This window comes from Rhinopithecus bieti, unplaced genomic scaffold (genome assembly GCF_001698545.2).
Source record: "Rhinopithecus bieti isolate Rb0 unplaced genomic scaffold, ASM169854v2 scaffold_32105, whole genome shotgun sequence".
NCBI lineage: Eukaryota > Metazoa > Chordata > Mammalia > Primates > Cercopithecidae > Rhinopithecus > Rhinopithecus bieti.
The window spans coordinates 1920175-1992263 of NW_016814250.1; the positions used below are offsets into that span (position 1 = coordinate 1920175).

General features: G+C 37.4%; 1 long non-coding RNA gene and 1 pseudogene across 1 annotated transcript; both read right to left on the reverse strand.

Annotated features, from left to right (window-relative positions):
• Positions 1-7662: 7662 nt before the first annotated feature.
• Positions 7663-46812, reverse strand: LOC108514043 (uncharacterized). Its single transcript, XR_001881090.1, has 3 exons — positions 46644-46812; positions 19653-19731; positions 7663-8037 (listed from the first exon to the last, which is right to left on the reverse strand). It is a non-coding gene; the product is annotated as an uncharacterized LOC108514043 (long non-coding RNA).
• A 23335-nt stretch (positions 46813-70147) lies between these two features.
• LOC108514044 (ATP synthase subunit g, mitochondrial pseudogene) lies at positions 70148-70452 on the reverse strand (annotated as a pseudogene).
• Between the last annotated feature and the right edge of the window lie 1637 nt (positions 70453-72089).

Consider the following 72089-nt stretch of genomic DNA (forward strand, 5'->3'; position numbering starts at 1 on the left):
CATTTCAGAGGCTCTTGCACTTGGTGGTCTCAGTCTCTCAGAGAGACCTTCCTCTCTGCTGTCTTACAGAGCCTTTCTAGGATGGCTGCCTGTTTCCCTCTGTCCCCAGCAGAAGGTTTCTTTGTTTCTTTCTTTGTTCTTCTCTTTGTTCCTTTTTTAGTGGGATCTAGGTCCTGTGATGGCAATCCATCTTCTTTAGGCATCTCTTCTTTCTAACTGGGCTCTCACTCTCATTGCCTTGGCCTGGGGAAGCACAGGTCTCAGCAGGCTGCCTTTGAGTGTCTCTGAAACTCTAAGGTGAAGCATGTGCAAAAAAATCATCCAAATTGGATCTTGAGCTCCACAATGCTAGGTTTATGGTGTAATCATGACTGTGCTGACTGTAGATTGCCTAGGACATTTGAACATTTGGATTCTGGATTGATGTTTATTGACTGGATTTTCTTTGAAGTTGGGTATAAGAAACAGCTCTTTTCTACTTTTCCCTGCTTTGCTTGTTTGACACTGCTTAATAAACATTTGTGTGTATTTCTTCTCAATTTTACCTGCTCATTTATTGAGTATCTCACTGACGTTAAATATTTCCTAACTGACAAATGCAAAAGCTTATGATTATTTTTTTGAAGATTCATTTAAGATAGAATTTGCAGAAGTGGTTTTGCATTGTAAAAGCTGGAATCACCTGTCAGGAATAAATGCTACATGTGAAACCAAAATAGAGAAAATACAATGTTTGAAAATGAATTTCCATAGGTACACAAGTTATAATGACCCATAAAATACAGTTCTTTGCACACCAGCATGTGCAAACTCTTTATTCAGATTCAAATAACTTGTTAATAGTTTCTGTGGCCCACCCTCTCCTACCAATAAATTTTTATTTCTCACATATGAAAATCTCTTGCAAAATTCAAGCTTTCATGGTTCAGCAATGTTGGGACAACTCAGTGCTAAAAATAGCCATGCTTCATGTTCTGTGGGTTCATGGCTGAGGGGTGTGTTCCCAGGTGTGATCCTAGTTGGCTTGAGTTACGGCCAGGGTTTCTGAGCCCACAACCAGTCAAAGCAGAACCTTCCAGTTGTATCCTCTTATGAAGATACGTATCTGTGGTCAGAGATGACTCAGTCTAGTGGCTGAGGGGTGTGGAACAGCCTGGGAGCCTCAGGGTGCTGGAAGGGCAGCTCTTTCGGAGAGGTCGATCCCTGTCCTTTTTCACTGACACAATAATGCACGTTTGGGTTTTGTTTTTAAATATCCTAATGTAACTTCAGAAGAAGGGTTTTGTTCATTTGTTTTTGCCATCATTCAGCAGGTTTTTTGAGTTTTAAAAAACACACAGCTTTCTTTCATTTGGATAAGCCATGGTCAATGTCTCAGGGGCATTTCTAACCTGCTACTATAGCTCAGTTCTCCATGCTTTGACATGGAGCCTACACCTACTGATTTTCCCTCAGCACCTTTCTTCAGCAGTTCTGTGGGCCCCATAAACCTCTTCTAGTTATTTTCCATGTGGAGTGTTAGGGTCCCCCAAATTTTTCTTCTCAGAAGCTTCCCATCCAAAGGAGTCTGGTCTCAGGTTGGATCCTCCAGCAGCAGATGGTGATTCAGAGACTGGGAAGAAGAATGTACAGTATGGGTCAAAATTTGCAGAGAGAAGCAGGATTGTGCAAGGGGAGAAGTTGAATTGCAATGCTGGGCAGTCCTCCTATGGAAGCTGTGGAGTGCATTTATCCCATCCGAGTTGTCCCATGGTGGGCTGAAATGGCCAGGCCTTTATGTCCTTCCTGCAATCAGTCATTGGTTGTGGTCCACACCTGGAAGGGGTTGGCCTTGGCGGAGGATGGTCTCTGCAGCTGAAGCAAATCTTGAAGCACCTGGCAACTAGAGGCTGTTTGCTGATAGTATTTGCAACAGCTGGGATTGCAGTTCATGCCTTGAAGGTAGATCTGTGCATCAGATCTCTATATCCACACCAAGTTTATCTGGATCACAGGGTGTGCTGTAAGTATCCTATGCTTTCTCTAGATAGATATATGACCTTGAATAATGATCCAGTGATTCTTTTGGAATGAGGCTTAGTGAGAAGGAGGAGACATTCTGTGCCTTGTAGGATGTTTAAGGCATCTACTGGCCTCTACTCACTAGATGCCGGTAGCAGTTGTCCCTCACACAGGTTATGAGAACCAAAAATGTCTCCAGATATTGCCAAATGTTCCCTGGAGAACAAAATTGTCCCTGGTAGAGAACCACTGTGTTACATGGACAAAAGGCAAAAGTCAAATTTTGCTTTCATAATTTAAATTAGCTCATATAATTTAGCAAAAAAAGGAGAAAAAAATGTATTATACAAAGAAAAATTCACAGTTGTAGTGCCAGAGGAATGATCACTAAAGTAGTTAGGAGAAAAAGGAATTCTGTGCTTAGGGGTGGAGGTTACTAGGCATTAAACACTTTGCATGTAAATCGAATGCTACTTTTTTTCTCCTCCCCAAGTGTTTTGCAAATTCTCTAAGGTCTTCTTTTTCTTCTCGTTATTTCTCTTTTGCTTATGGATGAGAGGTTTTCCTTTGATTCTCTGACCTGGGTTTGGTACATCATGTGCCCCAAGAAGTAGCATTCTAGGTGAAGATATTGGGTGGTGGTGATTTCTAACTAACTAGTCTAGTTAACTGTAACTGAACGGAAAGAAAAAATAAGCTCAAAAATTTAAGATACTTTTATTTCTAGCTTTTTGCTCATCCCTAGATGTGGGTAACTTTAACTTATATCTAGGTGTATTAGTCCATTTTCATGCTGCTGATAAAGACATACCCAAAACTGGGAAGAATATAGGTTTAACTGAACTTACAGTTCCACATGCCTGGGGAGGTCTCAGAATCATGGCAGGAGGTGAAAGGCATTTCTTACATGGTAGTGGCAAGAAGAAAATGAGGAAGAAGCAGAAGCGAAAACCCCGGATAAACCCATTTTGTGAGACATATTCACTGTCACGAGAATAGCACAGGAAAGACCAGTCCCCATGATTCAGTTACCTCCCCCTGGGTCCCTCCCACAACATGTAGGAACTCTGGAAGATACAATTCAAGTTGAGATTTGGGTGGGGACACAGAGCCAAACCATAACATTCTGCCCTTAGCCCCTCCAAATCTAATGTACTCACATTTCAAAACCAATCACATCTTCCCAACAGTCCCTCAAAGTCTTAACTCATTTCAGCATTAACCCAAAAGTCCATAGTCCAAAGTCTCATCTGAGACAAGGCAAGTCCCTTCCATCTGTGAGCCTGTAAAATAAAAATAAAGCTAGTTACTTCCTAGATACAATGAGGTACAGGTATTGGGTAAATACAAAATCCAGCAGGACAGTCAAATTTTAAAGCTGCAAAATGATCTCCTTTGACTCCAGGTCTGATATTCAGGTCACACTTACTCAAGAGGTGGGCCCAACACCAGCTCTGCCCCTGTGGCTTTGCAAGGTACCACCTCCCTCCCAGCTGCTTTAACATGCTGGTGTTGGGTGTCTGTGGCTTTTCCAGATGCGTGGTGAAATATGTCAGTGGATCTACTGTTCTGGGTTCTGGAGGATGGTGGCCCTCTTCTCACAGCTCCACTAGACAGTGCCCCAGTTAGAGACTCTGGGGACTCTGACCCCACATTTGCCTTCCGCACTGCCTTAGCAGAGGTTCTCCATGACAGCCCTACCCCTTCAGCCAACTTTTGCCTGTGAATCCAGGCATTTCCATATATCTTCTGAAATCTAGGCGAAGGTTCCCAAACCTCAATTCTTGACTTCTGTGCACCTGGAGGCTCAACACCACTGGGAAGCTGCCAAGACTTGGGGCTTCCACCCTCTGAAGCCACAGCCTGAGCTGTACATATGCCCCCTTCAGCCAAGTCCCTAGGCTGCATACAGCACAGGGACCCTGGGCCTGGTCCAGGAAAACATTTTTTCCTACTGGGTCTCTGGGCCTGTGATGAGAGGGGCTTCTGTGAAGGTCTCTGACATGGCCTGGAGATATTTTCCCCATGGTCTTGGGGATTAACATTAGGCTCCTTGCTACTTATGCAAATTCCTAGAGCCAGCTTAAATTTCTCCTCAGAGAATGGGTTTTTCTTTTCTACTGCATCATCAGGCTGCAAATTTTCTGAAGTTTTATGCTCTGTTTCCCTTTTAAAACTGAATGTTTTTAACAGCATCCAAGTCACCTCTTGAATGCTTTGCTGCTTAGAAGTTTTTTCTGCCAGATATCCTAAATCATCTCCCTTAAGTTCAAAGTTCCACAAATATCCAGGGTAGGGTCAAAATGCCGCCAGTCTCTGCTAAAACATAACAAGAATCACCTTTGCTCCAGTTCCCAACAAATTAGTCTCCATCTGAGACCACCTCAGCCTGGACCTTATTGTTCGTATCACTGTCAGTAGTTTTTTCAAAGCCATTAAGCAAGTCTCTAGGAGGTTCCAAACTTTCCCACATTTTCCTGTGTTCTTCTGAGCCCTCCAAACTGTTCCAACCTCTGCCTGTTACCCAGTTCCAAAGTCGCTTCCATATTTTGGGGTATCTTTTCAGCAACACCCCACTCCTGTTACCAATTTACTGTATGAGTCCATTTTCATGCTGCTGATAAAGACATACCCAAGACTGAAAAGAAAAAGAGGTTTAATTGGACTTACAGTTCTGCATGGCTGTGGAGGCCTCAGAATCATGGCAGGAGGTGAAAGGCACTTCTTACATGGCAGTAGCAAGAGAAAAATGAGGAAGAAGCAAAAGTTGAAATCCTTGATAAACCCATCAGATCTTGTGAGACTTATTCACTATCACGAGAATAGCACAGAAAAGATTGATCCCCATGATTCAATTACCTTCCCTTGGGTCCTTCCCAGAACATGTTGCAATTCTGGGAGATACAATTCAAGTTGAGATTTGGGTGGGGACACAGCCAAACCATATCACTAGGCATTATTTTAACAATTGATCTAAAACTAATGTTGATATCTTATATATTTTTCCAAGGTTGCTCTGGGAAAGCAGTTGACATTTTTCTCCTTGTGGGGTGTAGAAGAATAAAGTATGAGAAAATAGTGATTTAGGCATGTCTAGGTGTCAGACATTATGTTTCTCTGTTTCCTTCATGATTATTGAGAAACTGATGATTAACAATATGGCATGTTTTAGGTATTTTTCAAATAATGGCATGAACTAGAAGCCGACACATTCTCCCAAAAGGGAAAAGACAAGATTTTCTCTGAATGGAAAATTCATATTTGAAATGTCTGCATGAAATATATAAGCCACAATATTTTCATTTTGGAGCAGGAGAATACCTGACAGATGAAGGAAAAGAAAAATGAGTTAAGTAAAATGAATTCAAACAACTTTTAGTTGGCAGAAAAAAATAGATTTTAATTATGGAAAACATGCAAACAGACTAATGGCAAATTTGGAAACCTTATGTTTTTACAAATATTTAAAATTGCCTTTCAATCTTTGTCCCTTTACTTCTCTCTGTTAGTGATATGAGATTCTTTCTTGGTATTATCAAATCCCATTAAATCAACAGGTATTATGATGTAATTCAATGCCATGAATATAAGACTAATACAAAACACCTGATCAAATTCTTGATCTTTTCTTTTCCCCCAATTCTACTACTGCCAGAGTAGCAATTGTTCGAGATCTGATTGTAACAAATCTCTTTTAAGACTTCTCTGAGAATGCACAATATAATCAGGCTGATAGAAACATCAAAATATTTTTTCCATTGCCTTAATATAATTTGGTTTGTTATAGCTGACACACAGTAGAAGTCACACACAGTCTTATTCATGGATAAAGCAGGCAATTGCTCACAGTCTGACTGCATTGGCCCAGGGAATACACAACGTATGCACATGCCAATGAGGGAGCCTGTCCCAGTGCTTTGCACCAGTTGCTTTTTTTAGGGAGATTAATTTGTATCCCAGCCTATTGCAGACATTGTTATTGCAAACACAGTTGCTAAACAAAAAATTATGGTTACTGTTATGTGATAATTTGATAAGCTTTTTTTTAGATTATAAAGAATCCTCCTATTGATAAAAGATTGGTACTCCACAGAGATTTATGTCAAATTAGAACATTATTAATTTAGAATAATAAATGTAATTTTGGTTCTCTCTCTATGGATGACTTGCTAAGTATGAGACCCTGAACCAGGGGAATTGGATGGATAATCCAATCAACCAGTGGCCTCTGGCTCAAATGATCCAACTCAGCAATGCTTGCCTTCTTCACAGGACAATGCTAGAGACATTCTCTAACTCCTTTTCTACAGACATCCCACAAAATCAAGACATTGAAAGCCAGCTTGAGGCTGGTGAAAACCTTTTAAAAACCATACTTCCCAGCAAGGATGGACTGGGAAGAAATATTTACAAGGAATAGTGTCATCAGATGTCATTTTGCTTTTTCTTAAAATATCTAGGTAATGTTGATTATGTTTTGAATTATTCTGAACTTCTTCAATCTCTTACATTGTGTCATTCCTAAGGCCATTATATTTTATTTTAACACTTTCTTGATGTATTATACATACAATAAAAGGCACATATATTAAGTGTATAGCTCACTTACTATAATGAATTTTCATAAAGTGAACGTACTCTTGGAACCAGCACTGGTCAACAATAGAAAACTACCAATACCCCGAAGTCTGCCTTGCTCCCTTCCAATCACTAACCACCCACCTAAAGGTTAACACTATTCTGACTTCTGACAACACAGACTAGTTTTATTGAGGGCTTAATAGTTTGGGTCATCAGAATTTTGTTTCTGGACAGGCATGTTGGTCTTCACCTTGCTTTTGCCCCATGTCCTACCCTTAGCTAGGATGCTGCCCAAGGAAGCTCCATTTAAATGGAACTTCTCCATGAGTGCAAGTGTGCTATAGGCCACCAAGATGCAGATAGAAGCATGGAGCATGGGTGGCACTGGGGATGTGGAACTCACAGGGCAAGGCTGATATAAGGACCTAGAAAAAGTGAGGTCCTTGGTAGAGCCCAAAGAAAAACTTCCCTTTTACTTCACTCTTTTACTTAGGGAAAGCCCTGGGAGCAGAGTTCTCATTTCTTTTTGCAACTTTCCTCTTGAGACCTCTGTGGTTCTTATTGTTAACTTTGCCATTGGTGCTTGTTGGAAAAGATTGAGTGTTGCTTTTATTACAAAATATCTTGGTGAGTCTTAAAGACATACATACTGAGATTTATAAGATCATATGACTGTTTTATTTTAGTTCATTTCCAGGGAATGTCTTTTTTAGCACTGGACAGGGCCTATATTTTCAATTCACCAACAGATTATTAGTCACTAACAAGAGGTGTAAAGATCAGTCAAAGCAGAGTATTGCATCCTTAATCAGAGAGTGAAGGTTGAGTAGAAATTGATGTTTTCAGGTGTGGATTCCTGTCAACTAGTAAGAAATGCTGAGAAAAGACATCAAGTAACTTACAGAATCACCCACCAGCTCTGACTTGCTAAGGGCTACAGTGATCCTGGTTATTATTTTTTTTCTTCTTTCTTGAAGGAATATCAGTCTAGACGACCCTTAGTAAACATAGAAATCATCAGAAGTACTGTGACTTACTCAACTTAAGCAGAGACTGACAGCAGCACCATTGCTCTTCATCCCCAGCATAGTTCTTGGAAGATCAAATTTATAGAAGATCCATACTCAAGGAAATTCCTCAGTAGCCCCAAATGCTTCTTTCCATTTTATTTGAGACTGGGCCTACTTATCCAAATGTAATAATGATCTCAGGGTCAGAATATATGGCTTGTTAAGGTATCTTAAGGGAGTTATTACGTCTTCTGTCTGTTCTACTTTTATGTGGTCCCTGGTGTTCTTTCCAGCAGGGCTAGGGCTTGGATTGGAGCAATGGGATGGAGAACTGTGCGAGGCTGGAGACTCACCACTCTGCTCCTGCATGCATGGGAGAAAATGGCCACCTCTGCCAGCTGGAAGTGGCTTTAGATGGTCCTGTGAAGTTTTGGTAGTCTCTAGGCTGGAAATAAAAGATCGTTAAGATATTAGGTCTCGGAGTTTTCTTTTAAATCCATTCTGAGCTCTTGGAATCACACTGGAATTCCCATAAAAAGAATGTTATGAATGAAGTACATCCACATTTACAGCTTATTTTACATCATACTTTCTTTTCTTGAACCTCAGTTCTCTTTGCTTTTCCAATTTTGATTCCTCTATGTATATATATATTTTTTTCTATTTTGGCTCCTACTCAAATTTTTCTCTTATGCCCAATAGTTTTCTTTTGATTTCTGATCTGATTCTGTTCATCTGGTATTTATCTCCCACTTTGTGAAGTTTGATCTACCGAGGCTACACTTTACTTGGCAAATTCTGGTTTCTATACCCAATTTACTCGTAAGAGGGACAGCTCAAGCCGTGATTTATCTCTGGGCTCGTTCTCTTCTTCCTCCACCCCTCCTTGCATCTTTCTTTTTCCATCTGTGCCAATTTATTAAATTCTAATGAGAAATACAAATGTCAAGTTTACTGCAGGGCTTATTTTGTTAGACTTTTTTTCCTCCAGAGAAAAGAAAATTTGCTTAGTGAACACAGACGCAGCCACAGAGTAGTCAATTATTCTTGGATTGTTTGATGGCAGGAAACTAAATAATCTATGCATCTCTGAAGCAGGAAAGTGCTTTCCACCTGGATGATATGCTGGTGTGTGGGAATCTCTCTGCCATCTTGGATGGTACTGGTGTTACATGTGTTCTGTGCAGCTTGGGGAACCTCCTTTTCCAGACACAGTGCAGGCAGTTTGTATGGCTAAAACTTTGGCTTTTCTCAAAGTTTTGCTTTTTCTCAAACTTTGGTTTTTCTCAAACCTTCTTAAAATCTTTTTTTCTCTACTTTCCTTTTCTTTTTCTTGAATGATGCGTCTTTGTGCTTCTCTCTTTTTCCCTCATCTTCCTGTCTCTTCCTGTTCCCCTGGACTCTCTCTTACTGCACTCCAGATGCCTTGCTGTGTACTCCTGGTGTTACATCTTCACCTCTGTCCTCTGCTGCTATTTTTCTCTAGTGGAGGGACTCTTCATTTGCCACCAGAAACCAAATAATTGGTGAATATAGACAGATATGCTGCAGGTTCTATATTTCTTTAGCATGTCCTGCAAATAGGACCAAGGTACATCAAAGTCTTTTGGATAGCCTCAGCTAATTGCCAGCCATGGTAGTGACCCATAAAAAATACCACATTGAAGCTTTTAATGCATTATTATTTATAGTTTGGGCTATATAATAACATTTACCTTAAAAATACTTAACTGTTTATCTCACCAGATATGGAGTGGAATGAGGGAGGAAGGGGCATCTTATGATCTGTATTTAATTTATCTCCCTCGAATTTGCTCTCATCAGCATTTTCCTGTTTTTTCTTAGTAAACGAATAAGTAAGTAAACGGGGAGATCTCAAACATGATAGGAAAATGACTCAAGAAGAATTAAAGATGGATAATCATATCACTCTTTTGATTTCAGATGTCCAAATTCCATGTTTGTTAATTAAAATGAAGGTTATATAAATGAAGAAAAACTAGAATGAAAAATTGGCTCACTAGAGTATTTTTTAAAGAAAACCTTGGTTTGTATTTTTGACAATGTGCATTAACTCCAATTAGCTGTTTACACCATCTTGCCAAGTAAAACTCCTACCACAACTGTTTTAATGAACAACATAGAGTCATTTGTAAGCAGTCATTTTTCCCCCAAGGATGTTGTGGAAGTGTGTGTTGGTTGGTTGATCATTTCTTTTGCAATCTACCTTGCTGATTTACTTGAATTCTTGATGCTCAAAGCATGTTTTAGATCAGTAGCAGAAGTATCTCAATTAAAGTTGGCAGAAATGCTGAATCTTGGGGCCCACTACAGAGCTACTGAATCAGAATCTGAATTTTAATGAGATCCTCTGGTGATTCCTATGAACATTAAAGTTTGGGAAACATTGACCTAGAAGATCTTTTCCCCCAGATTACAACAAAGATAAACTTCAGTGTATGTCTTATGAATCTTTCTGAAATTCTGAATTAGTGGAGTCAAAATTAATCAAATTGTATTAAAATTTTTCCCATTTACATATGACATTTCACTGATTTTATTTCACTCAAATTTTTACCTACTATCTTTTTTTCATAGACTTGAGTTATCCCTTTTAGAGAAAAACATCTATTAAAAGTTGAAGTCATACCCAAATCCTCTGTCATTCTATGTAGAAAGGCTGAGCTTTATCCATAAGATTTTACTTGAGAGAGGTTTTGACATCTTGGCATTTCCTTTTCTCCAGAGTATTGTATTCTTTCTTTTAATTGGGTAATTTCCTCTAGCCCTCAGTAGACACTTACGTATCATGTTTTTATTTCCTAAATTAAGAACTTCCAACAGACTTACAGAAGTATCCAGATATATGTTCAGTTGACAATATTTGGAACCTCTGTGATGAGGTAGAAATTTCTTACACATTGTGCAAAACACATTCAAAGACAAGTTTCAGCTTTTGAGTCAAATAGGTGTGAATTAATAGAGTAGCAGGACAAAATCCTGTTACTTTTCATGGTATATAGCTTACATTTCTTATATTCACTTTGTCTTTTATCTTTGTGCTCTAAATAATAGCTTTAAGTAGTTTAAACACGTATAAGCCCAAAACTATGAGGCAAAATAAAAACAGCACAAGTCATATTTATCTGATATGACTTTAAGAGGATGATTTATTCATCAGTCTGTGAATCTATATTATTTATTTATTTATTTATTTATTTATTATTTATTTATTTATTTATTTTTGAGACAGGGCTTCTGTGGCCCAGGCTGGAGTACAGTAGTGTTAACATGGCTTACTACAGCCTCAATCTTCTGGGTTCAAGCAATCTTTCTGCCTCAGCCTCCCATGTAGCTAGGACTACAGGCATGCACCAACATGCCTGGCTATTTTTTTGATTATTTGTTGAGATAGGGTGTCACTTTGTTGCCCAGGATGGTCTCTAACTCCTGGCCTCAAGTGATCCTCCTGCCTTGGCCTCTCAAAGTGCTGGGATTATAGGCATAAGCCACTGTGCCTGGCCTGTGTCATATATTTTCTTTAAATTTACATAATATTGAAGCTATCTGATGGCATCCTAAATCTTACATATTTATAAATACTGAAGTTCAGGATTGACACCTTATAAAAAGAAACCTTTTTGGAAATTAATTTATTTGCAGATGAATCTTCAGTTGTCATAAAACTAGCATGTAAGCTCTCTGATAGCAGACACTTAGTTTTTTGGGTTTTTTTTTGAGATGGAGTCTCGCTCTGCCACCCAGCCTGGAGTGCTGTAGCGCAATCTCGGCTCACTGCAACCTCCACCTCAGGGATCCTCCCACCTCAGCCTCCCGAGTAGCTGAGATTATAGGCGTATGCCACCATTCCTGGCTAAGTTTTGTATTTTTGGTAGAGATGGGATTTCACCATGTTGGTCAGGCTGGTCTTGAACTCCTAACCTCAGGTGATCCACCTGCCTCGGCCTCCCATAGTGCTGGGATTACAGGTGTTAGCCACCAGGCCCGGCCGGCAGACACTTTTTATCTGTTTTGCTCACTGTTGTATCTTCCAGCACCCAGGTCAATACCCTGCACATGGTAAGGATAAATATTTGTTGACTGAATGAATAGATGAATGAGCTTAAAAATGTAAAATCTCTTCAGAATTAAACAGTTGGAATTTATTCTTTATCAGTAGGATTTTGCTAAAAGTGTCTCTGAGTAATAGATTCTCCTTGGAAACAAGGTCTATTTAAAATCTTATCTAAACAACTAAATAATAGAAGGCAAGAATAATTGAAATTCTTGAAAGTACTGTGTAGAAATGACCTCAACAATATGCCTAGTTTACCTGTGGCTCATTTATTACATGGCTTTGACCCGTGATGGTATCATAGTGAAGTGCTCTTTTATTAAAGAGATCTCCTCTTCTCTTTGATTGGGCCCCATCACATTGACGTCCGGTAACAAAGCTGTCACTCAGAGGAATTTTCTTTCTGCCCCTCATCTGTCCTGGCCCTGAGAAGAAGCCTGTTTCCCCTCTTAATCTTAACTCTGGTGCCCTTCTCTCTACATTGTTGGCTGGTGCCATGCCTGTTGCTAAATTTATCTGATAGGCTCATGATCCTCAACTTCTTCCCTCCCTTTTTCCTATGGGAGCACATAGTCTGTATTGACTGTCGGGTGTGTAGACAGGCAGAATGCTGTTTTCCCCTTGGGCGAAGCGTGAGGTCAGGCTCCTTCCTGTTTTCTGCGATTTCCTCTGTGTGTTCCCACCAAAACATGGCCTTCTCATACCTCTGCTGAGTTCTATAGCCTTTAAAAATTATTACAAATTATTTTAGAAATCTACTTTATAATCTTAAAAGCAAAATGTAACTCTTTTTTTTCAGCTTTACTACTAAGTCACAGTTTTCTGAGCATATGATGAGCAACTGCACAATTTTTATGGACTGACCTAAGAACCTTACCACCATGTCTAACTTAACTCCCACAGACAAATACATTAGATTCAATTAGCATGGTTTGCTAATGAGCTTCCATAAGTTCATAAGGTAAGAACTGCAATATATAGAAAAGCATGCTTATAATCCCAAATCATGGAAGTTATGGAGAGGATTTGAGTGAAATATAATTATTCCTTAAGCTATTTTAAAAGTAATCACTCATCTGAACATTAGTAAAGACAAACTATATGGAGCCTTTAATGTAAGTGCTACATTCACAGAGTGGATATGCGGAATAAGAATAGTAGGGTGGCAAATAGTTGTGGACTTTGTACTCTGTAGTCGGAATCCCAATTCAGCTGCTTATAAGTTATTACACTCCATCATCAACACAGACTATGTTGTCCCATAGGAAAAAGGGAGGGAAGAAGTTGGGGATCATGAGCCAATCAGATAAATTTAGCGACAGGCATGGCACCAGCCAACGATGTAGAGATAAGGGCACCAGAGTTAAGATTAAGAGGGGAAACAGGCTTCTTCTCAGGGCTAGGAAGGTGACAGATGGGAGACAGAAAGATATCAACAGGTTATTCTACCTCTTGGTGTCTCAGTTTTCTCATTTGCAATAAGAGACATAATAATATAATCTATTTTATAGAATTGTTGTAAGAATTAATTAAAATAATTTATGTAAAATGTAAGCATAGATTACACAATATCAGTTTGGATAGTCCTATACATGTCAATACTTTGTAAGTTTATTTAAAAATTCAACCACCTTGGAATTAATCTAAAAATCAACATCATATTAAGGCATGTTGAGAGAGCATTTTATATCATGTGTCTGTGAAACTGTGGTATGAGAGTGAGTTGTTTAGCTAGAGAGGGAGCTTATCCTCCCCTAGCATCCATCTCATTGCAATTTGTCCTTTTACCTTTGATGCCTGGTACAACTGAGAGCCCTGGAAAGGAAGCCAGGTGCTTCTGTAGGTGATAGTATTTCCAAAGATGCCATGGAAACATTCCTTATAAGTGCTAAAGATCTCCTGGTTATACTCATTACTCCTAAAAAATAGGCTACTAGTATCATTCTTATTTTGTAAGTAAATAAAATTTATGTTAAATAGTCCAGAACTTGTGGCTATGCTACATCAGTCATCAGTGGTGGATCAAGCATAATGACTCAGGTATTTCTGGTTGTGGTTACAGAGACAGATTCCAATGAGGACTGCTAAGAGATTCAACGTATAGAAGTAGTTGTGGGGCCAGATGCAGTGGCTCATGCCTGTAATCCCAGCACTTTGGGAGGCTGAGGCAGGCAGATCATGAGGTCAAGAGATTGAAACCATCCTGGCTAACATGGTGAAGCCCCATCTCTACTAAAAATAAAAAAATTAGCTGGGCACGGTGGCGTGTGCCTGTAATCCCAGTTACTCAGGAGGCTGAGGCACAAGAATCACTTGAACCTGGAAGGCGGAGGTTGCAGTGAGCCGAGATGGTGCCATTGCACTCAAGCCTGGTGACAGAGCAAGACTCCACCTCAAAAAAAAAAAAAAAAAAAAAAAAAAAAAAAAAAAAAAAAAAAAAAAAAAATGGTTGCAACATAATTTGGGCCAATATTGCTGTTAGAGCCAGGCCTTGAATAATAGGGTGCAATCAAAGGAAGGAACCCCACCAGTTATTTTAACAGTGAGAATTTAACATAAAGAATTTTTAGTTAATCAGTGAAGAATTGAAAAGGAAAAAGAGAACACAAAAAAATCTCCAAGTTAACAACTGTAGAAGATAGCTATTGCTCCCAGGGCTGGGAGGGGCTGAGAGCACAAAGTGGTTGGAGTCTTTAAAACTTAAAAGCTTGGAGAGGGCCTCCAAGAGGGCTGGATTTCAGACCTCTGAGAAAGAGTGGGGTTGCTGCTTTGCTGCTGTGGTGTGTGATAGTCAGAGGAGGGGCCCTGTGGACCTAGGATCTGTATTTCTAAAGAGGGGACACTGGCTACTGCTGGTGTCTCTGAGACAACATGATGTAGCTGAAAAATCTGCAACCTGGATTCAACAGCTGGTACTGGAATTAACTGGCATGACCAGGGTGAAGAACAGGCATTGCTGGTCAGTACTGCCAGGAACAGGAAGCCCACAGGAGTGAACAGAAAGAAGCAATCTCCTTCTAACAGCCCTATTAAAAGAGTCTAACAGAGCCAGCCAGCAAAGCTGAAATGTGATTTGCAGTGTCCCAGTTTCAGCATCACAGAGTAGAGTATAGAATGGGTTTGAAGCTGAGAGACCATAGGATAAGACCTTGCACACATGGGGTCTATATGGTGGTGTTTGAGGGTAGAGGGATGATGCAGGATCAGTAATATCATGAGATCTGGGTGTTCTTCCTATGGAAATGAGGCACTACCAGGTAATATAGCCAGGGTGACCACCTCTTGGGGAAACATGAACCATAAGCGGTGCCAGGATTCAGAGGCAGTCTTGGAGTCACGTCCCTGGAACTTAATGTTCTGGCTGGCAGCTTTATGGGATGCCAGATCCTGTTAAGCGTTGTGCTGAAGCTGTTGTAAATTTTGCTATCTCTGTCAAAATGACTCAGAAGCTGAGGAGGGTCTGAGTTGTGGGGCTCACCAGCGACGGCTATGAGCCAAGGCGCAAATGGAGTCTGAGAACCCACATTGGTGCTTACAGTGTTCCACCATTATAATATTAGCTTTTCATGTAAACCAAGAGGCAGACAGAGAGGATATTTGTTTTAGTTTCAAGCAGCTGAAGGGAGAGGGAGAGAAGGGGGGGGGGAGGGATTTTTTAGTACTGTGTATCTTGCGTGGAGAGGGTAAGTAGCCCTCAGGACACTGCATAATTTCATTACGGAAAATTAACACTCATTCAAGTCTCCTAAGACCCTTCAACCAGCAAATCCATGATGAGGGATGTGGCCCCAGAGCAAGTTAGTGCCTGAGTTTCCTTGGGCTGGCATCTGCAGAACTCTGCAATCTGACCCTTACTCATTCCTCCAGTGCTGCCTGCCACCATCACTGCAACATTCCAATCACATTGGAGACAGTACTGGTGCTGGACCCTCCCTAGGCCAATTAAATGAGATTATCTTGAGATGGGGCAGGGGTGTTAGTGTTTTATAAAAGCTCCCCATGATATTTTAATGCTAGCTACGGTTGTGAACCATGAGAATATAAGAATCCTATGTCCCAACTAATCTGGTCTGTTTTTCAATTCAGATCAATTCCATTCAAAATTTTAGATACTTATTGAGTACCTTGTATTATGCTAGTTTCTGCATATATAATAAATGAAACAAGATAAGTATCTCATGATTCAGTGTGAGAGACCAACACATACACATATATGATTTAATCTGGTATTATATTTTGGATAATAAGTTATTGAGAAAGAGGGTGAATAATTTCACTTGGGTGTATCTGAAGAGAGAAGATGGGAAAACCTCCATAGAACAAATGAGAACATGCGTTGAGTATATATTAGTCTAGATTGTGTTGACTCTTAGTAGATGAATAGGATTTAACAAAGAGGCTAAAGCATGAGAGAGCCTCATTGGTTCAGTCATAATGAATAACTTATCTGACTAGAAAATTTGTTGAATTGGGTGAAAGGCTAGAGATAAGACAGTAAAAGAAAGTGGGAACCACATTAGAAAGGATTTTGAATTCAACATTAATTGAAAATCCATGAGAATCTAAGCACAGGCTATGTTCTGAAGGTATAAAAATGAATAAAAGTCAAGATACTTTCAGTTATGTGGATGAGTCAGATATGAGGTGGTGTAGGGAGGATTGCAGGCAGAAAAAATTGCATGAGCAAAAACACAGAGGCTTGAAAATGCCTGGTGATTTCAATAAACAGTGATAAACCAGCACTGTTGGATCTGTGATAGGGTTGGATAGAGATTAAGGTGTAAAAGGCAGGCTGAGATTAGATTGGAAGAGCATTGTGTACCCTATTTAGAAGTTTCACTTTTATATTATGATTTTAAAAATGGCTATGCAGATTTTAAAGTGAAGATTAATATTATTCATATCTGATTTATAATTGATAACTTTAATGGTATTACATGAATTGTGATTCAGTGGAAAAGTGTGAAGAGATTGGAAACCAAAAGATCAGATAAGGATTATTAAAGAGGTCCAGATAATAGGTTTTCTGATCTAAGGCAGCTAAGTTGGTTTTGTCATTAATGGGGTTCTGTGTTTCATGGGGATTGGGAAGACAGGGAAGGATAATTTTCTCCTTTGCTGTTTTCTGGTGAGAAGAGGGAGGACCCTTGAGTTTGAAGTATCTGGGTTATCCAGGTGGAGCAGTGAAGTGGACAGTTGAAAGTATGCATCTAGACCACGGAAGATTAGTTGAAATTAGAAAAGTTTATCTGGCGTCAGCAACTTGTACAGAGTAGATCAAGCCAAGTAAATGGCTAGATGTGAACTGACTCAGAGAAATCAACATTTGGAGATGAACAAAACAAAGGAGCTGAAGGAAATGAAGAAAAACAGGAGGAAGCCAGGAGGGATCAGTATTTCAGAGGTCCAGACTCTCTCTAGACTCTAAAGAAGGTAATTTTGAGGGAGTACATTGGTTAGCAGTGTCAAGCCCTGCAAAGAAGTCACAAAAGGTAAAGAAAACCTGAGAAGAAAAACTTCTGGACTAAGTTCCATGAGGGGAGGAGGCATATATGTGTTTGACACATATTAGCTGTTCAGTAAATATTTATGGCATGAATGGATTTACCTTGATTTTGGATTTGTCTTGAGGGACGTATACTGCTTCTGTTCTCTAGTTTACTCTTGGTTGTATATAGGTTTACTTATTATTCAAGATGTAACCCATATTAGATATGGATTTTTTTTCTGTTTTCAAACAATAGAGACAAAATTTATCTAAAAGGATTATGATCATGTTTTCCTAATTAGAAGATGAACATCATTCTGCATGAAAATATTTTTTCCCTGATTGTTTTCAAATAAATGATATATTAGGCATTAAACAATGGAAAATGAAATAGCACATACTTAATCTCCTATGTCATCCAAAATATGTTCCTTTTGACCTTTATAAGTTAAATTCAAAAAGTTAATTCAATTTTCTCACTAAAGGCTATTAAGGTTCTGAGGCAAGGATTCAGATTGGATTCAGAAATACTTTAATGAGTTGGAAGTGGGTCAAGAAACATTTACTACTCATTTTAAAAAATGCTCCTGATTTATCATGACTTTCTCCCTAACATTTTCATAGTTTGTCTTCTCTCAAAATTAAATCCTGTTAGCTAAACAACTGCTATCTTAATTTGAAAGTAGACAAATCTCTCTGAAAGGGCATAAAGAAATAATTTATAGATCATTTTTAAAAGGTTACTTGAAAGGCATTTGACAAGTTTTTTCATCAAAACATCTTCAAAACTGCTACAAAGCTAAACGTGATTTTAACATCTCCACTAATTTGTGTTCTTCCAATTTTCAATTTGATATTCATATGCAATTGGGTGATACTTAGCTTTATAATCTCTTTGATGGAGAGGTTTAGGAAGGTAATTAGTGAACTATGTGGAATTGAAGTTGATTAGTATAAACCAATTCAGAGAAAATTCTGTTTTGGAACAGTATAGATACATATACAGTACTAATTATAGATTAGTAGGGAATGCAGATGGTGTTGTTTTATCAGTTGTTTTCAGCTACTGTCTTAGGTTACTTTCCCTAAAAGCAGGCTCAGAGAGGACTTGTGGCCAAGTGATTTATTAAGGAGCTACTTCCAGGAAAAGCTGGCAAGGGAGAGGGGGCAGGCCTAGCAAAGGTGGGATTTCAGATGACATCTTTCTGGGCCTTAGCCTGATCCCAAAGGCAAGGGCTGGGGTTTTAGTCACATCTCTGAATGTCTTGGCCCTAGCCAAAGAAACTGAGATGACCACAGTCCAGCAGCAGCTAGTCTTTTGCTAAGGGCTATAGTGAGGGTAGGGGGAGGAGGAGTGGGCAAGGAGAATATATTCCCAGGAACTTCCTTTTACCGTTTTGGGCAAAGCCCTGCTTCCAGTTGCCTAAGGGCAGTGTAGTGGGGGACAGTATTGGCCATTAAAAGCCAAAGAGATTAATGTGAGGGGCGAGGGGTGGAGGTGGGTTGGCACAGAAATAGTAAAAGGGATCCAAAGTGGTCTGAGTGGATCACCAACAATATGCTACAGGTCCCTTGTGTAATTGAATTCTAACTTCTTTGAAAATACTGCAATTGCCAAATTTCTCTAATGTCAGTTCCAGTTCTGATCCAAAAGTCCACACAAACGATGTTCTATGCAACTACTTACAGTACATTTGTTGCTTAGTTGGAAAGTTAAAAATGTCTTATCTCTATAGACAAAACCAGGTAGAAATGCATTTAGTGACATACTAGATGGCTAGAAGGAAATGTTCTTTATTGCTCCATTTTTATTTAGAGAGGCTCCCTTCCTGTTGTAGCACAAACTATTCCATGTGACGTGTTTCTCTAGTAGAAATGGGTATGTGATTCACCAAAATAACTTCCATATCACATTTGACAAGTGACTATTTTCTCATTCAAAAGAAGTTTTCCAGATGCACACGAAGTTTTGTTTTGTTATGGGTGGCCACTTTTCTTATCATTGCCTTGCTAAGGTATGTGTTGGTACAAAAATAAAGAAGCTATATAAATGCATATGATAATGTTTTAGTTCAAAAATACGTCATAGAAATCTCTAGATCATTAGTTTCTCTTTATCAAGAAAACGAGAAGTGAGTTGGTACCAAAGCTCCTTTATCTGTTGGAGTAACTGCTGGGAAGATTAAGAGAAGTAGTTTAAATATGTTGGCTTTGCTTTTGTGGCAAGGTTTAAATTCTGAACTCCACTGTCCTCTGAAAAAATTCAAATTTTGGTGGAAGAAAATATCATGCCAGAGATCTTAAGGTAATAGCTAGTGTTTGCTACACCACTGAAGGCACTTGTAGCTTCAAACATTTCACTGTTGCATTGCCAAGCCATGGTCAACTGACAACCTGAGTTAGAGCGTGACAGTCATTTCCATCCTAGAGACGTATGGTCATCTTCTTCTCTTGCCTTTAGTTGCACAAAAACCCCCTAAAATCAGTGCTGATTTACCTTTCAAAGCAGTTTGATCATTGCCTTGGGGTCTGGTGTTCTTCCCTTCTCCCATCTTCACTCCTCGCTACCTTGCTCACTGCAAGTGGAAGGGAAGAGAAGGAGATAAAATAGACTTACTTCTCCCAGAAACCTGACCTTGTCTTAGCTACCAAGAAATTTTTTTTCTAGTTTGTTTTATGAGAGTAGTTCAATAACTTGAAGTGAGGTGACCATCACTGTCTCCCCTCTTTTGTCTCACTTTTCGTTTCTTTTGACCCAAGCATCTCATTTCTCACTTTCTTAAGTGATATTTATGGGAGATACTGTAGATAGCACAATATCTACTTCTGTGGCCAAACTGCAGTTTGACATCAGGTAAGTCATTGTCTCTCTTGAGTCTGTTTCTATTACTGTAAAGCAAGGAGGTCAGCCCTTGCTATCTTGCTGACTCATAAGAATTTAAGGAGGATAAAGTGTGCACAGAATGTTCTAGACATTTAGGTCAAAAGGTGCTGCATACCAACGGTTATCTACCTATCTCATGGGGATGTTAGGAACTGAGATAATATGTGAAATATTTTGAGTTCCAGAAACACAAACAGCAAATGCATTTGTGCTATAATGATTTATGTTCTAGGTAGCTACAGCAGGATTTTACTTCTTAATATATTTATTCACTTCATTACTTTCTGTAGCAGACTGCATATGGGACATAATTCGGTAGTGGAAAAAAGAGAAAGTGTTTAAACAATTTTTTCTTCGGAAAATGTACAGTCATCCAGTAAATGTTGCACCCTTATCTACATACGACCAGTATGCTACTGAGATTTATATTTTCCTTCCCATGAGGAAAGAGGTGGGAGAGGTGGTAGTGAAGGAAGAGAGCAAAGAAAGAAGTCAGAGAGGTTCACATTCAGGTAATTCCAGATCTTCTAACACTCAGCAATGCTGAATGTGCCTCCAGGCATTAGGATATTGAAATGTCCCTTTTGGAATGACTGATCCAATGGATTTGAAATTCTCTGTTTGCTACCAAATAAAAAGCCGTAAAAATTATACTTTCATGAAAATCTGTTTTAAGAAACATGGGCCATTCAGATCAACCCCCTCCACAGCCCAGTCACATTCCAAAGCACCATGAAAAATGACTGTTTATTGAATGTTTCAAGTTTATTATAATTAGCATACTACATTTAGACAGGCTAACAACAACAAAGACTAATTTAATCAACAAAAACATTTTGGGGAGAGGCTGGGCAACCCACACAATCCAAGAAAGAGCTGAACTAGCAGACTTTGAGAAAGACAGGAACATCTGCTTCACCCATCTGATGAGCAGGAGTTCGGGGCTTTCTCTTTTGGTTGGGTCCATCACCCATATCAGTCTCTGTGTTCTGCTCAAGATTCAATTCCTTGGGAGAGAGCGTAATTAAATTAGCTTGGATTAGGTACCCATCCTGGTGGTTGTGGTGGTGGCTATGCAGGGGTTCCTGGGATCAGCATTCCGCCAGAAACATATGGAGCTAGGGAGGACTAAGTCCCAAAGGAAAGGAGGTTGGGCAGACAAAACCCAAGACATCCACTGCCCCAAATCTATGCTATCATTAAGTTGATTTAAAATTTTATGGCATATGAGACTCCTTGACAACTTTTAAGCTATGGTTATATCTCCATTGCTTAAAGCTATGTAAAGGAGGCAGTGGGGTAAAATGGTCTGTATATTTGGCTTTTGTCTTGGTATGGCCACTAATTGGCTAAATGACCTGAGCAGGGAGCTTAATCTCTCAGGGTCTGTTTCTAGAATTGAAAAATGAGAGGATTTATTGATCTTATTCTATACCATTTTTGTTTATTGTTTTAGTATTTGATCTGAGTTACAGAATTGGGTTAACTATGCACCCCCTGTGTAGTACTCCATAACATGCTTCTAAACAAGGTCCTTTTGTTGTTTTATTTCATTTTCTATTTTATTCCTAATCTCCATTCCCATTCTTTTAATCCCATAGATTACCAATATAATATTTAGATACATGTTCTTGTATATGTAAAATATATTGTATGATTTTATGTGTGTGTACATATACATATATACATATACATACTTACATATATAAATGTGTGTATATACATGTATACACACTTAACTGTTTGCAACTGGTATTATGCTACTGATTTCATTCTTTTTTTAAACATTGTGTTCATGAAACATTACGTTTTGTACATGTGGGATCCCATCATATGCACCAATTATCATTGTATTTATTGATTCTTCTTGTGACAAATACATAAAGCAGCAATAGTGAATTGTCTGCTTGTACATGTTTCTTATAGGAGTTTTAAGAGTTTGTCTGGGAATTATTTTCAGAGTGAGATTAACATCTAAAAATTCACCATTTCATTAAGTATAGTAAGATTGTTTCCAGAAAAACCTTATGACTGTCACTCACATTAGTTTTGCATAAAAGCTCTTATTTCTGTATATTCTCTTCAAAACTTGGTATTATTCAACTTTCTCTATATATACATATGCACATATATAGTTATATCTGGATATATCCCTATATATGTGTATATCCATATATCCATATATATATCCTATATATGTCCCTATATATGTGTATGTCCATATATACATGTTTTCTATATATATGTATATATTTTGCCACATGATCACCAAGATTTTCCCCTATGTTTTCTTCATGTTTCAGCTTTCGTACTCAAGTCTTTAACCCATTTGAAATACACCTTTGTTTTTCACTTTATTTTTCCATGTAAACTAATTTCTTTAAGACCATCTACTAAATAAGCCATCTTTCATCTTCTCTCACTTTTTTTGCGTGTCAACCTTATAATGTAGCAAGTCACATATCACAAAAATATTGGCCTATTTTAAGCTCTTTGTTCTGTTTCATTGATCTGTCTTTGTATCAATACTGCGTTGTTTTAAATTACTGTAGCTTTGTAGCATGCCTTAATATCTGAGTTTAAGTCCTCAGCTGTTTTTCTTTTGTAAAATTGACCTAATAGCGAACTGGCTATTCATATGGAAAGAAATAAAATATGTTCTATTAAAATTCTAGATGAATAAAGGCTTAGAAATAATAAAAATCTTTGCTGAAAATATATGAGAAAACATACACAGTAGTTGAATTTCTGAGATCTTCCTAGCAACACAGGAAATCCAAAATCTGTAATACGAGATAAAGATATTTGACTATTTAAAAATTAAAATTTTGTATGGAAAAAAATCCCATAAAAATCAATGGGCACTAATGGAACAAGAAAAGTACATTTTCCACTCAGATAACAAAGCATTAATTTCTACATTATCGCATGATGAACAACTCAATTAAAATGAATATAGATGTGAATCCAGAAAACAGCCAATAAATGTGAAAAGATGCACAAATTCCAAAAGGACAGAAAATTAACATTATAATAACAATAAGCTTATTGGACAAGTATGTGGAGGAAAGGGTAGTATGATACACATTACTGGTGGGAAAGTCAAGATTTATAGTATTTTGGGAAGGAAATCTGGCAATATCTATAGAAATTAAAAATACATATTCTCTTCTACTCAACACTTCTATTCCTGGAAATCTCTCTTATAGAAATAAAAGTACAGATCATGTTCATAAAATTAAAGAAAAAAATGTGTATGAATTTATAACATACAAGGACTTTTATTGCACCATTGTTTATAATCACCAAAAACTGAAAGTAAAGAATATGCCTAATGACATGAATATAACGGACTTATGGTTCGAATGCTATGTAGTGTTTTATAGCCATGAGAATGATTCAGAATAGTATGCATCTATGTATGTATAGGATATACGATTATAGAGAAATAGAATGTTAGCATGGCTACATGGAATTGGGGAAGACAGTGGAGAAAAGGTGTCCATAATAAAGAGAGAATGTACGGTATGATCACACCTATGTAACATTATGTATTGGCCTGTAGACCCAAGTCCTAGGATTGCTCTGAGCCCAATCAGGCTTAAGGCTGCAGTGCGCCATGCAGCCTGGCAACATAGTGAGGTCCCTTTTCTTAAGGAAAAAAAAACAAGAATAGATTATCACTGTGTGTCAAAGGTGGGTATTATAGAGAACTATGAAATTCTGACTTCTTTATGTCTGTATATTGTTCTAATTTCCTACAAAGACCATGTTTTTCTTTTACATAATCAGGAGAAAGTAATGAATATATATTTATTGTAGAAATAAATACAAAATCAATTGTAAAAGGAAAAAACAAAACTTGAAAACTGTTTACAAATCTTTATTCTTCCATCAAAATACTAGAAAAGTTTGCCAAATTTACAAAAAAAATCTTACTGGAATCTTTATTAGCAATGTGTTAAATGCAAGCAACATTGTGTTCAGTTTTGGTATCTTTACAGTATTACATTGTACTATATATTTATTTAGTTCTTCTCACTTGATGTCCTTAAAACAGTTTAAGCTTTTGCTCCTTAAAGATCTTTTGCATCCTTTATTAGGTACTTTATTGTTTTTATTGTGTTTATACTAGATATTTTATTGTCTTTATTGCTATTAAAAATGGTTATCTTATTTTCTATGTTATTTTCTAGTTTATTTTGAAGTATAGAAGAACTTTTTTCACTTTTATAAGTTAATCTTTATTTTGTAATTGTACTGAATTATTTACTAGCTCGTGGTATTTTATTTTCTTAAGTGTTTACTTTTCAGTTTTAAAATAAAATATTTTATAGTAGTAAAATACCTACAACAAAATTTGTCATCTTAACCATTTCTAAGTATACAATTCAGGAGTATTAAGAATATTCATATTGCTGTGTTCCATCACCACCCTCCATCTCCAGAACTCCTTTCATCTTGCAAAACTGAAACTGCATCCATGAAACAATAATACTCCATCCCCCTTTCCCTACATTTCTGGCAACCACCATTCTGCTTTCTGCCTTTATGAATATGACTCCTCTAGGTACTTATGTAAGTGGAATCATATAGTATTTGTCTTTCTGTCACTGGCTTATTTAGCTCAGCATAATGTCTTCAAGGTTCATCCATGTTGTAACATGTATCAGAATTTCTTTTTTTAAGCCTGAATAATATTGTTCTATGTTTATACCAGTCTTTTTGTCTATTCATTTGTTGGTAAATACATGATTTGTTTCCATATTTTGATTATTGTGAATGATGCTACTATACACATGGGTTTACAAATATCAGTTCAAGACCCTGCTTTCAATTTTTTTGATGTATACCCAGAAATGGAATTGCTGGATGATAAGATAATTCTATTTTAATCTTTTGAGCAACTGCGATGCTGTTTTCCACAGTGGTTGCATCATATTACATTACCAACAGTACACAAGGGTTCTAATATCTCTACATCCTTGCAATACTGGTTTTCTGTTTATTTCACAGTAGGCATCCTAGTGGGTGTGAGGTGGTATCTCATTGTAGTTTTGATTTGCATTTCCCTAATGATTAGTGATGTTGAGCATCTCTTTGTGTATTTATTGGCAATTTGTATATTTTCTTTGGAGAAATGTCTATTCAAGTCCTTTTCCTGTTTTTGAATCAGGTTGCTTTTGTGTTGTTGAATTTTAGGAGTTCTTTGTATATTCTGGAGGTTAATATTTTGTCAGATGTATAATATGCATATATTTTCTCCCATTCTGTGGGTTGCCTTTTTCTCTGTTGATAGTGTCTTTTGATGCAAAAAGAGTTTAATCTTTTCTCTTTTGAGATGGGATATTGCTCTGTCACCCAGACGGAAGTGCAGTGGCTCGATCTCGGCTCACTGCAACCTCTGCCTCCTGGGTTCAAGCAATTCTCCTGCCTCAGCCTCTCCAGTAGCTGGATTATAGGTTCCCGCCTATAGCCCAGCTAATTTTTGCATTTTTTTTTTTTTTTTTAGGCGGAGTCTCGCTCTGTGGCCCAGGCTGGAGTGCAGTGGCTGGATCTCAGCTCACTGCAAGCTCTGCCTCCCGGGTTCATGTCATTCTCCTGCCTCAGCCTCCCAAGTAGCTGGGACTACAGGCGCCCGCCACCTCGCCCGGCTAGTTTTTTGTATTTTTTAATAGAGACGGGGTTTCACCGTGTTAGCCAGGATGGTCTCGATCTCCTGACCTCGTGATCCGCCCGTCTCGGCCTCCCAAAGAATTTTTGCATTTTTAGTAGAGACAGGGTTTCACTATGTTGGCCAGGCTGGTCTCAAACTCCGGACCTCAAGTAATCCACCTGCCTCTGCCTCCTAAAGTGTTGGAATTACAGGTGTTTGCCACCATGCCCGGCGGGGTTTAAATTTTTATGAAGTCTAATTTGTATATTTTTCTTCAGTTGCCTGTGCCTTGTGTGTCTATACTTTACTCAGATTTCCTCAGTGTTCTCCTCATATCCTTTTTCAATCAAGGAATTCATCCAAGTTTAGTTACCGTGTCTCCTTAGGTTCCTCTTAGTTGTGACAGTTTCTTAGACCTTACTTGTTTTCAAATACCTTGATAGTTTTGACGACTACTAGTCATGCATTTTGCAGAATGTCTCTCAGTTAGGATTCGTCTGAGGTTTTCTTATGATTCGACTGAGTAATATGTTTCTGAGAAGACCACACAGGTGAAAGGCCATTCTTATTACATCAGATCAAGGGTACCTGCCATCAATATGACTTATCAATGTTGTTAATCTTGGTCACTTGGCATATAGTAGTGTTTGCCAAGTTTCTCCACTGCAAAGTTGCTCTTTTTTTTTTCTCCCTTTCTATCCTGTACTCTTTAGAAGAAAGTCATTATGTGCAGCCCACACTAACGGAGTGGAGAGTTATGTTCTATTTACTTAAGGGAGGAATATTAACATAAATTATTTGAAATTCTTCTGCTTGGGAGTTCTGTTTATTCTCTCTTATTTGTTTATTAAATTATTTACTTATAATGTACTCAGGGATATTTATACTTTAGATTATAATCCAATATGACTTTATTTATTTTGTTGCTAAAATTGTTTTAACTTTGGCCATTGGGAGCCTTTTTAGTTGGCTCTTGTATCACTTTGATATATTCCATCACTGTAGGGTTTTTTTTTTTTTCCACTTTCTTACTTTCTAGTGCTACAAGATGCTCCAGGCTTATCTTGTATATTTCCTGTCTCAGTCTTAGAATTAACGATTTCTCCCAGGATCTCTGTTCCTTTGATGGGAGAATGGTATTAGGAACCAAGATTCGGTGCTAGGTGTTCTCAATGATGGCTATCATTGCTTCTAGGCCATCTCAGCTGACAGAGCAAAGAAAGTGTGTACTAACCCATTAATATACACATATCTAAAATATTTATATGTAACCATCTGTATCTATATGCTAAACATGAGTTCAGACTGATGTCTCCCACTCTAACACAGTCCTTCTTGAATCATCCTAGAATCTTCCCCTTGTTTATCTGTAACCTCTAACAGTGAGAAACTAGGTTCCCACCATTGGCCATCTTTTGCCTTGCCTTGTAAACTTCAAAATCAGTCTGTCTATTAGGTAAGAAATGGCTTAATGAGATTTTATAGGATTGCATTACATCCATATAATTTATACATATATAATTTATAATTTGGATTGCATTAAATCTAATTTTATTTGCATAAATTATATTATGTAATTTATTTAAATCTTTGATTTTTAAATTAGTGTTTTACAATTTTTCACATATAGATTGTGTACATATTTTGTTAGATTCATACCTAAGTATTTCCATTTGTTAGGTACTGTTGTAAATAGAATATATTTAAATTTCAAGTTCCAATTGTTCCTTGCTAGTATATAGGAAAGCAATTGACTTTTGTATTAACAATTTTCTATTAACCTTGCATCCTGTGATTTTGTTTTATTCTCTTATTAGTTCTAGGAGGTTGTTTTGTCTATTTTGAGATTTTCTATATAAACAATTTTGTCATCTCTGAATAGAAAGTTTTATTCTTCCTTTCCAACTGATATTCTTTTGATTCCTTTCTTGTCTTGTTGCATTAGTTAGAAACTTCCAGTAAAAGGTTGACTGGAAGTGAGGGAAGACGCCTTGTTTCTGATCTTAGGGGAAACACCTGCATTTTCTCACCATTAGGTGGAATGTTAGCTGTAGGTTTTTAATGTAAGTTCTTTATCAAATTGAGGAAATTTTCCTCTATTTTTGCTTTGCTAAGAACTTTTAATCATAAATAAGTGTGGAATTTTGTCAAATTATTTTCTCCAACAATTGATATAATCACATTAATTTTCATCTTTAATCTGTTGATGTAGTGATTTATGCTGATTGAGTTTTAAGTGTTTAACCAGCCTTGCATACTGGAATAAATCCCATATGGTTGCAGTGTATAATGTTTGGTATACATTGTTGAATTCAATTTGTTATGTCTGTGTTTATGAGAGATGTTGTTGGTCTGTTGTTTTCCTTTCTTATAAATGGCTGTGTCTAATTTTAGTAGTAAGGTAATGCTGACCTCATAGAATGAGCTAAGAAGCAGTCTTTCTTCTTCTGTTTTCTGGAAGAAATTATAAAGAATTGATATGATTTCCTCCTTAAAAGTTTGGTAAAATTCATCAGTGAAACCATCTGGGCCAGGTATTTTCTTTTATAGAAAGTGATCAATTGTTAATTATTGATTGAATGTATTTAATATAGAGAGAGCTATTTAGGCTATTTCCCCGTTTGTGGGTTTTGGTCATTTATGTCTCTCCAGAAATTGGTCTATTTCATCTAAGTCATCATATTTTTGAGTATAGAACTGTTAATACCATTCCTATACTCTTTTAATGTCCAAGGGGTCAGTAGTGATGACCCCTCTTTCTTTTCTTTTCTTTTTTTTTTTTTTTTTGAGACGGAGTTTCACTCTTCTTGCCCAGACTGGAGGGCTGTAGCACAATCTTGGCTCACTGCAACCTCCACCTCCCAGGTTCAAGTGATTCTCCTGCCTCAGTCTCCCAAGTAGCTGGGATTACAGGCATGTGCCACCATGCCTAGATAATTTTTTGTATTTTTAGTAGAAACGGGGTTTCACCGTGTTGGCCAGGCTGGTCTTGAACTCCTGACCTCAGGTAATCCACCTGCCTTGGCCTCCCAAAGTGCTGGGATTACAGGTGTGAGCCACTGCTCCCGGCCTCATTTTTGATTTTGGTAATTTGTGTATTTGCTTCAATTTTTTTCTTGGTTAGCTTGGCTAGGGTTTATTCATTTCATTGATCCTTTCAAAGAACCAGCTTTTGGTTTTGTTAATTTTCTCCATTGTTTTCTTGTTTTCAATTTCATAGACTTCTTCCTTTTTGGAGATGGAGTTGCTCTCTGTCTCTCAGTTTGGAGTATAGTGGTGTGATCTTAGCTCACTGCAACCTCCGCCTCCTGGGTTCAGGTGCCTCCTGGGTTCTCCTGCCTCAGCCTCCTGAGTAGCTGGTGTGCACCACTATTTCCAGCTAATTTCCAGCTAATTTTTATGTTTTTAGTAGAGATGGAGTTTTGCCATGTTGGCCAGGCTGGTCTCAAACTCCTGACCTCAAGTGATCTGCCTGCCTCTGCCTCTCAAAGTGCTGGGATTACAGACTTGTGTCACTGTGCCAGGCCTTTCAATTTCATACACTTCATTTTTTTTCCCTATTGTATCAGGTGCAGATAACAATTTCATTGGCTTTGAATTCGATTTTAATAATTTATTTCCTTCTGCTTGCTTTTAGGCTTAAGTATTCTTTCTTCAGTTTCTGGTGGTAAAAACTTAGGTTACTGATTTTGAACCTTTCTTCATTTTAAAAATGTAGCATTTAATGCTATACACTTCTCTTTGAGCACCTTAGTTTTTTTTGTTGTTGTTGTTGTTGTTTTTTGCTGTATACCACAAACTTTGGTAAGTTGTATTTTCATGTTCATTCAGTTAAAAAGATTTTAAAATTTATCTTGAGATTTTTTTAACTGTGTGCTATTTTAAAGTGTGTTGCGTAGCTTCCAAATATTTGGGGATTTTCCAGTTATCTTTTATCAGTTGATTTTTAGTTCATTTCCATTGTGGTCTGAGAACAAAATTTGTGTCATTTTTATTCTTTTAAGTATGGTTAGATATGCTTTATGGCCAAGAATGTGGTTTATCTTGGTGCATGCTCCATGTGAGCATGAGAAGAATGTGTATTCTGCTGTTGAGGGATAGAGTGATCTGTAAATGTCAGTAAGATCAAGTTGACTGATAGTGCCATTCGAGTCAACTATATCTTTATTTTCTGCTTACCTGATCTATCAATTACTGACGGGGGGATGTTGAACTCTTCAAATATAATTGTACATTTGTCTACTCCTTTCAGTTCTATCAGTTTTTGTCTCATGTGTTTTGACATTTTGTTTTTAGGTATACACACATTTAGCATTGTTATGTCTTTTTGGATAATTAATCTCTTTTCTATTATGTAGTGCTGGTTTTTATCTCTAATCTTCCTTATTTTGAAGTCTGCATTGTCTGAAATTAATATAGATACTCCAATTTCTTTTGATTCATTTTATTTTCCCATCCCTTTGCTTTTCATCTGCTGGTATCTTTATATTTAAAGTGGGCTTATTGTAGACAATGTATAGTTGCCCCCTGCTTCCTCTTGGATGAGTCAAGATAGTTTTTTTAATCCATGATGACAGTCTTTGTCTTTTAATTGCAGTATTTAGACCATTGACATTTAAAGTAATTTATGATATATTTGGATTTATATAAAACATGTTTCTGTTTTACAGTTGTTGACAGAGACTTATTTTTTCCTCCAGTTTTAATTGAACATTTTATATGATTCCATTTAATTTTTCTCATGGTATAAAAAGTGTAGTTCTTAAAATTTTTTTTTTTACTGGTTACCTTAAGTTTTACAATATACATTTTTAAGTAATCTAAATCTACCTTCAAATAACACTATTTTGCTTCAAATACAATGCAGAAACTTAATAACAGAGTATTTCTAGTCCTGCTTGCTTTCCTTCTGTGACATTGCTTTCATTTACTTAATCTGTGCATACGTTGCAACACATTGTTCCCATTATTAAAGTTATTCTTAGATCAATTACGACAAATAAAAATATTTTAATTTACCTTTATTTTTTCGCCGATACTCTTCATTTATATGGGAATATATTTATATTTATTTATATTTGAATTTCCTTCTGCTTGAAAACATTTTAACATTTATAGGTGTTTTGATATTTATTCTACTTTGTGTTTTCCGAGTGTCCCATTATTACTTCAGATGTTTCTGCTGCTCTGCTTTCTCTTTGTTCTCTTTCTGTAACCCAAGTCTGTGGTATTTTCTTCTGATTTGTTCTTGAGGCCTCTTTCTGGAAAGTGGCTAGAAACTTTAGTGCTGTCCTGATGGTTCTATAGGGGATTTGGTTATGGATGTCCACCATGTGCCTTTCATGGTATGCATCGGTATCCTGGCTTTCTGCCTAATGCCTGAATGTCTGACCTATGACCAGGTGTCCGTCTCACAGGAAACTTGTTTTTAATGACAGATCTCCTTATGGCTCTTGTCTGACTGGTGTCCAGTTTATTCCTACTAAGACAGCCACTCTCTAGAAGAGACCTGATCGAGAAAGAAGTTAGGCTCTAGTGTGTTGGTCAAGTAAGACACAGAAGAGGCAACTCACTAAGACACATGCAATAACAGAAGTAGCTCATTAGCTACAAATCCCGGAGAAAAGGGGGTGCCACATCTCTCAGGTCTAATGGGAAAAATACGGAGCCAACTGGGACAAGCATGCTTGGTGGGAGCAAGAGAGAAGAACCTGTGCATTGAAGCCTTTACTGAGGTCCAAGGCATTATCCACGCCAGTTTCCTGAGGGGAGTTCTAATGGATGGGTTTAAAAGAAGAAGGTGCAAGTTCTAGGAGATCACACTGTGATTGAGAGGTGGTCATTGTGTTATATCTGCATAGTCCATATGGGAAGTAGGGGTCAGTGGCATGAGTCAACTAAGTACTATCCAGGTGTCCCATGGGCATGTGGTCACCAGGAGGTGGTTGTTAGGCCAGATGTCTGGAATGACAACACTGAGGAATTGATTGGAGGTAGAGAAATGGAATCTGTTCACAGTGACTAAGCCCTGCTTCTGGTATGAGAAAATTCAATTTATATTCAAAATGGATGCCAAGGCAATGTAAAATTATGGGAATTCACTACAAATTCCTTCAGAAATTGCTCCAATATTCTTGGATGTTCCATTTTTTTCATTCATCTTTCTCTTTGCGTTTTAGTTTGTGAAGTTTCTATTGACATATATTTAAGCTCACTGATTGTTTCCTTGGCTGTGCCCAGTCTACTGATGGGTCCATCAAAGGCATTCTTCATTTCTCTTCCAGTGTTTTTGATTTGCAGCATTTATTTTTAATTTTTTTCTGAGAGCTCCCATCTGTCTGCTTATACTACCCATCTGTGCTTTTATGCTGCCTACTTTTTCCATTAGAGCCCTCAACATATTAATCATAGATATTTTAAATTCCTTTTCTGCTAATTCTAAAATACATGTCATATCTCAGTCTTTTTCTAATGATTGCTTTGTCTCTTCAGGCTGTGTTTTTTCTTGCCTTTTAGTGTGCCTTGCAATCTTTTGTTGAAAGTTGGGCATGTTGTAATTGGTTATAGAAATTTAAGTAACTAGGCCTCATAAGGATTTTGTTCATCTGGGTAGGAGTTAGTCTTTATTTAATGTTTAATGTAGCTACTACAGATGCCAGAGACTTCCAATTCCTCTCATGTCCTGGTTTTTATCTCCCTTTTTGACTTCTAGTTTCTCTAAGTATTCCTCATCAGAAAGAGTCTATTTCTTGCAGTTCTTTTATCTGTAATCTATTATCATGCTCCTGGAACCCTGTAGGTCTGGAGGTAAGGCATGAGAACCTTCTATAATATTCCAGTTCAATTTTAATCTTTTAGTAGTCTGGATCTTTGGCTGGTGACATTCACAAACATTTATTCTTTTTTTTTTTTGAGACAAAGTCTCACCATGTCGCCCAGGCTGGAGTGCAATGGTGCGATGTCGGCTCACTGCAACCTCCGCCTCCCAGGTTCAAGTGATTCTCCTGCCTTAGCCTCCCGAGTAGCTGGGATTACAGGTGCGCACTGTAGTCACCCCCTTAGGTGAGTTAAGAAGGTTAAAGGGGGCTGACATGAGAGGAATCTCCTCCCTTACAGCCACTGGACAAGGTTCTGATAAAGTATTTCTTCATAAGAGTAGGACTTTTATTAACGGAGAGGGCTCTGGATGTATTTCTTGAAGATTAGTGTTTCTCTTCCACTGTTAGACCTGCCAGATATTTGGGGATTTTCCAGTTATCTCTCATCAAGTGATTTCTAGTTCATTTCCATTGTGGTCTGAGAACACACTTTGTATAACTCTTATTCTTTTAAGTTTGGTTAGATGTACATTATGGCCCAGAATGTGGTTTATCTTCATCTTGAGGTAAAGCCCATGGAGCCCAGGTGATTCTTTCTTCCAAGCTAGTCCACACTCAGCCTCCAGCAATTCATCGAAATTGCCATTTAAGTATTCCTACCAGTTTATGGCACTAGTGGCTGTTGCCTCAGGGAGGTAGATCTTGGCTGTGAGTCTCTAGATTTGTCTCTCTAGATTTTGGAGAGGCAGTTTGCCTTGCAAACTCCGTTCTTTGATGAGTTCAAGAAAAGTTATTGATTTTCTGTTTGCTTAGCTTTTTCTTGTTGTGAGGGTGGGACTGATGACATCCAGGCTGTTTTAAAGTTGGGGCTGAAACTTAAGGTTCAGCTTTCATCTTACGTCTTTGATACATGTTCCTCTGTTCTATTGTTTTTAGCCTTCCTATATCTGACTGCCTTTAGTGTACCTTCTATGCTCAATGTACTGCTAAATCTTGTCCTTTTTAGTCCAACCCAAAAGTCTTTCTCTTGGCTTGCACATTTAAATCATTTACATTGATCATAGTTTCTGTTAAAATGTTTTAGGTTTTTTCACGTTATCTTCTATGCTGTGTTTGCTTTATTGCTTCTTTTCCTGCTTTCTACTCTATTGGTCGCATTTTCTTCTGACTTTAAAGTTATACTTTTATTTTTATTTTTTCTTCTTGAGGATACACCAAACCAATTAGGGCTCATAACTAAATTTATTTTTCTTTATTAATTTTTAAGTTTCTATAGCCTATCTTCCTTCTGAACTAAAGAAGTATTTTGCACACTTGTAACCTTCAGCCACCTCTGGCTTACCATGACCACCTTCTACCCACCGTCTCCTCGGTATTATGTGCTGGTATTCTCCAGGATTAAGTTCAGACTCGAGAGCCTCAAACCCTCCTGGTTGCCATTTTATCAGGTACTGAAAATCTTTCCTGTAACATTGTGTGGGTCAAAACTCCAATTTCTATTCCATGTGCCAGTTGATAGGGGAAACAATGATGCCTTTTGTATATTTGGAGTTCAAATCATATCATTTTGTGCAGGATGTGGCCTTAGAGCTGATTTTGAATAGTAGTCCCTATTAATTATAGTGGATAAAGAATTATCCTCTGTGGTACTCTAAGCGGGTTACTCCCATTATGCCCATGGTATGGAAAGGGAATACAGTTCATTAGAAAGCTTAGCTGCTCTACACAGTGTACCTTGAATGACTCCCATCTCCAAATGAGCCCCCAGAAAATTTCAGCTAAAAGGCAAATGTCATTTTAAGTTTAATAAGTGGCTGCCAATTTAATCAATTCCATATTTTTCACAGAAATAAAATTAGAATCGGTATAACATAGGTCCAAGTCATGTAAAGTGTTAGAAGCAGAGCCACTGGTACATCCTGAGTTCTGATTGCTCTCACAGTGCCCAGTCCCTGGAACCATAATAAGCTCTGAGTTAGATTCTATTTTGTGTGGGAGCATATGAGGAAATAGCGACATACATTTGAGTATGTGAGAATTCCATATTACAATACAATGCTGTGTTAGATAGAGAAAGTAATTTTCATTATAAGCCTTTCCTTTCGGTCATTCAAAGCCTTCCGAAATAATCTCTTTTAGATTTAAATTATCCATGCTTGAAAAATGCATGGTCAAAGCCCAGAGGTAATTTTATTTTGAAAACTTTGGGCAGACTCTTTTCACATACACCAGATTAGTGAAAATTAAAGAAGAAAAGAATTGTGGAAAACTCATAGACTTTTAAGCTTTCATTTAACCCTCAACCTGCTGAATTGGTAACTTAGTTTTGTTCAAATTAAACTCCTTATTTTGTTGGGAAAACATATGAAATAGTTGAATAATCTAAATCAGGAGTTTCCAATCTTTTGACTTCCCTAGGCTACATTGGAAGAAGAAGAATTGTCTGGGGCCACACATAAAATACACTAACACTAATGGTAGCTGCTGAGGTAAAAAAAATAAAAAATAAAAAAAAATAAAAAAAATCTCATAATGTGTTAAGAAAGTTTATGAATTTGTGTTGGGCTGCATTTAAAGTTATCCTGGGCCACATATGGCCTGTGGGCAGTGAGTTGGACAAGCTTGATCTAAACATTATTGGCCAGTGAATTTAAATTTTTTAATGAAAAGCACCAATAAGCATCATGGCCCCAATTATTGTTTCAGGTAGCATCATTTTTTCTTTTAAAATTGAGCAAATACATACAAAAACATAACCACATTCAGATAATTTAATTTCAATGGGAAGTTCAAACTTACCTTTAAGTAGATCATTTGAACACTGTAAAGTCAGGAGTTTCCAAATTTAAGGCTCTTTTGTAAAATCAAACACAATTTAAATATTTCTTGCTATTTCCTTCTTCTTGCTAAATATTAGGCTTTTTTTTTTTTTCGTTGAAAGGAATAGAGAACCACTCTAACAAAGCAGGCCATAGGGTCTTATTGGAAAGACAGAGGTTTTCTGGAACTAGAAGAGGAAACTCATTGAGCAGGAAAAGTTTTGAACTGCTTTTTCTTAATCTCACTCATGGAACCTTAGCTTTTCTCTGGGTGTCTATTTGGCTTTCTTCCTTCTAGAATGTTTCTTCTGTTTATTTAAAGCTTGTGCTCTCTCCTGACTTCAGTGTCATTACAGTGTCTCCCTACATGTCAAGACTTCATCTTCAGAGTATTTTTATGCAACAGAAACCACCCACCCATAGGTTGCAGTGATGTCTACCTTGATGTACCTGATCTCATGTAGGTGCCTGTGAGGTCATGTGGTACAAGCCATGGCTCCCTGGGCTTAAGGGGCTGATGGAGTCTATGCAGAGCTCCTTATGTCTCTAGTACAAATATGCACTTCAGATACTTACATATTTAGGGATAAGAAGTGGATATATATACACATTACCCCTTTCTAAAGGTATTTATTATAAATCTCTTAGCTGAATATTATTATTATTATATTTTTATGCAATCCAGTCACAGAATATGGATCTCAATGTATACAGTTGCTTCACGTCACCACACCTAAGGAGGTTTCATGTACAGTTTTAATGAGGAGTGTGAAGAATCCATGGTTAAAAGAGAGAGAGAGAATCAAGGAACTCCACTTATCAAATGCTTGTTCCGTTTGATCAAGGCATGTATAGAAATGTAGAAATATTTGGTGAGTCTTATTTTTCCTTGAGATTTCTTCCTCCGAACTAATTATTTTCAATATTCCTAGATTGGATTCCCTAGCAAAAGACAGCCTAAACACTGAGCTTGACCCTGGAGCTGTTGTGAACTTTCACTGGAACTCATGGACTCCGTTGTCCCAAACAGGCTGCAGAAAATTAATGAAAAGGGAAAAGAAGATCCTGTCCCTGACATTCTGTACCTTCAAGGGAACAGAGATGCAGGGAAGTAGGGCAAGAGGGAAGATACAGCTAGAGGCCCGTCTACTTTTGGAGTAGGGTTCTAATGATGGAACAGTGAATATCAGGGACTCAAACCATCAAGTCTTCGTCTTCCTGCTTTGAAGTTCCCACTGTCTGCCTGATTCATCTAGTGGTTCATGTGAAAACCATAATACTATGGTTTGAAAGCTCCATTGAAGTGTTAATTTTATATTTACATGAATGCATCTGGTATTTGTACATCTTCTGCAGTAGCAGAGGCTTTGGGTTGAGCACATTTCTAGACAGCAGAAAGATTTACTGTAGCGTATGGGGAAAACTCTGGAACAGGCATCAAAGCATCGGAACCTGGATTGGTCCTGATGAGCTGTTTGACGGTGGGCCTTTAAGGGACTGGGTTCTTCAGAGAAATTTTGATGCTTTTTTTTTTTTAACAGTAGAACACTCTCCTTAGTTTTTTTTTTTTTTTTTTCAAATGAAATCATAAGTAGAAACCTATATATATAAGATTTAATGCTGAGTTGGGACAGCCATTAAGCTCTCTTCTCCAGCAGTCTCTAAGCCACCTCTGCAGAGCCCCAGGATACAGAAAATAGCTTGGGAATGATTAGACAATCTCAGTGATTCTGGGACTGTGCCACCAGAGACTGGTTCAGCAGCACTGGGCAATGCCCAGGAATCTGAATTTTAAACTTCCCCTCACCCACTGAGTGATTCTGCTGTAGGCCTTGATTTAGTAATTTCTCAGTCTCTTAGTCTGAGTTGCTTTAGCTTTCTGAAGTTTCATTGTACTCATCTGCAAACATGATTAAAATATCCTACTTCAAAGGTTTTTAAATAAGATCAGATGAGATAATGTATACAAAATTGTGACTTTTAAAATGACATCTGTTGAAAGATGATCTAAATACCTGACAGACTATAGAATACTGCCCTGTTCTAAAAATAGCTTCCTGTTAAAATGCAGTCCAGAGAGTGTAAAATGTCTTTAACTACAAAACTTCTATGTTAAGATCTTCTAGAAAGAAGAACTCTTAATTTGGGTATTTTTCTTCTAACAAGAGGAAGGCAGTACACATGCAATCTGATTAAAGTAATATAGCTCTTAAAAGAATAGTACTTATTTTTACAAGAGTTATTTTAGGAGTTTTATATATGACGGGGATAAAAAGGAGGATTTCTCTATTAGATATATACTCATCCAGCAACAGATCTCCAATTTGACAAGAGATTCAGGATCTGCTGCTAATTTTCATGGGATATAAAGAACATTGTCTCTTTTGGATAAAAGACAGACTTGTACATATTTAAAGTTCAGTTATAGAGTATGTTATGTTCACTTTGATGCTCAAAGCACTGTTCATTTCAAAATTCTCTGAACTTTATTTCCTCATTTATGAAATAAGCAGCCAGATGATACTATATCTTTCAAAATAAGCATAAGATTTTGCAGTTTGTAAACAGCACTCAGCAGGGGACATGTTACCTCCAGACACCCATGCAGTCAGGAGGAAGGTGAAGCTATTGCTTGACTAAGTCATGTTAAATTTCATTTTGGCATCACTGGTGTTTTCTGATGATTCTGTAGGATTTCCTGATTTAATATGTTTACTATTAATTAGCCCATAATTGGAAGATACTCTAAGTCATTAGTCCCAAACCAGGCTTCTCCCCAACCTACTGAAGAACAGAACTCTCGCGAGTAGCCAGGTTTGGAAACCATTTCACAAGAGAATCATTTTTTGAAAAATCAACTTTTCCTGATGTGATATAATTAATCCTCACCAGTTGATTACTCTTATCTCTATGGACAGTGAGTTTGTTTTAATAGATGTGCTACTTCCACTGCGTGTGTTTCTGGTTTGTCAAAGGCATATGCACTCTTTGTAATAGTTTTAATAACTGTTCACAGGTGGGCAAAATACAATATATCTTGTATATCTTGTAAAGCAAAATACAATAAATCTTGCTGCAACATATGCAATATGCTGCTTGCTGCTCTAGCAGTCTGAGCTTTTATCACATAATCATGCCAACTTTATCTTTCCAATAATAATTTCCTTTTGACTTTTTAAAAAGCTAAATGCTTTTTTATGATGTTATAATTATGGGGAATTGTCAAATTGACGTATACAAATGAGTAAGGTCATATTCTACCCCAAGATAGAATCAGATGAAAATCCTGGCCTAACAGGCATGCACAAACACAAACATGTGTTTCTATACATCTCCCTATGGAAGCCACATGATAGGCACTGAGGGGCTCAGTTATTCCACCTCAATTCTAGAATTTCTTTTGTGGATGAAGGGGAAAACTTTTAAGGGAAGTTAAATAGAAAAATGTGGAGGATAATAAGCTGCTATTGAAATAATTTATTATATTATAAATCAACAGCCCCCTTTAAGCCCCAGCATTTGAAAAAAAAGACTGACATAGGGCTTTTCAGTGAAAAATTTTTAAAAATTGCCTTTGGATATCTTCAACATTTCCTCCTACAGCCTGGACATCTTCCTTGCACCTGTGTTTTTGAATATTTCTTACAACTGGCTTAGAAAATGTTTGTATTGATTGTGAGACAGCTGGTAACCTTAACTTTTACTTCATTATGTTCTTCTGAGCTTTGTTTTGATTGCAACCAATGTCCAAGCTCTGTTACTCTGAATCCCTTGCAAATATATACAATATACACTCTGATGATTTGGATCCAAGCAATGCTAAGCTATAATAAGATGTCCCTGTCATAAATCTCATATCTGTTATCACAGATAAAGGAAAAGCTTCAATCTGAAAATTTGAAATAGCTCTTTCATAGCTAACTATCTGAGGGATGATGTTAGCATAAACAGAAACCCACTGAAACTCGCTTGAATAAATGGGATGCATCTCCTGATCTTTCTCTGGGAGCTAGAAAGTCTGATTTTTCCTTGTTTCCCCTCTCCTTGTCATTAAGGCAGAATGTCTTCAGTCTCTATGGCTGCCATTCCCTAGGAGAGAGACTCTGATTGGCTCAGGTGTCATGTAATCAAGTCACCCTTCCTAGAGCTGAGGGTTGGTGGGGAGTAGATAGTATACGAAATGACATGGAGGCTGGGGAGAAGTGACTGGTAGTTTGAATAAATTACTCTTGCTACTTTGCAAATTTGGGCCTTAATATCTACTCTATGCTTGTCTTCTTTTTCCTAATGTACTGCCGAACTCAAAGCATTTTAAAAATCAGATTAGCTAGCCTCGAGAGGCCTTATTCTTATATTTATTATTTGTGTGTTTGTGATGACATGCTAGTCTTGGGACAGACAGCCCCGATCCTTTCCCTTCCCTTATCCTATTCTGGTCTGCATCACAGAGGCAGCCGATGTTGGATGCCCATTGTCCAGCCTCCCATGATAGCATGGTTCACTAATAAACAGCACCTATGAGAGACTAAAGGGTGGATGGAGTGTAGAAACATGGTGCTTCTTTCATCTTTTGCTTCCTCAGATGTTATCTAGTTTGGTGTCAGTGCCTTGTCTGTGGCTATAGTTCCAGCTTTCTCTATGGCCCAAGTGCCTGGCTTTTATAACATGTCTTCCTCTCTTTGTCTTTTCAGCTTAGGGAGGTAGCAGCTTCCTGCTATCCCGGTTGGCCTGTGTGTGTCTACTTTGATTTCTCATCTTCCCCCTTACCTATGTAACCAATTCTTGACGTTAAATTTTCTCTGGTTTAAATACTTACACTGGTTTATATTTTCCTGTTTGGACCAGGATTGATACAGATTGACAGATTATTATCAGTTTCAGAGTGTTTGGACAGTGTGATATAATAGTATAGAATTAATTCTGCTGGTCTCTTGTTTTTTTTTTAATTAATGAACTTCATTTTTTTAGAGTAGTTTTAGGTTTAGAGAAAAATTGAGCAGCAAGTACAGTGAGTTTCCATATACCCCACTCCTCCACACACATACCATTTCCTCTGCTATGAACCTTTTGCATTATTAACAGTAGCGTGGTACATTTGATAAAATTGAAGAGACAATATTATACATTATTTATTATTATTATTATTAGAGACAGGGTCTTGCTCGGTCATCCAGGCTGGAGTGCAGTGGTGCCATCTCAGCTCACTACAGCCTTGACCTCCCCTGCTCAAGTGATCCTCCCACCTCAGCCCTGCAAGTAGCTGGGACTACAGGAATGTGCCACTGTACCCGGCTAATTTTTGTAGAGATGGAGTTTTGCCGTGTTGCCCAGGCTGGTCTTGAATTTCTGAGCTCAAGTGATCCACCGGCCTCAGCCTCCCGTAGTGTTGGGATTATAGGCGTGAGTCACCGCACCTGACCTGATACATTATTATTAACTGAAGTTCATGGTTTACATTAGGTTTCATTCTTTGTACTGTACATTCTCTGTGTTTTGACAAATGTATGATGAAGTGTATGTACCATTACAGTATCATAGAACAGTTTCACAGCCCTAAAAATTCCCTGTCCTCCACTGATTCATCCCTCCCTCTTTCCTTCTGAACTCCTGTTCTAACTGTCTCCATAGTTTTGCCTTTTTAGAAAGTCATATAGTTGGAATCATACAGTATGCATCATTTTCAAATTGGCGTCTTTCACTTAGCAATATGCATTTAAGTTTCTTCCACATATTTTTGTGGTTTGATGGCTCATTTCTTTTTATGGCTGAATAATATTCCATCATATGTCTGTATTGCAGTTTGTTTATCCAGTTACCTTGGGAAGGACATTCTTCATTACTTCCAAGTTTTGGCAATTATGAATAAAGCTGCTATAAACATTTATGTGCAGGCTTTTTTGTGGACGTAAGTTTTGGCTCATTTGGGTAAATACCAAAGAATGCATTTACTGGATCATATGGTAAGAGTATGTTTAGTTTAGTAAGAAACTGCCAAACTGTCTTCCGAAGTTGTTTTATCATTTTGCATTCTTACCAGCAATGAATGAGAGTTCCTGTTGCTCCACATTCTTGCCAGCATTTCTTGTCAGTGTATTGGATTTTAGCCATTCTAGCATCATTTTTCCACTACTGATGATAACCTAACCTTTTTCTTTTCTGGTGGTGAAAAGATTAGATCAGTGGCTCCATCATTACTATCTGTAAGTATGTTTTCTTAATCATTACTATTTCTTAGGTCCTTGTCTGTTTTGAAAGAACCTGTTATCTGATTGCTTCTTTTGGTTGCCATTGCTCTTCAGAGTCATTGTTACTGTTTTATTTTGTTTTCTAATTGTAGTAAAACCAGGAATCAAGGATGCTGTGTGTGTGCTTGCATGCGTGCTTGTGTATGCAATGTGCACCTAAGCGTGCATACATGAGGCAGGTGTAGAAAAAGATTTCTCATATTTTCTGCAAGTCATTTTTTACTATGGTGGCCTATAACTCACAAAATAGGAAACGGGATTATGTTTTTCACTATTATTTTAGACAGTGTTTCACGACTTAGCTTATTTTTGCAGTGTCTTTCATGTCTACTCCCAAGGCTGCAACCTTAGCTCAAGCCTTGATCTGTCACTTGGTTCATTCCAATGAATGGTGCTCTTGCCTGCATGCTCTCATTCATTCACTGCATGAACAAAACATCACAATCTATTATGTGTCAACGTTGTGCTGAGAAGCAAGGATACACAGACCAGTGAGGTACTGGTCTGCCATCAAGGAACTTACAGTCTAATAGAAGGAAGGATTAGGTAAAGACATGATTACAACAGAGGTTGGTAGGTTAAACAAAGATATCACACAACAAACCATCGACTTATTTGTGTGTACACACATGTGATTGGTTTTGGATGGGAGACTGCTTACTATACCAATAATTCCAGCAAGCCACGGTGAGGACCTTAGCTAATTCATAGGCAAAAAGATTTTAAAATCATCTGGGAGACTAAGCTTCATAAAGCACCGTGCAGATCATGGCTGTTAAAATCCTTCAGTGGGTTTGCATTTACCATTAAACTATAGCGAAATGCCTTAGCTTGAAAATTAAGGTCATTCATGTCTTGACCTTTACCTCCCCCTCCAGCCTTGTCTTATTTTACTCCTGCAAATATATTGTACATCCTCGTTAGACCAGACTATTCACTGTTCCCCTGTGCAGGCCCCCATGTCCCTTCTCTGCTCATGCTACTCTGACTATAAAATTTTCTCCTGCTGTCTGTCAAAAATCTTACCTATCTTTCCAGTTCAAATAACAGTATGTCTGTTATTGAAATATTGAAAGATCTCTGGACACATATAATCTCCTGCTTGCTTCAGCCCTGCAAGCCATATACTTCTCTTTTTATGTTTTACCGGAAGGTGATTATTTGCATAATGCACATCCTTGGATAGTCTTCTTTAATAGAAGTTTCTTGAAATTTTTTCCCCAGGGCTGTGGCCATAACATGACATATTTATTCAATGAGTGAAAGGATGAGTTCTCCCTCACGTGAATGCCAGCTAGGTCTTGAGATTTGTAGTTGAGAAGATATAATTCCCAGGGAAGCATAAATCTCACTGTCCTTCCAACCAAAAGACCCAGATTTAACTGTACAATTAAAAAAAACCTCTCTGTTGTACAAAAAGGATCAAATCACTGTTTAGAATATTGCTTGTTCTTCCCACAGGTTTCCATTAAGGTTGTATATTACACTCTATAAATATCCTGACCTACAACTGAGCGATAGTTGTTTTCCCTCTATTAGGGTTCTATCCTGTGTCTAGAGATTCTTGGGATTATGAGGAGACAAGTCAGAAGTCTTCTTTTTTAAGGGGAAAGAAAAGAGGGCTCCCTCTCTGGGAGCTTCTGTGGGAAGAAAGCAGGGAAAATGTGGAGTCACCACTGGGAAATGACAAAAACAGACACCCACCCACACCTGTGTGATCATACAACTGACGAAACTGTTCCTATGGCCTCCCCAAATCAAGCTGGGATTGATACGGGGCTGTTATTGACCACTGTTTTTGTGCCTGGCAAAGTGCTAGACACTTTTACATGTATTATTGCTTTGGAAAAAACAAGCTACCAAATTTGTCAGCAAGGAGATAGCTTGATGAGAGTAGCTTTGGGGAGAGATGGTTAATACATGGCTAAGTACACAGAAGGAACCCTGCAAGAAGGCCATATTTGAGATAGTAGGTAACAGGGAGACCCAGAAGGGGGAAAGAAAACAAATAAAAGCAATGCTTTAGGAAAATATTCATGGCGGTGTTTCCTCCCATGCAGGGAAGTTGACAGGAGAGGCCAACCTTAGCAAAGAGGGCCTGTACTTGGCATGAGCTCAAACATTCTTGGACCCCCCACCCCCAGCACCTTGTTCTCTGGAGCATGTTATAGCCCTTGCTGTGTCTGGATTTTTGCATGCTTCACCTTTCCAGTTTGGAGCTCCAGTCAACTCTGAAGGTAGAGATGAAGGCATCAGAAGCACAGGTGTGGCAGATGACCCATGGGAGGCAATATGGTTAAGACAGGAGATGCAAGGATCGAGGACTACAACTTGGGAAGAGTTGTAAAGAGACAAGAGAGATAGGAGTCAGAGAATCAAAGGGATTTGTGAAAAGTTCAAGAGAGAAACACTGAATCAGGCTACTGTAATTGCAGCAAAATCAAGTGAGTTTTAAGAAGAAAAGAATGCTCTTTGGAGTCAAAGGCAGTGGAGCCTGTTAAGAATCTAGGAAGCCTAAACTGCAGCCCTGGTTAAAATGGATTACCCTCTCATCCCTGCTCACCTTGTACAGCTACTACTTTTGGAAGGATCAAATATATAATTGGCACCATAACCTCCCTTACACATATTATCTATTTAAGTCAGTACCAAAGGTTTATGAACAGATACCGTCATCATCACAGCCACACCTGTGCTTCTGATGCCTTCATCTCTACCTTCAGAGCTGACTGGAGCTCCAAACTGGAAAGGTGAAGCATGCAAAAATCCAGACACAGCAAGGGCTGTAACATTTATTGCAGATGAGGAAGCTCTACTCAGTATAAACAACTTGCCCAAGTTTGCATGCCTAGTAAAGCTGGGATTAAAACCCAGATATGTTTGTTTCCAAAGTCTGAGTTTTTAGTGCTGGTATTATTTGATGGCACTTGCTTGCGTGTATATGTCTCCCCCACATCCCCTCCAAAAAAGCTGGTCCTTTTCTGTGGTTTCTTTGATCTTTATTACTTAGTGCACATAGTAGATGTGTGATGCAGACAAATTGAAAGAGTGAAGGAGAAGTGGAATGGAAAAAAGAGAACATCCAATAGATGATATAGAAGTAATCACTACCTTCTAAAGTCCAATTGCAAAAAAGCTACCTCTAACCTAAGCTTGGTTTACTATTCCCTCGCCCAGGTGGTCTGTAGGCAGCTCCAGATCCCCATGTCTACTTATCTGACTGTTCTAAGAACTATCCTGTAGCTACCCCATGACCATAATTATTAAGTGTAACATTCTACATCTGTAGTAATTTTTGACTCACTGGCTCTTCCCATTTCCTGAACATGCCAGCTGTCTAACAAAACTTCTATTTGCACAGTTTTCTATAGTTTTCCAGGTGTACTGTTGGTTGATCTTGGTAAAAAGAACACTCAAGGAATGTTGAGTGAAATGGGAGTATTTTGCTCACTCTAATATTTGATTTATCCCTCCATGTCATCTGAAAAAGAGACTACCTACAGACTAAAAATAGAGTAGAAAAGAACTGCAGATCCTCAGATAAATATAATATGCAAAAGGTCTGAATAGTCAACTTTGTTTATAGACACTCCTGTGCACATCAGACAGATTTTCTCCTAGGTGAGTGAATGTTCAGGGACATGTGAAACAGAGGTGGTGGATAGCGTTTTATTAAAATAAAAAGGACCGCGTACAATAAAAGTTTAGTGTTTGAATGAGCCACAAGGATCACTGGATTCATATTGCCTCTCACAGATGAGGAAATGAAGATTAGCTAACTGGCCTTAAAGTCACAAAACCAATGAAGGAAGAGTCCATCTAGGCTCTTTCCATCCTATTCTCTGGTTACTGCAGCAAACTGCCACCCAAAACCTTTGCAATCCTCCCCCTCCCAGCTCTCCTGAAACCAAATACTGAGCTTTTCAAATGTTTCTAATCTTGGGTCTAGGAAATTTATTTTGAGATATTCATACCAGTGTCCATTTCTTGAGGCATATATAATAGAATAATTGGGACGATAAAGAAAATGATTTTGGAGCTGGGTTGATTCACAGACTGCAGACATGTCCTGAGTGTGCCAGGCACCGTACTGCGTGGGCAAGACCTAGGGGCTGCCGTGATAAGCCAGACATGGGCTGGAACTTTAGGGCTTTAAGAATAGTGAAACTGGCTTCTTGTTCTGCCACTCAAGAACTAGACCTTGGGATAGTTACCTAACTATCTTAGAGTCTCAATTTCTCCATCTATAAAATGGGGATAATAATAACTCACAGAATTATTGCAAAAAGGTATACACAAAAATCCTAGTACACAGGAGCTCAGAATATAGTAGCTGCTATTAGTCACTTCAGTTTATAGGCTAGAAAACTGTGAAACTGGGATCCAGAACGGCCAAGCCATGTGCTGAGGTCCACTCAAGGGTGGGCAATGTGACTTGTCTACTGGTCCTTATTTAGGTGGGCTGGGACTCTCCTCCCATGCTCAAGGATGCACCCTTCACTTACATTTTGTTGAATAATATCTTGTTCAGTAGCTGCTCTTTGTATTAATTTTTACATTGCAGTCTCTTGGAATGTGGAAGCAGATGACTGAATGATCTAGCAGGTGTCAAGCAGAAAAAAAAAAAAACAACCCTGGAATTCTCAAATTGAGTTCTTCGTCTCTTATAATCAAAGGAACTTCAGAGACCATTTAATGTATCCTCCCCATGTGGTCATAAAAATAAAGTCTTTGCACTGGCTTTCCTAAAAGCTATCTGTTAATTTTAAAGGATGCTTATTATCATGGAATCATCCTATTAAAGCACACTCATGGTTATAGAGCTTGCCACTTTATAAGTTATGCATTTTAGAAACTATTCAATACTGGGCCCCTTTCAGACTGGCATGGTGGGTTTACTATTGTGTAAAGGAAAGGAAGGTAAAGAGGTAAATTGATGCCCATTCAGTATATTCACATTCTTTCAGAGAGATTTAAATTTAAGGGCAAATGAAATTTTAATAAGTACTCATATATTTTGTTATCTATACAAAACTTCATTTTAAGAAAAAAATAAAGTCTGTTACCTCTTTCAGGACAGAGTTTTAGTGTGCTCGCTCTGGACCAAGGCTAGGAAGAGTTTTCCTCTTCACTGAAGTTCCACCTCTCGTCTATTTCTTCATCCTCATTAGCCATATTTTCCCTGGGGTTTCTCCTCCCTCAGGATCACTGGGGAGATTGTGGCAAATGTAGAGCCCTAGGCTCATCCAGACCAACTGAATCTGATCTTCTGGGGTTGGGGTGGGGTGGTTTTGGGAGAATCCACAATTTAAACAAGTTCTCCAGGTGACTTTTCCCTATAATAAAGTTTGGGAACAACTACAGGTGTGTCTGTTTATTGTCTCCCTCTGGTCTTTGCTTTAAACCAGTGGTTCTCAAAGCTGGTTGCATGTACAAACCACCTGGGGAGGCTTGAAAAAATACTGATGCCTAGCGATCCTGTAACAATTAATTGGTCTGGGATGGAGCCCAGCCATCAGCATTTCCTCCAAGTGATTTTCTTTTGAAGCCAGAGCTGAGGACCAAGACAATCCTTCTAGGATCCCTGCCTGATGTTCTCAATGCATCCTCCCTCTGTCCCTGTATTCTGCCCCTGTTCTATCACTTTCTAATTTGCTACTTCCTTTACTTGCATTGTACATCTTTAATTCCTGACAGATGGGATTCATAGACCGTTTGGCATATTAAAATGGATAGTGTAAAGCACAAAAACAGGAAGTAAGTCAGCATTTAACGTCTGTGTTGCTTGTAACATCCAGGAAGGTGTGTTCCAGTCACCATCTATAATTCAAATGATGCCCTTTGCACCTGGCTCTGTGATTCTGATTGTAGAAGTGACACACCTTAAAGATAAAACAAGAGAAAAGGAGTGATCCTATTGCTGCTGATGTTTCAATTTACTATTATGACATGGGAAAGGGTCCTGGGATGCATATTATTATACCATTTCTTATATCTCCTGTTACTTTGGGGGATTCAGGTTGAAGATTGGAGTTGATCCATTTCCTTCATTTTGTGACACGTGGAGACTTTTCTCCTCTTTTGGATTTTAGTGATTGTTGTTTCATTCATTATCTTCACTTAATAAATATTTATTGGGCACTTCTGCAATGAAAATGCATGACCACATGCAATGATATCAATGAATCTTGCGGACCTAATGTTGAACAAAAGAATTCAGACACAAAAGCAAATGTACTATATGATTTTTGTAAAGTGAAAGCAAATACAATTAATATATGCTGTTATAAATCAGGATTGTGATTATCCGTGGTGGTGTACTGCCTGGAAGGGGCACATGGCGGGATTTCTGAGGTATAAGCAATGTTCTGTTTCCTAATGCGGGTCCTAGATACAGATTGTATTCAATTTGTAAGAATGGATTGAGTTGTTTACTTATGATTTTGGCATGTTTTGTAGCTATTCTATATCCCAGTGCAAGTTTAAAAACTAAATAAAGAGAAATATTTACTGGGCACTGCAAGCCAGTGGGGATTCAGTGGTACATAAGTCAGACACATACCCTCCCTTTATAATATATACAGTCAGTTTGGAAATACAGGCAAGTTAGAGCAAATACAATATTACAAGGGTTTCTGGAGAAAATGACAGCTAAGATGAGCTTTGCTGTGTGAATAGGAATTGACTAGTATAAGGGCTGGGGAAAGGAAGGGCGTTCGTGGCAGCAGCAACAGCATGGACATAGTTTTGAAGGATGAAAGGGCAGATGGAACAGACAAACTGTGGTGCGACTGGGATGTAGTGAGTAAGGGAGCAAGTGATGGAAGAGGAAAACAGATAGATAAACTAGGGCTCCTTTATGAGCCATTTCACAAAGTGGGCATTACACTGAGGTCAAACTTTCATTGAGGGGGACGTAGAAAAGTACAGTCTTTATCTGATGTCGCTTTAGAAGAATTACTGTCACAGTATACTAGGAAGTAGATTGAAGAGGGCGAGTCTGAAGGCTGGGATGCCTGTAATCCATGAAAGAGATCATGGATCTTTAGTGATGACGATGGCAGTGGAGTGGGGAGAAGTATTGGGAGACATTTAGAGGGCAGATTTGCCAGGAAGTGATAGAGAAGGAGAGGTCGAAGTTGAGCAGCTAAATAGATTGTGAGCTCTGGCAGGAAGTTGATGAGTTCGGTTCTGGACACAGAGAGAGTAAGACTATCCCAACTCCAGCTGAGAACTCTTCTTACAAAGGTGAGTTTTCCTGCTCTGCCTCCGGTCCTCCCTAAGAGCAAGAGCTATTTCAAAACAACCACATTAGTGGTTACATGAAAAGATGCTACTTGGTTCATTCATTGGGCAACACAAGATGAGTCTCTTAACCACTAGGTTTCTCAGCTTCTTTCCCTGTAAAATGGTGGCAAGCAGCATGCCCCACCTATCCACAGGGAAGCAGGGATGAGAAAATGGAATTCCAATTCTAATCATGTTACCTAAATGCAAGGAGTTGTTATACTTGTTATTATTGCATCACACTTAGTCTTGGAGAACATTTCCCAGTATTTTCTTTTACAACTGAAGTTAGATAATGTAAAATGTCTACGTCCTCTCTAACTTCATGTTGATATTAAAAGCATTTCTGATATTGGTGAAAAAGGGGCTGGGGTCAGCCCCTGCTTTATTTTTACCTTTGAGATGGGATCTTTCTGTTTCTATCTTTGTCAGTTCGGCATTTTGGGTCATCATGTGTTTCCAACAAGTTGCTCTTGAAGTTTATGCTCTTCCTGAAGCTGCATATGAGGATGCTTTAGTTCTATAACTGGAACCACCATCCCACAGGTGTGTATGCAGCCCTGTTCTGCAACCAGGAAATCACTTGGGAACCTCGGCCCCTAACTAAAGGCCAAATGACTACAACAGGTTGTCCCTTTCCCTCTCTCTGATTCCAAAATTTTCTTAGTTGTATGTCTAGGGAAATGAATGAAAATCTTTCTTTTATCATGTGTGTTTTAAAGTTTTTCCAGCATGAAACGTCAAGTTTAATTATGATTTCTTCATAATTTACACTAGAAATCACAAAGTGTGAGATTACTTATATGGTTGCCTAAAGTTTCTAAGTTATGTTCGCTGTCTGATTTTTTTTGAGGCGGCCAGACTTGTATATCCTCCTTAAGTTCTGAATGATTTTGTAATCATTATATATAATTATGAAGGTTTATTTTTTTAATATTAGGCAAAGTATAAATAACTATTTCATGGAAATATTAGATGATAGAATCAATTTATATAGCTCCATTCCAGATACAATAAATAACCTGGTGGTTGTTGAATATGTAATATTACATGGTGTTAGAAAAGAATCAATCTGACTGGATAATTTATTACATATTTAATTTACTTTCAGCATCTCTGTGTATCCTACTACCTTTCTGAGTATTGAAGTTGTGCAATGATCTTTATGCTTAGAGATTCCAGATATATTTCTGGTCATTTTCTTTCTTATATCCGTTCTACAATTCATTAATTATTTTTTTACCTGTGCCCAAACCATTCTTTAATTTGTCCACTAAGACTTTTTTATTTTTTATAAAAGTTTTATAGTTTTATTTCTAGTATTTCTGTTTAGTTGCTTTTAAAATCTGCTTGTCTTATTTTGCTTTACAAATTATACAGTTTCATTGATTTCACTCAGCATTGAAAACAATCTTAGCTTGATTTTTCCTGTAACTCTTAGGTTGTGAATTATGCTGTTTGCTGTATCAGCTGATTCATTTCTGTGCTGGTTTGTTTTCTTCTGCTGTAATGTCTGACTGTGACTTTCTCTATCGTGAAAACTACCACATGCCTTGGCTAAGGGCCGCAACATTCAGGCGGACCCAGTTTCGCCAAGACAGACCTTGTCTTGTGCCTTCCTATTTTCAGACCTGCCTTCCTCTCCACTTCTAGAAGTGCCTGGTGCCACTGATTTCTGAAACTATCCTATGAAACTATGCTCTTCTATTTTCATTTTGTCCATATATTTGTGAATAAGAAAGAGCCATATTTGAAAGCTTCAATTAAGAGTATTTTAAAACATGAATGTAAAGGACTTTAACTAAGACCATGGGGTGATGACTTTACTGTTCATACATTAATTGAGCACACATGTATGATCATATAATGGCCATTGGAGACACAAAGCTGAGCAGAGCTTATCTCACTGAGGAGATTGACAAAGGAACAGTTCTTACACAATATGATAAACACTATTGCAGAACAAAGTGTTCTGGGAGAACAGGAGATAATAATTATAGCAGCAGTTTATGAATATTTATTTTGTGCCAGGCACTGTGCTAAAGATCTAATTTTAATGATAGCTCTGAGAGTCAGCTAACAGTGAAAGACACATGTTAATATCCTCATCTTATAAATGAGAAAACAGAGTTCATCTGTCAATCAAGAGTTATACCCTTATTAAGTGAGAGAACTGGCTTTTCAAGCCTACCTCTCTTGCTCTAAACCACTCTTTATGAGGAGAAACTGGGGAGGACTTCAGACAGTAGATGACAACTGAGCTGGGTCTAGGATGAGGAAGCATAGACCAGACATGGATTTTCTTGAAAAAAAAGTCCTAAAGGCATGTGGGGGTCTGAAAATGGGGAGCATCTTGCTGTGATGGGGACATAGGAAATGTGGGAGGCAGGAATAAAGATGAGTCTGGAAAGGTCAAATGGGGGACCAGGTCCTCAAGACCTTACAGCCTATCACCATCCTGGCCAGCAATAGCACTTTACCAGGATTCAAGAGGAGTAAAGGGGTAAGGTGTGAAATTGAAGTTAGGGATAAGTATACCATTGATGTACATTTAAATAAGAAAAAGGTAAAGTTAAGATACTTTGTTTGCTTTGTGGGAATTTTTCATGTACGATAGAGCTACTGTCAGATATGCAGGCTGCACCTACCATTCTGATGTGGTGTTTGCCCTGCAAACACTGATGACCTCACTGCACTCTCCTTCCCTTACTGCAAAGCATCTGTTTCAGTTTATTACTGAACTCCACCTCCGGATTTTCAAGCAGCAAATTTTTTTTTTTTTTTTTTTTTTTTTAATGATTTGCTGTGGGTGAACTTTGCAAGAGAACAAAAAACCCAAAATACCTGTGTTCTGAAGAGTGTGTGCCCTATACTCTATTTAATGACTTTAGGCAACCAAGCTAAATAAATAATAATATTAATAAAACTTGTGGTAACATTTAGAATAGTGCCAGTGATCTGTGGTGTTTTATCATTTTATTGGCATATAATGTTTGGTTATCAAATAGGCAGAAACATCTCCCCATAATGTATCATCACTCAGATATTGTGCTGTAGATTAGGGTTTTTTTTTTTTTTTTCAATGTCACAGTGACAGTTTTCTATTTTGTGTAGGAAAATCATGTTTTTTGAAGCATTCTTCTATATTCACAAAGGGATTCTTCTCTTTCACTAGTGTATATTTTATAAAAAGTGAAGACATATAAAAAGTTGCTATTTATTGCAGCCCTTTGTTGATATAGATATTTCCCTTTCAGGGATGTGTGCAGAGTGATTAAACAGAGGCTATCTGAGCACACTATCTCATTTGAAATCCCAGAGAAAGTGTCTTGTTACTTGCACAAGTTTGGTTGAACTTGTGTGCTTGGATTGTGCTTACTGTCAGCTGTTCCTTTCATTTCAGTGTGGGGTAATCACTAACTTCTTGTATTTATTTCCAGTTTGCTAGTTAACTTATTAGTGCAAATTTATACGTCCTTGTTCTTCTAAGTCTTTGCCAGTCACTTTGGAACATTGAACACTTAACTGTGCTTGCTCTGGGGTACTAGCAATGAAATGGTAATTAACTGAGATAGTTGCATCTTTTCCTTAAAAGCTAGAGAATGGGATTACTCTCCAATAAACAGGCTGAAAGTAACGTAATGATAACTCTTTTGATAACTCATAGTTAACATAATTTTTTACATTAGTTAAACACTACAGAAATTAAAACTAATGAAATTGTGGTTTGTCAGATGTAATAAAATGTCAACAGATCAAATCTGGCTTGGCTCAGCAATGCTCTAGAATTTATATGACGTTTTAAATGAATCATAAAATGTTAATTAAGCAGAAATCTTGACCAAATCCGAGTAATCTGATTCACTTTGGCTGTAGTTATGAAGCAAATAGAATTTTCTTGTCTAATTACATTTTGTTATCTTTAAAATCCATTTATGGTTATTGAAGAACAGACTTAGAAGTAACTCTTAAAAGTACTTTAAAATTAATCTCTTTTATCACTTCCAACATTTTGGTCATTTTCCTGGGGTGAATAGTGAAATGGGGGATGAATTATCCCAAATGCCATCTCAATAGTTAGATTGAACTTCAGAGACTCTTTGTAGCAATCAATAGATTAGCAACATATGCCAAGTCTCTGATGCATCTAGATAAGGATGCTAAGGAATTGAATAGATACTAAATACACACGTAAGTGTTTGTGTGTGTGTGTATGTATGTATACTGTGTCTGTGTGTGTGTATATATGTAGTGTATATGAATATACATAGTTTGTGCGTGTATATATGTATATATGCATATATACTGGTATTTGTATATGTATTGTGTATATGTATACATATAGTACCTGTGTTTGTGTGAATGCTTATGTATATATACATTTTTTCCAACCCATTATGATTTTATAAACTGTTTAGTATGAATCTGGTAATTTAAAAGTATGAATTCCAGGGATGATTTGAGAGGATTTTTTTTTGTGTGTTGTGTGACCTTCAGGTACTTGGTTTGGGGCACAGATGAAGATGGAGATGAGGAGAATCTGAGTTGGGACATTCTGAAAGTGATACAGAGGGAGAGATATTCTAGGTATACGAAGTTCTAGTTTATTCAATAGGAGCAGCAACTTCTTACTCATTCACTTCTTAAAAATCTTCAACTCAGTACTGGGAGATCTTTTTTTTTTAAAAAAAAAGTCAATATATTATCAATTTAATTATGTAAATTTGAAATACTTATTTTTGAAAGCTTACACAGCCATTTTTGTAGATATTATCTGCTTTCATAAAATCAGAGATTTTCAGGCAGTACTTTAATCAGCGACTTTCTTTTCCTAAGTTTGATACAATTAGTTCTTCAGCAAGAGGTCATGGTCATTGCTGACATTTTCTTGGTTATAGCATTCTTTCTTTTAGAATCTGGGTCTCTGGACAATAAGAATCTGTGCCACCAGGGAGGGAAAATTCGCTTGTGTAAGATTTCCATATTTCCCAGGGAAGTTCGTGTCTTCTCTTTGTGAAACTTCTCCCCGTGGTTTATAGTTTGTGCCTTTCTCCTTTAGGACTCAAGTGTCTGTTTCCTTCAAAGTTTACTGCTTTTCTGAAAAGAAAAGCTAGTACAACGATTTTTATGTGGATGTGTCCATACTAGACAAAAAGATTTTAACTTCATTCATATCAAAACCTAAAATATTTGTAGATCTTTTTCATTAGAAGGCTGATGGCTCATTTGAACATCTGTTTCTTTGTTTTCCTTTAGGGATTTCCAACTATTCCCTAAACTTTGAGACAGTGTGACAAAAATGACTCTGCTGCTCTGTGTTAATACAATGTAGAATGAAATAATCAGATGCTCCTTTCTAATAGACATCTCAATCTCAGCATATCCAAAGCTGTACTCCTGGTTTCTAAACCCCAGGCCACATGCCCCACCACCCTCCCCTCTGGGAGCAGCCTGCTATTTTCTCCACCTTTTCAATACCAGTTGATGATAGCACCATCTTTCCAGCAATCCCCATACCACGTTGGCCCACACCATCCTGGTCTACCTTCTCTGTCTTACCCTACTTGACTTTTTCTTTTCCCCACAGCACTTACCATCTCTTAACACACTATAGGATTTACTCATTCGTAATGCGTATTGTCTATTGTCTGTCTCTCTGAATTAGAACTTAAGATTTCTCAAAGGCACAAGGGGAGGGATCTTTGACCCAAAGGCCTAAAATAGTGCCTCCTTGGAGAGCACACAATAAATATTTGTAAATAAAGGATGAAATAAGCAATGAAAATATTCCATAAGAGATTCTTGAGTTGGCTATTTTTACTGTTTAGAAGTAGCTAGAATATTCAATATCAAATAATCCCTTGCTGACTATCAAAGTTAGAATTATCCCAGATTTGCTATGATTTGGCTGTAAAAATAAGAGTGAGCTGAGTTAGGGTGATTTCTAGGGACATCCAGGAAGTAAAACAAAGTATAAGGACTAGAAGAATGCTTTCTAATTTACTGATAGTTAATTTTTGATAGATCTTTGATATGGAACACTTTGAGAACTGGTGCATGTAGAAAAAGACATTTGCTATGGTCTTGAGAAAAATCCAGTTGATATGTTGCTGCCATTCTTCTAATTCAGTGTGGTCACCTTATTCAAAGAGCTCTGCTCTGATCCTGACAATACTCGATACATTTGGATGATTAAATATTTTTTCTGCTTAAACTCTCTCATCTCAGCTGTAAAAATTAGAATTAGGTAGTTTTGTTTTATTTCTGGCCCTAAGCAAGAAAATAAATTTGTTTTCATTAAATTTTTTCTTAGAACATGGGGAGAAAAGTAATAAGAAGAAAGAATTCATATTTCATTTTCTTTTCAAACAATTAAGACAGAAGCCTATTATTGTTTGTAAGATAAATTGTATAGATAATTTGTGGGATACCAAAGTTGAATTTTATAGTGAAAAGAATTATCATTTTAGTTTTTCCAGGAAGACTGGCTTTTACTTAATGTGTTTGATTAAGAAGTCTGAATGTCAGATACATTGTTTTGAGTGATATCAATTCATTTTCTATAGTTTAGTTTGTAGGACCAGTATTTCAATTTATATGATGAGCTGCTTCAAATTGACATAATAGAAATGGTTACAGTTTTAGAACCAATGGGACAGGAATAAAATGATTATACAACTTATAATCTGTCATTCTATAATCTGATGTAAACTATCTGAAGATTCATACAACTTCAGAATTGGAAGGAACTTGAAGATCTATTTTGAAAAACTCATTTTATATTTGTTGGAGCTTTGACTAAGACACATTCCGTGCCTTGCCCAAAGTTTCCCATCACACAGCTAGTGGCAGGACCAGAGCTAGACCCAGGCATGATGACCAATGTAGCAGAACTTTTCCATGATGTAGTTTACTTTCTATGATTTTTTCCTTCTTAATTTCAGCTTGATTTTATTATTGATGTTATCATTGGAATATAAATTCTGTCATGTTTAAAATTTCATTTGTTACTTTTGATGTTTTAAAAAAACACATTTAAAATAAGTTTTGTGAATATTTGTGCTTTCTTTTTCTGGTTTCTTTTAAAAAAAAAGAGTCCTTGTTTGAATATATATGCTTGCTATTCATATATTCAAAACCAAGCCTTTCAAGAATTTCAGTTATATCATAGTTTATTGTATTATTTTCCATTCATGGGATGTTTGCCTCCTGGTTAAATTTCTCTTTTCATCTGTGGTAGTTATGCTCGATTTACCTTTTCAGTCTCTGTGTTCTGGATGGTGACTGTGCAATCAAAGGACAGTAGAGGTTTAAACCATATTTAGGTGCTGTCCTAATGGTAGTGTCCATTTTAACTTTCCAGAAGCTGAAATTTGAGCTGAAGGATCTGCTGTCTTGGATCCTAACCTTCTGCTTTAGCTTGGCTGTAGAGAACATTCTTGATTGTGGAGAAATAATTCCTACTAGGAAACGATTTGTATCCAAGAGGCATCATGTTTCAAATACCATTAGTAGAAGCATTTAGCAGTGCTGATCAATTTGGATAAATTTGGAAGAGAAAACAGAGATTTGTAGATTGTTATGGGAAACAGAATCTGCAGATTGGTGGGAGGAGGGAAAAAAGGCTAGAGGAGGAAGGAAGCCATATCCTAAAAAGACAAGAGCTTAGTCATTTACTGGCGGTGTTGTAGGGAGAGAGAAAAATGCAGTAAGCTGCTCTAGTGTCCGGCTCCCTCTGGAAAGCACTGTGATTTGGGGTAAGATAGCCTTGGATGGAAAGCAAGCAGAATTAAAGCCCATCCACCCAGAAGCACCTGGCTGACGAGTCCAGCAGTAATGGTGAGGAGAGACAGCAGTTGATCTGGAATCAACCGAAATCTGGTTCCAGAGCTTGGTGGGTGCTAACGGCAAGGACATACCTTGAGGAAGGAGTTTCTTGCACCAAGAATTGGATCTTCAGGAGGGAGCAAGCTATGATAAGGAGGATGATGAAACATGGGAAGCTGTTAGGCCTGAGCAGAGAAACAAACATACTTTACAATCTGATAGGTCAGCCCCGGGAGGAACATAACCCCAGAAATTGTGGACGATGTAAACTGGCTTGCATATGTTAGGTCTCCCTAGACTTTTCAGTGTCTAGACACAGTGTATCTTGTTAGTATTAGATATGTTCATTATGGCAGGTGTCTGTTAGTAATCTGTCTATTGTCAGTCCTTCTCTCTCTGGTTCCCTTTCCCTCATTAGATTTTGCTGGATAGAGGAGTGACTGTATTGCCTATTGTTCCACAATGTTCCATACCCTGCCCACCCAACTTAACAATTGTACTCCCACCCCCATCTCCACCATCTAGCAAGCTCCCGACCTGACCCTATTTCCATCCCCTTGGCATTTATTATCATCTAATATTCTATATAATTTACCTACATATTATATTTATAATTTATTATCCATCTTCTCCTCCCGGAATGTAAGCCCCATAAGGGTGAAGGATGTTGTCTGTTCTCTTAGTTTTTGTTTCCCGATTGCCTAGAACAGTGTGTGAGGGCTTAGGAAGTTATTGAGTAACTAAAGATTGACTAAATTGTTGGGTCCTTCATTAAATATCTTGGTTAGTGGCATATATCTGATGGTTCTGTCATTCTCTGTTCCTTGCAAGTAGAGCTGCAAAGCCAGATTTTAAAATAAGCATAGTCTCTTGTTTCTCTCTGAGTTGGGGGCAAGTACAAGAGGATTGAAAGGAGAGAGAGAACATAAAGTAAGATGGGAGTGACCTGGGACCCAGAAAGACTGAAGCATAATTTAAAGAATTTCTGCTCGAGTGGACTCTAATTCGAAAAGGCCCAGAATTTCCCTCAGTGTCCAGCTTACAGTTAGAAGACCTTGCATACAGTTTTGTTTCTGTCACAAATTTACTACTTGATGTTGGACAGATTACTGTGTTTGTTTCATTTTTTATGAGGTGAGGGTAATAACAGTTTACCTTTTTGTGTTGCTTAAAGCTTTTTTAAGATAACTACATGAGACACAGTAAAATACTTTAAAAAGTTGAAGATGCTAAACATTTGTAAACACATCATTATTATTATTAAAGCTTTTATCTTTAAATATTTTCCCTAAGATACCATATCCCAATGTGTAGGCTGAGATTTTAAGGCTTGATATATAATTGTTTTAGCCAATATTGTTTGCTTAGTTTCCATGTGAGACATTTCCTGGTTTGGAATATCAATGAGTTTTTGTATGATACTTATTTTGTATCTTCTTCATTTGGATATGAACATAAGTTACTCCACTGGTAATCAGAAAATGATGTTTGGCTATTTATGATCACCGACTTGGGCTGAGAAAATCCTGGATTTGAAGTGAGGAGTGGGATGGAGGTTGCAATGGAGCGCCTGTTGGGGAAGCCTTGGCAGGTACCAAGGAATGAGTTTGGCAGGAACTAGCCCATCAGGTGCATGGGCCATAAAATGAGGCCATGAGGGACGCAGTGTTCCTGATGACAATGTTAAATCCGTTTCAAATAAAGTGAACTGTTTGCTTAAACTTTCCTGTGTTCCCTCAGACCTTTGGCGCTGAGAACCAACTCAATATAGAAATTAGCTCACGCAGAGACTGCGGGGCAGAAAGACTCAAAGTACAGACTGTTGCATCAAAATTGTGTTTAGTAACACAAAACTCTCAGGAAATATTTGCCGTGTTGCTTTTAGAACTTTTAGTGTGAACAGAATTGCCTCTTCTTCTGTTACAGCTCTATTATATCTTATCAATCATATTCTTTTAGCATAACATTTGAAACAAAGTTTTTACCTGATGAAATACATATGGATTCAGCTTTCTGACAAATCTCTGCTCTTTTAATTTCAAATTTTTTGTTAAAATTATACAAAGAAAATGGCATCCCAAGGAAGCATTGATTATACCTGTTCTCATGGTTATTTCATGTTTTATTTTATTTTGTGTGAACTTTTTTTTCGACGACCTTTTCTTCAGTGAAGATTGTTTCAAATAAAGCTGTCTGATATAGAGACATGGTTGCTAGGGAGACAGAGTCATGATGGCTGATGTTACCAGGGAAGGTAGAGCGGTGAGTCCCTGATTATAGAAGAGAACGATTTTTCATTCTCCTTGAAAGCGAATCTTCTTTATACACAGATGACAAGTTCACTAACTCAGTAGAAATAAGACTTCAGAAAGAAATATTAAATTTTAATGTTTCCTCAGAGTGATGTAAACCTAAAGATATTTTTTTATGGTGAATGAATGAGTTTATGCTCACCGATCTCTCAATTTGTGGTGAAAATTCTTTTGGAAAAACCAACATGGTGCAAATCTTTTTGTTTATAGAACTAGGCAAGCTCTCTAAGGCCTCAGTCTCATCATCTTGGTTGGTGAGGCCTTCATCTGGGAGGAATCTTTGTCTAATATTTCTCCCATCTTCGTATTTGGTTATATGCAGATCAGTAAATACTTACTGTGATCCACTATGTGCTAGGCATTTTACTGGGGACTTTTCATACATTTTCTAATTGAATTCCATAATCCTGATTCAAGGTATTGTCATTTTAATAAACACTAGAAAGTATTCTATGCAGTGGAACAGGAGGGATCTGAATCCTGTTCAGTGCCACTAAGTTCTTTCTGTGGAAACATCTCGTGTAATTCTATAGCTAATGAAGAATTTAATAAATACACAAATATTCCAATTTCATGTAAGCAACAACAGTACAGGTCTTTTTTCTGTTAGTTTTACCAATACCTTTGAAAATCCATAAACGATCAAGTTTACTGAAATAATTTTAGGAGATTATCCTGGGTTTTGAAAAACAAAATGTGCTAAACTTTACTTAAATTTACCATTCAAAAGCTTGATTGGTTCCTTATTGTTTGGGTCTCCTTTAGAATGGTTTAAAAACCCTCATAATGTAACTCAGCTGAAAGGAAAGACTTATTTAATATCTTGTATGTAATATTGTGCTGGAATGGGTAAAACTGCCATGAAGTTCTTTATTTATATAAAGAATACAGTGGGGATATTATCAGATTATAAAAGGAAAGCATTTTCATAGAAATGCCCCTTCAATATTTTAAATTGGCAAACAGTTAATCCTATCACCCATATGTTGACATTCAGTTTTAGATGTCTTCATCTGCCGTACCGTAGAACTCTTTAGTGACATTCCAAGGCCAGAGCCAAAGAGCATCTGCAGCTTATTCTGAGATAAGGGAGTTTTCAGATTATGGAATCTGACCAAAGTACATGGGATCAACCACTGTCCTTTAAGAAACGGTTGCCACTGTTTTGCTTCATATGTGAAGAAGGCATGAGTCAAGCTGAAGAATAAACTGGCACCCCATTAGCCTGAGAAGCCACATCTTGTAGCCCAGAATATCTTTTAGAAAGCAAAAGTGAATTAAAAAAGAAAAAGAAATGTTCTTGGAGAGCAAGAAGTGGTCTTGGAGTGCAAGTTGTATGACCTGAGCGAGATTTATTGAGGCAATTGTGTCTGGGTTTTCAAAAGTACTGGATAATTTTATGATCACCACTAGCCACTTATAGCCTGGTCAGTGGAGATATGAGAGAAAGGTTATTTAAGGCTTCCGAATATGAGCTTATTGCCCCTGGGAATTAGGATTGAGAGTCTTTTCCGTGCACTGCTTTTTCCTATGTTATGCTATGCTATACTATTTTTTAAAAAGCAAAAAAGAAAAAAGCTAGATCCCTTCCTCCGAAATACCTTTTGTTGATCGCTCTAAGGGGCAGGCCATTTGATTAGGTGGACTAGCTCAAGTATAGCAAATGCCACCCTACTTTAATAGAAGTTGTTTAGAAACATAGTGTTTTGGGATCACTACCTTAATGGTTATCTACAAATTTAACACTGCCAATCTCTTATCTCCCAGAGGGCATGGGCAAACTTTTAAATGACTCCGATTTTAGTGTTTGTGACACTGTGCATTAGATGTAAGCCTTTGCAGCAGACCTGAATCTTGAACACAGACTGAGATAAGAGATTTATTTGAAAGACGAGACTTGTTTCTCCAACTGCTGGGTGCTCATAAAACGTGGCAATCAGATAGAGCTGTGTGAGTTTTAAACAAGGAAGAGAGAGGAAGTATTCTTCCACACACTTTGGGATTTTTATCTATAAACGAACTTTCAAGGGAAAGCCTTATTGTCACAGTAAGATGCCATATCTACGCACGTTATTAAGGGAAATAGTGACGTTAATCTATAAGATTTTGTTTTTCATAAATGAGCCAGTTTTACCATTTTAAGGGATTCGATTGATTTAGTGAGTCAAAATAGTCAAATATTTGTGTAAATTTTCCATGTTGATATAGTATAGGGATTATATGGGTATGTACACTTCACAAGGCATCCAGAAATTAAGCAGGAGGACTTGTGTACAGTTTAATGTGGGCCTCATATAGAACAGAAAATGACATATTCAATTCAATCCCAAGATATCTATTGAGTCTTTATTTTATGTCAGGCCTTGCAGCTGTGACTATGGATTGGCTGTGGAGAAAAACAATTCTACCATTTAGAAAACCATATTTACTGAATACAACACTGCTAGTGAGACAGATTGTACAAAACAGGTCAGGATTGTTTGCTATGTCAGCCTTCATTGCCTATTCTAAAGCATGTGGAATATTGGTGTGTTACAGCAAAGACCCAAGAGAACTGCATATTTTTAGGTTATTAATCACAAAATAAAAAAAATGATTTCATGAACATGTAAAATATTCTTTGTTCTTTGGACACACACAAATTATTGTTGCTACATTTTTTCTTTTCTTCTTATTCTTTTTAAATAGGCAGTAGCTATAATTGATTCAGCACTACTTTACCAGAATAAGTAAAGGTCTATTTGCCTTGCATGATATTAAATTAAATCTGTCTCAGGGATAAACAACTTAAATTTTAATGCTTCACATTCAAGAGTGCGTCTGTGCCAATATTTAAATAACACAATACATCTATCTTTCAGACTTTGATTCAATGTTTTAGTCTTCTTTGGTTTTAGGCTTTTATTGAAAGCTTGAAATGTATCTAATCTTTCTCTTTTCTGGAAAGGTAAGAGTATTGCTCCAAACTTTGCTCAATTAAAGAAATTGTGCAAATCTTACTTTGGATTCTCCTACTGAGTTATTTATTTGACCGGTTTAGAGCAAGACTTATGTAGTTTGCCTTATGATTAACATAAGATTGACCACAGCATCCAATATGTTCTTATAAAGAAATTTGTTTCATGTCCTTCCTCATCTATTTGAATCACTCCCATTCCCCAGATAACTGAAGGTGAGACATTCCTTGTAGGATTTTTATATGAATATAGGTATTTCTTTTCATTTTCATACATCAGATGAGCCAGTGGACTGTGACTAGAAAACATTTTCCTTTTCAAGAATTTTTTTCTCCTTTATATTGGCAAATGTTCCTGCTGTACTACCTCCTTCTTTATGGAAAGTGTGTGTGTGTGTACATATAGTTTGTATGATAGGTATAATGCATATATATTTTATGGAGAGAGAGGAAAAGTATGTGTGTGTCTGTACATATAGACACACACACACACACACACACACACAGAGAGAGAGAGAGAGAGAGAGAGAGAGAGAGAGAGAGAGAGAGAGAGAGATGATCCTTGACATAATGAGGTTACATCCCAATAAACTCATTGCAAATTGAAAATATCATAAGACAAAAATGCATCAAATACACCTAACCTGCTGCACATCAAAGCTTAGCATAACTTATCTTAAATATATAGTCAGAACACTTACATTAGCCTATAGTTAGGCAAAATCATGTAACATGATAATTTATTATTTTATAATAACATGTTGGATAGCTCACATAATTTTTTGAATATTATACTGCAAGTGAAAAACAACATGTTGTATGGTTACTGGAAGTATGATTTCTACTGAATGCCTGTCACTTTCACGGCCATTTTAATGTTGAAAAATGGTTAAGTTGAACCATCATAAGTTTGGGAACCATCTGTACATATATGTGTGACACACTCATTTTGCCTCATGAGACGAGGGAGTGTAAGAAAAAAAAATTAGGAACCTACCATTATTTCTTCAATATGGGTAAATTTCTTTTTTTTTTTTTGAGACGGAGTCTTGCTCTGTCGCCCAGGCTGGAGTGCAGTGGCAGGATCTCAGCTCACTGCAAGCTCCGCCTGCCGAGTTTACATCATTCTCCTGCCTCAGCCTCCTGAGTAGCTGGGACTACAGGCGCCCGCCACCACGCCCTGCTAGTTTTTTGTATTTTTTAGTAGAGACAGGGTTTCACCATGTTAGCCAGGATGGTCTGGATCTCCTGACCTCGTGATCTGCCCGTCTCGGCCTCCCAAAGTGCTGGGATTACAGGCTTGAGCCACTGCGCCCGGCCTTCAATTTGGGTAAATTTCTAAAGCCTAAACATTTCTAAACTTGGGCAAGTTTCTAAACCTTTAAGAACTGCAGTTTCTTTGTTTGCAAAATGAAGCTAATCGTATCTACCTATTTTGGGTTTCATGAAGTTTAAATTAATGTCTAAAGCAAATAGATTATGACAAATTGTAGAAAAGTGTCAGCCTTTTCCTCCTTAATGTTAGTTATTGAGTATATTAGTAGAACAAAGCAAATTATTCTTTACTGTTTCCCATGAAGATCCACGAGAAATAGTAAATTATGTATTACATTTTAATGTATAAAATTGTCAATCTGAAGAAATAGGATTTAGTACTAGGAGATAATGATGGTATTGTTTCACATGTTTTCTCAGATGTAACCAAAGTACACTCATTTGAAATTTTATTAACCATTGAAACTACTCTAGTTTGACAAATTATTTCAGTGAATGGAGTTGGTTTGGAACGTTGTATTTTCCCCCCGAAAATATTATGTACAACCCAAATGTATATTTTTTACCATACAAATACCCAGTTCATAATTATGCCAGGAAGACTTCCTGATGAGTTTAAATACAACGCAACCCTCAGATGTAGCAGTTCAAATTGTAATCTATTAAGCATTTATAAGTAGCAGGCATTTGTGGTGGATAGTCTCCAATGACGGTCACCTCAATCCCTCTCTTCCCTGTACATGTCTGCTGCTCTTCCCACCAAGAGATGGAATCTCGTTTCCATCTCCTTGAATCTAGGCTGGCCTTGATGACTAGTGTGACTAATAAAATGGGGGAGAAATGATGCTCTGGAGCCTCCAAGGCTAGGTCATAAGAAGTTCCATAGCTTCTTTGTTGATCTTTTGGGATGTTTCCTCTCAGAATCCATCTGCTGAGCTGTGAGAAATCCACACACATGAAGAAACCATGTGTAGGAGCTCCCGTTGGCAGCCCCAGCTGAGCTCCGGTTGGCCACTATTATCTACTGCCAGCCTTGGATGACCTGCTCAGTCAAGGCTGCCTGTGGCTATTGAACTGCAACCGCGTAAGAAACTCCAATCATAGAGATAATAACGAATTGTTGTTTTTAAGCCACCAAGTGCTGGGATAGCTTATTATATACAATAGAACAGCCTTATAAGCAAATACAAACATGTTCACATAAAGATGCAGTATGTGTTATATGAAACCTCAAAATATTAAATGGTTTATGCCCTTAATAGGCCCAAATTCTGTTTTTCATTTCAATGGGATCAAGTTTCAAAACCATAGTGAATGTATGATGTTAGATTTGAGGGACAGAATTGAAATACAGCATTTTAGAACTCTAACCTGGGTATACATTCATCCATTCATTTGAATATTGATTATGTATATATGCAAAGCAATATACTAGGTGCTGCAGGGGATAAAGGGATGAACCAGAAAGCTCTACTAATATTAGCATTTTGGAAGCCCCTCCCTTTTCTCCCTGATGACAATAAAACACAACATTCAAATTTCCTGCTGAGTTTTCATTTGTTCATTTCCATATTTTGGACCATTTTTTCATGTTATTAGTTTCTTTGAGTGTTTGAAAGTGTAAAAAGCAAAAGATTGAAGAAAAGTCGCTAAATACACAGTAACACAGTAACCTTAAAACAAATAAACTAGTAAGCAATCTAGAATTTTGATGAAGATTTGTATGTTGTATGTTTTTCCTCAAAAACATATTTTTTATACCTCATAATCTTGCTGTTCTTTCAGCGAGATTTATATTCATGATCTGGTATAAATGATAGGATGGATCATAGATTATTTTGTAACTCAGATGCTTTCGATGTTATAAACCAACTGCTTATTGCTTTCAAGTATTGTCACTTTTCTAAGAGCCTGAACTCTGATGGGAGAGAAGTTGGACTCTACTTCTGACTCTGACAATTATTATCTTTTCACCTTGAGTAATTTGGAAAACTCACTAAGCCTAAGTTTCATTATCTATAAGTAGAATGTAAGGATGATATTGGTATCCAAATACTATTGTGAATATTTGTTGTAATGATGCATGTAAAGTACTTGCAGGGGTTCTAGCACATAGTGAGAGACACTATTTTTTCTGAGGTCATGGTCATGTGTGATTACATTACATTGTTTTAGAACAGAAAAAGAAATGGTGATGTTAAGAGTTCCGTGCAATTTTATTTAGGTTCCACGGTGAATCACTGAGGGCAATTTAAGAATTATTTGACCTATTTACTTCTTACAAATGGTTTTAAAATTTAAAACAATCTTTTCAAAAGCAGCACAAGCATTCTTAAAATGCAATTCCATGCAGATAGACCACTTGTCTGGTTAAAGTGGGGATGGGAAACAGTCTTATTTTGCACAGTGGTTATCTTACGACAAAACTCGAATGGCTTAGTGAAGTCCAGTTTAAAAACTACTACATGGGCTGGGCATGGTGGCTCTTGCTTGTAATCCCACTGCTTTGGAAGGCTGAGGTGAGCGGATCACTTGAGCTTAGAAGTTCGAGACCAGCCTGGGCCATATGGTGAAACCCTTTCTCTACAAAAAATATAAAAATTAGCCTGTCATGGTGGGGTGCATCTGTAGTCCCAGCTACTTGGGAGGTTGAGGTGGGAGGATCACTTGAGCTGAAGAGGTCAAGGCTACAGTGAGCAGAGATGACACCACTGCACTCCAGCCTGGGCAACAGAGTGAGACTCTGTCTCAAAAAAAAAAAAAAAAAAAAGTAATGTATCAATATTGGCTCTTCAATTTTATCAAATGTACCATACTACTGTTAATAATGCAAAATGTTAATAGTAGGGGAAACTGTAGAGGTTGCAGTGGACTGAGACGGTGCCATTGCACTCCAGCCTGGGTGACAGAGTGCGACTCTATCTCAAAAAACAAAAACAAACCAACCAAACTACTACACTAGGCTGTTATTTATATGTTTGTAGCTCTATTTCTTTCTAGTCCTGCTTTGTCATGTGTTTTAAGCACTTTGAACCATGTATTAGTTTAAATGTCCTCTGCCATTCCTTGCCTCCCTATCAGTGTTTATGCTACTATCTCCACCTGCATAATCCTAACCTGTGCTTTTGCTTTTCAGCTATAAACCTCATCACACCAGCTTGGGACTGAAAGGATGTCAGGGGAACATGTTTTAAGAAAAGAACCTTAAAATGTATTAGCTTCCTATTACAAACCTTTTATCCCAATTAAAAAATGGAATCAAACATGTTTCACCTCAATTGCTCAAGCAGCCTGAGCTACATGTTCATTGCATAGTTTTAAGTTGTATAATTTGGGGTCTCTCCAAATACATTCTAGGGAAGTTGGTAAAGGCACTACCAGCTGGTGAACACAGATGCTATTTCATTAACATATTTAGCCAAATCTTGATGAATCCTAATTTATATTTGCTTAAACCAGGAAGTCTAATCTTTTTAAGTTCATTTTCCCAGACTTTCAGAAATCCCCAGTGATGTTTACACATTCATGAAATTTGCCTAGTTATAGGTCTTACTTCAGTAAGTCCAGTCCAAACCACACAGACCTTAGAGTTGTTCCCTAATTCTTATGCTCCACCCTCAGGCTTGACCACTGCTGTCATTAATGAGGCCAGACATCCTTTATATTTGACATGGGTAGCTTGAACCTTGCTTCTGCACCTGTAAAGTATAAATGAGAATGTCCCATGTGTACTTGGTTAGAGAGAGGAGCTGACAGTTCGCTTTAACAAGTAAGTGCTAGAGTAGTGGTAAAAGCTCTTTTAATTAAAAAAAAAATCAAGTTATAAGAATAAAATAGGCACCACATTACCTGACTTCAAATTATACTACAAGGCCATCGTAACTGAAACAGCATGGTACTGATATAAAAAGAGACACAGAGACCAATGAAACAGAATGGAAAATCCAGAAACAAAGCTACATGTTTACAGCTAACTGATCTTCAACAAAGCTAACAAGAACTCACACTGGGGACAGTCTCTTCAATAATTGGTTCTAGGAAAGCTGGATATTCCTATGCAGAAGAATGAAACTAGACTCTTACCTACCTCTCACTCTATATAAAAATAAACTCAAAATGAACCCAAAACCTAGATAAGACCTGAAACTATAAAAGGACTAGAAGAAAACATTGGGGAAATGATTTAGTATGTTGGTCTAGGAAAGTATTTTCTGATTAAGACCTCAAAAGCACAGGCAAAAAATGCAAAAATAAACAAATGAGGTTATATTAAATGAAAAATCTTCTGCACAGCAAAGGAAACAATCAACAAAGTGGAAAGCCAGCCTAAAGAATGGGATAAAATATTAGTAAAGTATTAATCTGAGAAGGAATTCATATCCAGAATGTACAAGAAACTCAAACATCTCAATAGCAAGAAAACAAATAAGAAACCAAACAATCCAATTAAGTAATGGGCAAATGATCCAAAGAGACAGTTCTGGTAAATATATGAAAAACATGCTGTTATTTTCAACTTTTCTATTATGTTGTATCTCTTTTATTTATATATGCTTTAAGTTCTAGGGTACATTTGCACAACGTGCAGGTTTGTTACCTGTGTATGCATGTGCCATGTTGGTGTGCTGCACCCATTAATGCATCATTTACATTAGGTATATCTCCTAATGCTATCCTTCCCCCCTCCCTCCTCCCTCTACCCCATGACATGCCCCAATGTGTGATGTTCCTCACCCTGTGTCCAGGTGATCTCATTGTTCATTTCCCACCTATGAGTGAGAACATGCGGTGTTTGGTTTTCTGGTCCTGCGAATAGTTTGCTCAGAATGATGGTTTCAGCTTCATCCATGTCCCTACAAAGGACACCAAACTCATCCTTATTTTATGGCTGCATAGTATTCCATGCGTGTATATGTGCCACATTTTCTTAATCTTCTCGTTCCATGGATGGACATTTGGTTGTTCAAGTCTTCTATTGTTGAATAGATGCCACAATAAACATACATGTGCATGGGTCCTTTTAATGGCATGTTTATAATCCTTTGGGTATATACCCAGTTAATGAGAGGCTGGGTCAAATGGTATTTCTGGTTCTAGACCGTTGAGGAAGTCGCCACACTGTCTTCCACAATGATGAACTAGTTACAGTCCCCACTAACAGGTGTAAAAAGTGTTTCCTATTTCTCCACATCTCTCCAGATCTGTTGTTTCCTGACTTTTTAATGATCGCATCAACTGGTGTGAGGATGGTATCTCATTGTGGTTTTGATTTGCATTTCTCTGATTGCCATGATTAGAGTATTTTTTCATGTGTCTGTTGGCTGCATAAATGTCTCAAAAAGTGATCTAGGCAAAGAATGTATCTCTGGTAGTAACTAATAAATTGTGGGAATTTCAAAATATTCATAATTGATTTTGTTTTTAAATAGAACATTTAGGTGCCATATAAGATGAGGAAATTACCAGTGTTTCAAATTGTTCTATCTTTTTTGTTTTTCTCTTTATTGCGCTTTTTAGGAGTTATTTCTGATTATTTCATCCATCCCTTTATACTTTGAAAGTTGGACGTTATTGTTTCCTATGTTTCCTTCTTTTAGTCACTTTCGTAGAATTTATAATGTAAATAATTAACACCAATCAGAAGTTAATGTCAAAAGATACCTTACCTCTTTCCCAAGCAATACAAGTCTTTTTTTTTTTTTTTTTTTGAGACGGGAGTCTGGCTCTGTCGCCCAGGCTGGAGCGCAGTGGCGGATCTCAAGGCTCACTGCAAACTCCGCCCCCAGGTTCTGCCATTCTCGCTGCCTCAGCCTTCCCGAGTAGCTAGGATACAGGCGCCCGCCACCGGTCGCCTGGGCTAGGTTTTTTTTTTTTTTTTTTTGTATTTTCTTAGTTAGAGACGGTTTCACCGTGTTAAGCCAGCATGGTCTTGATCTCCGACTCGGTATCCGACCCATCTCGCCTCCCAAAGTGGCTGGATTTTACAGCTTGAGCCACCCACCGGCCAATACAAGTCTTAAAATGCCTTAATTCCATTACTTTTCTCTTGATTTATGCTATTTTGCTATACTCTTATTATTTTTATCCTCAATAATGCATTATGATTATTATTGGCTTTATCTAGTTAAAAATTCATTTATGTTTACTCAAATATTTCCTAATTTCGTTTACTTTTATTTTTTTCTTGCTTTTCTGACATTCCACTGGGATCACTTTCATTTTTTTCTGAAGAATGTGATTTTAAAATTTTGATTAGTAAAGATCTGCTTACCTGGTAAACTTTCTTAATTTTTGCTTGCAAAAAAAAAAAAAATGCCATTTATTTTTTTGAAAAAATATGTTTTCTTTGGATATAGAATTCTACATTGAAAGTCAATTTTTTCAGCCCACTAAAAGTATCATTCCATTATCTTTTGGTTTCACTATCTTTTGTTCTTGAGAAGTTAGCTATCAGTCTAACTATTGATCTTTTGAAAGTAATCTTTTGTTTTTCTCTGGCTTCTTTAATATCTTCTCTTTGTCTTTGGTGTTGTCCTTGTTTACTATAATGTGCCATTTCTCCTGGGTAGGGATGTATTAGGCTTCTTTAATCTAAAGATTGATGTCTCTTACCACTTCTAGAATATTTTTCGTGATTATCTTCCCAAATATTGCCTCTGCCTCATTCTCTCTTACCTCTCCTTCTGGGGCTCTGATAAAAAATTTGTTATACATGCTAACTCTAATTCTATCCTTAATTTCTCTTAACTTTCCTTTGTATACACCCAACCCCCATTTATTTATTTCTTTATGTTGCATAAGGGAGTTTCATTTTTTTTTTTAACACATTTTAATCAGATAGCAATCTTATCACACATGGTCCAAGAACACTCAAATAATAAATCAAATATAATTAAATATTAAAGTTTGGTCTTTAAACATTGTAGCCAGTGATGCCACACTTGCCTCTGATCTCTCCAATATAAAAGCACATCCACACCTCAGAGGCCACCAAACCGTTCAGCACAGCTTCCTTAACTGAGTCGTTTGAAACTAAAAATTTGGGCACTACTATTTTTTAAGGCTCTGAATAGTTCTAGGGATATTAGCAGGGTGGGGAGGAACCAGCTCAACCTTGGTGTTGTACCAAAATGTGGCCAATGAAGGTTTCAAATAAGTCACAGCAGCATTCATCAGTGTTGAGGCCTTCACTACAAAGTTATGGACAAATTGGGCCATCGTTCTAAGATGAAATGTTTGTCACCCCAAATGACCAGCTGAATCAGTTTCTTCTAATCTATTTTACGCTGCTTAATTTTCTCCTCAGCTGTGTTTAATCTGCTCATGAACACATCAACTGATTTTTAAAATGTAAATAGAAATATTTTTTAAAATTCCAGAATATCAACTTTATCCTTTCTCAGAGTTGCTGGGTTACTTTATATAACTCCTCATAGATATATTAACTCTCCTCTTTAATAAGTATTTTATAATATATACCTATGATTCTAATAGCTTAAGTCTCATCTGTTTTGGCTTTTTTTCTTCTAATGGGGCCTTGTTTCAGTGGGTACATAGTTTTAATTCCGAGTTGCTCATTTTTCTTGGGAAATTATTTGTAGGAATACTTTGAGTCCTGGGATAAAAATGAAAATAAAGATAAAATCCAGAGATGACTATTGTTTGTTTCTGTCAAATATCCAAGGGAGCTGTGCCTAGGATCACTGTAAACTAAATTTACAGTCTAAGGTCTTTCAGACCACATAGGTCATATGAATTAGAGCTATAAATCTATACCAAGGTTGGCTTATGATTAAAACTTTTCAGGGAAGATTTATCCCTTTTGCTCTCTTTGGTATCAAGACATGTTTCCTTGTAGCCCCTTATAGGAAGGGAAAATAGAAGGTGGGATGAGCTTACTTCTGATTCACTTTCACTGAGTGTGTAGCTACTTGGGGTCTCAAATTATTGGTTGGGAAGTATCTCTTATAGGATTCCTAACCTGGGTTAACTCTGCTTTATTTTTAATCCAGCTGAGTCCATGAGGCTGTGAAAATGAAAATCAAGGTTATTGCTTCAGAAACTATGTCTATGACAAAAGCAGCTTTAGTTCTTTGTTTACTATTTAGATTCTCTTTTCCACTTAGTTTTGATTGATAATACTTTACTTTTTTATATCATACATATTTTTAACATGACATTTTATATTTAACCCAGTATTTTTAGTTGTTTTCAAAAGTTTAATCAATCCCTCCAAATTCCCAGCCACCATAATGTCTGAAATAGAAATCTCCATTTCTTAATATACTAGTAGTGAATCACTTAATCATATGCAGACTTGTCACATCTCCTGCTTTGTTATTAATAGTTATTGGATTGTATGACATTTTATGTGTATATGCCATCATTCCAATTACATTGTAAACTGCCCAAAATAAGTTTGTTATGACCTGCATGGCACCTAAACAGTGTTGTTAACATCACTGTTGTCCAGCATATGTTGACTGATTGAAAAATGGGTTACTATTTCTTCAAGGAGTATTCTTCTTTTTATTTATCAATATAGTACCAGTGACCCACTGGCAGTAAGTCATGCTCTTTAAGTTGTTTTCTACATCCATGCTGATCTACCTCTACTCCTAGATGCCATTTGTCACCAGGGGATTACATTCATGAAAGAGAGGAGATTAGTAAATGTGAGTGTTACTTGTGAGTGTTTGTGAGATAGTAGTGGCAGAGATGGCTAGTGTTCTTTTTTTTTATTATTATACATTAAGTTCTAGGGTACATGTGCACAATGTGCAGGTTTGTTATGTATGTATACATGTGCCATGTTGGTGTACTGCACCCATTAACTCATCATTTACATTAGGTAT